Genomic DNA, 60,666 nt, shown 5'->3' on the forward strand with positions numbered 1-60,666 from the left:
TCTGCAAAACCTAGACCAACAATCATGACGCTCATATCATATACGAAAAGGTCTGAAACAGTTATAATGATTAAGAAACTCCTGAAGGTAAGCCTGATAATGTGCGAGAATTTCACTATTGAAAGAAAAAATTTTGAATAATGTAATATCTGAATTGAACTCTGAAGCCTGTGCTTTAGCAGCTACACATTTGCCTATTCATTCAGCCACTATTTCTATCAGTGTGTCTGTATTGTTCTGTACAGCATAGTTGACCATCACTTTCATTTCATTTCGGCGAACTCCGCCATATATTTCAGAATATCGACACCCATATCTTTCTTCTAACGAACGTGGACATCTGGCTCAAGCCAAGCATACTCTCCAGTTCCCTAAATATAGTCTCCACTGTCCTAAGACACTGCAGAAGTAACAGATAAGCAGGTGGAGTAGTTGCTTACAACACTTTGACTTATTGTCATCCGGGCTACACTTACCCATTACTAACAAAGACAAACACATTAAATATATGCTAGTAATTATCAAATACCTTCAGAAAATTTGCCTAATGTGCATCCTCTACAGATATCCGAAAGTAGGTGGGATAGAATATTTCAAAACTCACCTTTCAAAATTCGATTCGACTTAGGAGCATACAAATAACGCTAGGAACACTAACGTAAATATTCTGCCCCTTCGAGTGTGTAGTTTCTTCTTCAAATGTAACAGTATTTCATCTTTCCCCCAACGATAATGAGCCTATAGTCTCCCCCCCCCCCACACCCTACATATATTTACCACAAATTCCACAAGAAAAAAAATTCGTACTTGGAATATCAGCTTACAACATAACATTCATGACTTACTCTCTAAAATAGGCGAGGAATAAACTGTGCCAACACACAGAGTCTTTAAGTGTATCAGTGTGCCTGAATTTGTAATGGAGGCACGAGAGATAATTGGGGACACGAATTCCATACCATTCCTGGACATGAAAGACCAGCTCAGTGGATCTACTACCGAAGTAACTCTATTACACAATAAATATGCTCCCCAAAAGACCAGAAACCTGTAGTGAAAACCGGCACCTTAGCTAACAGAAGAGCTGAAACAGTTCCTGAACCTTGGAGACACTGCATATTGGGCTTACAAACGACCTCCTACCTCTGAAAATAAAACTGATTACAAGCAGAAAGCAAAGAGAGTCAATCAATCTGAAAGAAATGATAACTAAGACATGCCAATACATTAATCTAATGTACAAAGACCAGAAGCTCTATCGAAAACCTTCTGTGACCTAGGGAGGAGTAAGCAAAATAGAAGCTGCAGCTGGTCCCATTGTACCAACCAAGGAACTAAACCAGTATGTGACTTCAGGGATAATATTCATTGAAATGTAAACAAAACATATACCTACTGATTATTTTGTGGAGGTAAATGCTAGTAGTAGTGAAAAATTCTTTCTTGAGCTGACAACACTGTTGAAAAATCCTTTAGCTCAGCGTTTACTGTACAGGACAGCGTCGCAATCCAAATGATAAAACTTATTGTTGACCCACTATGGCTTGTGACAACTACTGCTCCCCAGACCTTAAAGCTCTTGTGTAGATAACACAGGAGAAACACTCATTCTCACCAGAATACAAGCACTAGAGATCTGACTGCTAACAAGAGTAGTTGGGTACATTCTGTTTGAAGGGAGAGTGAAGGAAGACTTCAAAAAGAACTGAGAGTGAAAGACATAAATGAGCATATTAAAGATTACAGAAACAACTTGAAGAATTATTACACAAGAATGAAGGATGACAAATTACCAAAATTGGTGATAATTATTACCCAGTGGGAAGAATAAATTTAGGAAGAGACGAAAAATGAACAATTTCAGCCAAGAGGGCATAACAGGAAAATGCCTAATACATGCAGAGAGAAGAAGAGACATCATATTAAAAATATTATAATTTATTAAGTAACCATGATTTTAATAAATTTCTGTTTCTGCTGTAACAGGACTCCTGAAGGCATTAATCTGTTCAGGTTAAATGAATTAAAAAAAATTAAATATAATATACAAGTTGTCCCAGGATGAATGGTCAACATCCAGGGATATGACAGGAATTATCATTTGAAGCAAAATAGTTCATGTGAACATATGTACCATTCTGAATGGTTTCTGAGAGTAAACGTGTCTAATGGATACTGTTACTTTTTTCTTTATTGTTCAGTACATTGTCATTGTTTACAATGTACCATAGTAGTTTAGATGAAGTCGAGACGAAGAATTTTATGCAGGGCACATGGTCTATCAAGTCAGGAAACTACCACAAACTGGCTTCTCTACACCTCAAAGCATGCACATTGCGCAAGATTTTATATATTCTCCCACTCTCTTCACGCGACCTTTTTAAAGGAAATTTAATGTGGTTTAATTTTATACTGCAACAAGTTTTCGCTAGAGGCCAACGATTTCGTGTTGTTCAAGAGAAACGTACAAAAGTAACTTTATATATGTTCCATCTAAGGAAACGTTTTAAATAGTGCATATGTTCATATTTAGTTTTTTCTTCAAATGATCATTCCTGTTATATCTCTGAATATTGACCATTTCTCCTGAGACAACCTTTGTACATGGACTTGCATGTATGTTAAAATAATTATATGTTATACATACCATTATATTTCGTTTCCTATCTACCAAAAGGATAAAGCCTCCATAACGGCTACCAACAACAATAGCAACTATAAGTACAACAGACTTAGAAGAAGACACAACAGTACACCCAACAAGAACACTCACACAACAAGAAAACAGAAAAAGAACAACACAAGAAGATAACAACTAGAACAAAACAAATAAGGATACAAAGAATAAAGAGCTGAACTCAGATGGAGAGGTGCTCGGTCAAAAAAGCCAGTTGCAAGCTGTTCACTGTACCAAGAGCGCAGAAAATGGAGTAATACCTCAAGTCCCCATGTGGTCTGCCCTGAGCAACCTTGTCCTCGAGTGCTGGGTACCTTGGCAGGGAGCAATGAGCTAGCTCGCAATCTCACCTCTAAGAGTGGTGGGGAGCAGTGAGCTAGAGAGCTATCTTCCAGTCTGATCCCTGAAAGTGGTGGGAAGCAGTGAGATAGTGAGATGACCTAGGGTCCGATTGGTGAGAGTAGTAAGGAACCTGAGCTGTTGGGAGGGGAGTGATGCCTGGGTCACTTTGCGATATGCTCCTACCACGCAGTAGCAGAAGACTGTAGCTTTTATGATCACTGCCAACACATTCCGAGTGTGGTGCTAAGTCAAAGGATAAGAAATAACAACTCATTCAAAAGTATGTAAAAGTTTTTGAACTTTTGAAATTTGAAATATTCTTTTCAACTCAAGAGCGGAAACATGATGCTGGAAGTGTTTTCGTTTTCCGTGTTGATGTATTGCACTGCTGCACTTCTGTCTCAGGTTGTTTGCTGGAAATTGCATCTTTAGTTCATGCTCTTATTTATAAACAATGTAGGTATCCACTCTGTTCAGCTACTGTATACGATAAATACTTTTTCACCTTTAGATATCTTGCCTCTCGTGGAAGAACGTTCAATGTACAAAATATCCAAGTCATCATAGGACTTTCTTAGTGTGTCACAAAAACGAAGAAAAATAATAAAAATAAAGATTAAGAACCACAAAAGCACAATATCCACCACTATAAGCGCGGCGAGAATAGATTAACTTACGATGTTAGTAGGCAGTGACACCAGTCCCCCCACCAACGTCATTGTCTAAAGATTCTTCCAGGGAAACGTTGACTTAAGGATAAAAATACAGTGGTTTCTGATGTTATTTGCTACATAGGGAAAAAACTGCACACAAAATAAACATAATCTATATATTCGCTTATAAATATAGTTTATATGTATATATTTTCTCTAGCAAATAAATGTCAATGTTTTGAAATACTGTTACAGTTGTCAGCAGTTTACTGTACCAAAGTGAACAAGAATCACCACTATAAAATTTGCTTTGGCCATTAATAAATTTTGTCATCACTATTTCCGTATTTCTGATACTACATTCTCATATTCTGTATCACAGATGGTATCTCATAAACTCACTGTTGCCATTTGGTACTGTGTTAAGAGAACAGACGTTATGTTGATCTAGTAAGAACAATTGCCAGTGACATCGCCTGGTGTTCCATTCTATTCTGATGATTTCAAGTGTGATGTAACAGGAATAGCTACATACATACAACCAAAAAGCACATGTCAAAAAAATATTAATAAATCATGCAATTCATGCACCTACCTATGTATGATTGATCATTATTAATAAATATTTTTATTTCTGAAGTTTTTACATATATATGTAAATTGCTTTTAACAAAAGTCTGTACTAGATAATGACCAGACCACAAAATAATGTCAGGGGAATGGAATGGAGCATCAGTTAGAGTAATCGTGAAATGGTGGAGTGCTCACAGTATACAAACGTCACCATGACACCCATATGCTTAGGTCAATACCAAAGAGTGAAACTGAGGTGATAAAAATGTCAAAATATACCGTAGTATCGTAAGTAACTAAGGAACTACCGATGATAAGGTTTACTAACGACCAAAGAAACCTTCATAATAGGTGTCCTCGAGCTATTTTGTTTGGTAAACTCCAGACAAGTGAAACAACATTTCAAAACATCGACAATATACACAAATAAATATATAAAAATATTTATAATGGAATAGACAGACCCTATTTACCTTGAGCTACCTTTTTCACTTCTAAAGGGTTATATTATGAAAACTGTTTCATAAATTTATGTTCTTATTTATAAAGGGCGGTCCACTGATCGTGACCAGGCCAAATATCTCACGAAATAAGCGCCAAACGAAAAAACTACAAAGAATGAAACTCGTCTAGCTTGAAGGGCGAAACCAGATGGTGCTATGGTTGGCCCACTAGATGACGCTGCCATAGGTCAAACGGATATCAACTGCGTTTTTTAAAAATAGGAACCCCCATTTTTATTACCTATTCATGTAGTACATAAAGAAATATGAAGGTTTTAGTTGGACCCCTTTTTTGCTTTGTGATAGATGGCGCTGTAATAGTCACAAGCGTATAAGTACGTGGTATCACGTAACATTCCACCAGTGTGGACGGTATTTGCTTCGTGATACATTACCCGTATTAAAATGGACCGTTTACCAATTGCGGAAAAGGTCGATATCGTGTTGATATATGGCTATTGTGATCAAAATGCCCAACGGACCGTTCGCCAGATAGTTAAGTTATTTAAGGAAACAGGAAGTGTTCAGCCACATGTGAAACGTCAACCACGACCTGCAACAAATGATGATGCCCAAGTAAGTGTTTTAGCTGCTGTCACAGCTAATCCGCACATCAGTAGCAGACAAACTGCGCGAGAATCGGGAATCTCAAAAACGTCGGTGTTGAGAATGCTACATCAACATCGATTGCACCCGTACCATATTTTTATGCACCAGGAATTGCATGACGACGACTTTGAACGTCGTGTACGGTTCTACCTACTGGGCACAAAAGAAATTACGGGACGTTAACAGATGACTAGAATTATTAATGGCTAGCAGCTGCAGTGGTTCCAGTACTGTCATTTCGAATGCATATGCCATCAGCAGAGTGCTGACTTCCAAACCAATGTCCACAATGAATACTATCCCATATCACCTGTTGGGAATGTGCTACTGATGCGATTTTCTCCACATTTCTGTTGAATCACCAATTGATTTGAAAGAACAGGTTGCTCTCCAGTCTCGACTGCTATATCAGTATTGCAGTGCAGTCTCTCAGCTACTGTTAATCAGTGATTCACACGCCATTGGAGCTGTCATGGTCCATGACACCTACTGCAAACTACTCTTACCATTTGGGTAAACACACGGCCTCATGCACTTCATAACTTGTGGCCCAACAACAGATGGTCGATGTCGCATCTTGAGCTTGGATGCAGTCCTCAGCTGGCAGATTAGTAGAATACAATGCCCATTGCTATCCGTCTGAAGCCATCTAAAGCTCCAACACCTGCATTTGGATCGCCATGTCCAGTATATTTATGAGATCTGGTCCTACACAGTGTTTGTCGAAATGTCACTGTGCAGCGATATGTGTGATCTTCTGATGTCTTTGATGCCTGGCTATTACATGCAGCAACAGTATCTGTTGGTGATACAGCCGTTGGAACTGCCGAGTCTGACTTGCTGTTTGTGCAATCATATACACACAACAGTTTGTCTAGTGGCCACCCCTCGTGCACTATCAGGATTAACTATGCCTGTGGAGACAGTTACTGTAACCAAGTGCGGAGAAGCAACTCTTTAGAGACCACACAGATTTCCACTATAGCCCATAAGTGTGTCTAGAATTCCGATGCGATTCTGGCACCTCTTTGTTCGTGATGCAGCTCCTGCTTAAGCTTTTGTTCGTGTGACTTGGTGCAATGAGTGATCAACGCCATCTTGAGTGCGTGTAATTCCGTCGGTGTGAAGGTTGCAGGATAATATCCATAAGTTCAGTGGTTACTCTCTGGTGTAAATTACTAACCGTAATCTTCTGCTGGGCGAAAATTCTTTCTAAAATTGCGACCCAAATCTCAGGTTGCACAGACGAAAATGACGGGCCCTTAAATGTAAGCACAGTGCGAATGACAGTGATAAGACGGCTAGCGAACGGCACGCAATTTTTGGATGCATTCGCGATATTGAGGATATTGCTGGAGCTGGTAAGTTCGTTGTACCTGACCTATCATCACTCCTCGATGTAGAAACTTCCAGAACTTCAATCTTCCACTGTAACTGCAGGATCTCCTCGCAAATGGTAAACAGCTTCGTCACGTATTCCATGACGATGAAAAAATAGCGTAAAACGCGACCATACTTTCTGTTCGTGGATTATTTTCGTCTCAGGATCACCAGTTGTGTAGGAAAATTACTGTACCCACAAATAAGATATCTGAACTTCATTATCAATAGAATGCAACTCAGAACAACAACACACTCAAAGACTAATCCTTCGCACATTCCAAAGAGTACCTATTGTAATTTACTTGGGGATAGTGATGGGGTGGCGAGGCGCGCCGACTCGAGCGCACCGAGAATTCCTCGAGCCTCTAGCTCTCAAGCAATTCTCGAGAAGATCACGAGAAACGGCTCGGCGACGAGTGCCGCTGCGCGCCAGTTGGCTGCGACAACATACACCGCGCCGCTGTTGTTTTATGAATTGAATGCCGCCGCTAGACAAACACGTGCTCGTAACTAGTATGTCTCAGGTTTCATTCGCATAAAGTTGTTATTCAAATCAATGTGGACACCCGAAAACGAACATCATGATGCTGGCAATACTTTACGGAGGATGGAGATAACGTTACTTGCAACATTTGTCGTCAAAATCTCCGTAATGTATCAAAAAATACAACGGGCATGATTAGACATATTAAACTGCACAATTTATAGAGCAATAAAACAGCGACGTACGTGGATACAGAGGCTCATTCTTCCAATAGTACGAGGCAGACAAAATATCCAGGTATGTATGGTACAAAAGGTGAATTCCGTGCAAAAGTTCGGATAGTGTCCGAAGCGGTCCGCCACGCTTAAAAAAACATTGATTTTTTAATCGCACTCTGATAACATATAACATACCCCCAAATCAAACCTATGCTATCCTAGCCTTTGCACGATATGATATGTAATTTTATTGGACTAGTTGTCGAGCATAACGTATCCCCTTGCAGGAGCACTGATCCAAATCTTAAGTTTCTCTTCATAGAGGGTAGTAAACAGCAACAACAGCTATATGAAGCACTAGTGGTCTTGATAACAGACGATTTTCATTCGCTTTCAATCGTCGAGGACACTGGTTTTCGACGTTTTGTTCAATGTTGGACCCACAACATTCCATACCAAATCGAAAAAAGTTGTGTCTCATGATTGAGGACAATTACCAATAAACAGAAAGAGGCTGTAAACTTGGCCTTGGAAGACTCTACTTGGGTTTCTTTAACACACTCAATAGTGAGGCACATATTGCTGTAACTGGCCATTTCATTAACACTAATTGGTGCCTGAAAGCTATAGCTCTCGATACATTCCGTTTCCCGGAAAAGTATACAGCGCTAAATATTAGTGAGGCGTTAGATAACGTGATTTCAAAATGGAACGTTGAAAACAAAGTTGTAAGCATCACAACTGACAACGCCAGTAACATGACGACAGCTGTACAACTTATTCACAGTGGCAACATAGATATGCAACATGTGCCTTGTTTAGCACACACACCATCAATTTAGCTGTGAAAAGTTCTTTGAACAGCAACAGTGAGCTCTGCATAATGCGGGAGAAGGCAAGAAAAATTGTTAGCTATTTTAAAACAAATTGCAATGCTAATGAAAAACTCCATGAGATCTGGGTTCTAATGAAAAAACCTGTTCATAAATTGATTCAGGAAACTGACACCCGATGGAACAGTACGTTTTATATGCTACAACGTCTAGTGGAGCAAAAGGAATGCATTGCAGCCTGTTTATCATCTTTGTATCAGCCTCACAGCTGATGAGTGGCGAATTTTGAGCGAATGTTTATGTGTATGGAGCCATTTGAAGTGGTAACAAGTGAAATCTCAACTGAAAACTATACCTCTCTTTCGAAAGCTATTCCAATTATCAGACAGCTAATCCTAACCGTATGCAATGGGAAGTGGGCTACCATGACAGCGCAAGAGCTACAGCAACATCTGCATAACTCACTAATAGTCCGGCTAGGATTAATAGAAACAAACAAAGTACATGCCGTAGCCAAAGTTCTCGACCCAAGGTTCAAAATGTTACCATTTACGTATCCCATTCATTCAAAACATGCCACTGCAAGCGTAATTGCAGAGTGCACAAACGTGGTAGAGACCGTAAGCCCCGATTACCATTTCGTACAAAACGCCAGTAGTTCCTTATGGACTTCTTTCGATGAAGAGGTTTCCAATACAAATCTAATGAAAATCGGTTGTGATAGCATAGACCTGGAGGTACAACGATATTTGGAAGAACCGTACCTACAACGCACGGATAATCCTTTACACTACTGGGAAAAAAATGAAAACAGTTACCCAGGTCTAGCTGTCGTGGCAAAAAAAATCTTGCAATACCTGCAACTTCTGTTCCCAGTGAAAGAATATTTTCGAAAACAGGACTGCTTATAAACAAACAAAGCAGCAGACTAAAAGGCCAATTGGTTAATAAAATCGTATTTCTAAACAAAAATCGACGGCAATGGAGCAATGGGATGTAAAAATGCCTTCTGCTGATCAACGTTGTTTCCTTTCTTTCTTCAGTAAGTAAACGCATGTACGCAGTTTCTGTATATAAAAGGCTATAGCACTTTTCTTTTACGTTTAAGCATGCATGCATACATGCAGAATGTACAAGGTAATTTATTTTGTAAGAATAAAGTTTCTGTTTCATGCGAATTCTGTGCTTTGCTTTAAACAACAATTCTATGATTTTTGTCTTATGAGACATATACTAATACTTCAGTACACATTAATAATGGTAGTACAGTTGATATCAATCATAGAATTTGAAAGTGTTCCGTGCACGTAGGCCTACGTACGACGAGTACGACCACTGCGGCTCAGTGCTTCGTGTACTGAAGGTTTGCGCAATTTTTCAGAGAGCGCTGCGCTGTCAACTTCTCGAGCGTACCCGAGACATTCTCGAGAAACTGCCTTCGCGTCGCGCGTTTCTCGAGCGCGATCATAGCCCATCCCTACTTGGGGAGATACCTTTTCCCACAGGCCACAAGAGTATGTTTTATGAAATCTGCCACGTAAATTTGAGTGCTGCAAGAAATATGTGTTCCGGCTGTAAGTAGCCTAGCACGAGCGGTGGTGGGGGCTTGCATGTGCAACCTTTCGATGTGTGTGGAATATAATTGAATATTCGTTTCGTGAAATAAACAACCAAAGATCATTATGCTGTGACTCAGTGACTGTTTTTAATCTTTGGTGACATGGAGTTGGAAGTTTCGTGAAGACAATAACAAACATAATCGTCAATAGGTTACTAAAAATGTGTTTGCGTGTATTGGAATAATTTATGTTTTGACATATTTATTCCTCATCGGTGAGTGAATGTAAACAACGAAATTGTGTTTTATAAAATCTGTCTTGTAAGTTCGCGCACTGCATGAAATATGTGTTGTGCTAAATGCTTACAATTTCCAAGCATCAGTGACACAGCGTAAAAAGTATTTTGATTTCAACGAGATGTTAAATACACATCGTTCACGTGTATTGAAAGGTTTGTTCACTTTTACGGTTATGCTGATAATTTGAGTGATTCGACTGGCCCCTACAACTGTTTCTCAACATCATAAATATTAAACCCTGTCACTATTATGATTATACTATTAGTCACAGGTTTTAGTTATTAGCGTTCTGAAATAGTGCACCCGCAAAACGCGTTTCGGTGGCAGAATCAAGAGCTACAATATTATTGTGAAATCTCTATTAAAATCCTTCTTTCTTGAGATAGTAACATACATAATATTTCATGTTGAATATAAGCTCAGTTCCCGTTGTTGTTGTGGTCTTCAATCTGAAGACTGGTTTGATGCAGCTCTCCACACTAATCTGTCCTGTACATGTTGCTTCATGTCTGCATAACTGCTGCAACCTACAACCACTTAACATCTGCACTCTATAGGCAAGCTTTGGTCTCCATTTACAACATTTATTTCCCAGTCTCAGTAGCTAGCTATGTCAACTCTCAGTTAAATTATTACCTTCCAGTTCTATGTAGATCTTGTGCTGTGCTGCAAATAATTGTGTTGCAGGTCATATTTTTTTCCATAATACGATTTACTACCTCTTCATTAAAGACCCAGTTTACCTATGTAATTCTTCAATGGCACTAAATACAGAAGTTTTAGCAATCTCCTTGTCTGTATTTTTTAATATTCCATGCTTCAGTTCCGTATAAGGTTACGCTTGAAACAAATATTTTCAGAAAATACTTTCTAACCTTTTCTTGCTAGTCTGCATTTAAAAGACTTACGCTACTTTTAGTAGGCCCTATCTCATTTCCTAATCATATTCTCTCAGCACACTTGATTTAATACGGTTGCATTCCTGTACCTCTGTATTACTTTAATAATCATCATCTCATATTTCACCTTTGCAATACTACCATTCCATTCTGCTCAACTAATCTTTTCAAGTCCTCTGCTGTCTCTGACAGAAATACAGTATCACTGGCATACCTTGAAGTTTGTATTTCTTCTCTCTGAACTTCGTTCCCTTTCCAAATTTCTCTTTGGTTTCACATTTTCATAAACTAGTCCTACAGACTGTTTGTTGTAATTTTACTGTTTACCAAAATTTATCTTTTTCAGACCTGTTTTCTGTATGTTGGATAAAACGTTCTGTATGATTTAAAAACTACTTATCAGATTTGATGTTGAGATACATCAGTAGTATTTAAATTTGCCTTTCTGATACATTTTATTCCTCATATATGTAGTTCTTGGGTCGACAGAAGCGTCCGATCCAACGCGTCGGCTTTGACCCGTGACGTAAGGGTGTTGTCGTGTGTGACGTCATGACGGCGCGGAGTTTGGTTTGAGTGTGGATGTCTCCAGTTCTGTTTTATCTTATTTTATTTACTTTTCTGATCTGTTCGTTCTATCTCGTGAGATTTTTTAAAATTTAAAAGTACTTATTACTTATTTTAATTATCTGTTTCCTCGAATTTCTGTTTTAGTTTATTATATTTATCTTTCTGATCTGTTCGTTCTATCCCGTGAGATTATTTTTTTTTTTTTTTTTTAAAAAAAAAGAAAGACAAAAAACACTGATCAGCTACTGAAGCATCTTTATCTTCTATGGGTTGCAGGGGTTATGACCCCTGGGGAGGTAGGTGGGTATTCATGCATGGCTGTCTTCACTTACACGTTGTAGCTACCCAAGGCGTCTAAATTTGTTTATATTTAGTTTGCCTCCCACCCAAAACACCCCATTTCCCGCGCTTGTCCCGTTAGTGTCATTCGGCTTCTTGTGGAAAGAGTGTGTGTGTGTTTTTGTTACCACTATATTTGTGACGTCATGGGTCAAAGCAGACGGGTGGGATCGGATGCTTCCGTATTTCCGTAGTTCTCATATATCTACATCTACATTGATACTCCGCAAGCCACCCAACGGTGTGTGGCGGAGGGCACTTTACGTGCCACTGTCATTACCTCCCTTTCCTGTTCCAGTCGCGTATGGTTCGCGGGAAGAACGACTGTCTGAAAGCCTCCGTGCGCGCTCTAATCTCTCTAATTTTACATTCGTGATCTCCTCGGGAAGTATAAGTAGGGGGAAGCAATATATTCGATACCTCATCCAGAAACGCACCCTCTCGAAACCTGGTGAGCAAGCTACACCGCGATGCAGAGCGCCTCTCTTGCAGAGTCTGCCACTTGAGTTTATTAAACATCTCCGTAACGCTATCACGGTTACCAAATAATCCAGTGACAAAACGCGCCGCTCTTCTTTGGAGCTTCTCTATCTCCTCCGTCAACCCGACCTGGTACGGATCCCACACTGATGAGCAATACTCAAGTATAGGTCGAACGAGTGTTTTGTAAGCCACCTCCTTTGTTGATGGACTACATTTTCTAAGCACTCTCCCAATGAATCTCAACCTGGTACCCGCCTTACCAACAATTAGTTTTATATGATCATTCCACTTCAAATCGTTCCGTACGCATACTCCCAGATATTTTACAGACGTAACTGCTACCAGTGTTTGTTCCGCTATCATATAATCATACAATAAAGGATCCTTCTTTCTATGTATTCGCAATACATTACATTTGTCTATGTTAAGGGTCAGTTGCCACTCCCTGCACCAAGTGCCTATCCGCTGCAGATCTTCCTGTATTTCGCTACAATTTTCTAATGCAGCAACTTCTCTGTATACTACAGCATCATCCGCGAAAAGCCGCATGGAACTTCCGACACTATCTACTAAGTCATTTATATATATTGTGAAAAGCAATGGTCCCATAACACTCCCCTGTGGCACGCCAGAGGTTACTTTAACGTCTGTAGACGTCTCTCCATTGATAACAACATGCTGTGTTCTGTTTGCTAAAAACTCTTCAATCCAGCCACACAGCTGGTCTGATATTCCGTAGGCTCTTACTTTGTTTATCAGGCGACAGTGCGGAACTGTATCGAACGCCTTCCGGAAGTCAAGAAAAATAGCATCTACCTGGGAGCCTGTATCTAATATTTTCTGGGTCTCATGAACAAATAAGGCGAGTTGGGTCTCACACGATCGCTGTTTCCGGAATCCATGTTGATTCCTACATAGTAGATTCTGGGTTTCCAGAAATGACATGATACGCGAGCAAAAAACATGTTCTAAAATTCTACAAGAGATCGACGTAAGAGATATAGGTCTATAGTTTTGCGCATCTGCTCGACGACCCTTCTTGAAGACTGGGACTATCTGTGCTCTTTTCCAATCATTTGGAACCCTCCGTTCCTCTAGAGACTTGCGGTACACGGCTGTTAGAAGGGGGGCAAGTTCTTTCGCGTACTCTGTGTAGAATCGAATTGGTATCCCGTCAGGTCCAGTGGACTTTCCTCTATTGAGTGATTCCAGTTGCTTTTCTATTCCTTGGACACTTATTTCGATGTCAGCCATTTTTCCGTTTGTGCGAGGATTTAGAGAAGGAACTGCAGTGCGGTCTTCCTCTGTGAAACAGCTTTGGAAAAAGGTGTTTAGTATTTCAGCTTTACACGTGTCATCCTCTGTTTCAATGCCATCATCATCCCGTAGTGTCTGGATATGCTGTTTCGAGCCACTTACTGATTTAACGTAAGACCAGAACTTCCTAGGATTTTCTGTCAAGTCGGTACATAGAATTTTACTTTCGAATTCAATGAACGCTTCACGCATAGCCCTCCTTACGCTAACTTTGACATTGTTTAGCTTCAGTTTGTCTGAGAGGTTTTGGCTGCGTTTAAACTTGGAGTGAAGCTCTCTTTGCTTTCGCAGTAGTTTCCTAACTTTGTTGTTGTACCACGGTGGGTTTTTCCCGTCCCTCACAGTTTTACTCGGCACGTACCTGTCTAAAACGCATTTAACGATTGCCTTGAACTTTTTCCATAAACACTCAACATTGTCAGTGTCGGAACAGAAATTTTCGTTTTGATCTGTTAGGTAGTCTGAAATCTGCCTTCTATTACTCTTGCTAAACAGATAAACCTTCCTCCCTTTTTTTTATATTCCTATTAACTTCCATATTCAGGGATGCTGCAACGGCCTTATGATCACAGATTCCCTGTTCTGTACATACAGATTCGAAAAGTTCGGGTCTGTTTGTTATCAGTAGGTCCAAGATGTTATCTCCACGAGTCGGTTCTCTGTTTAATTGCTCGAGGTAATTTTCGGATAGTGCACTCAGTATAATGTCACTCGATGCTCTGTCCCTACCACCCGTCCTAAACATCTGAGTGTGCCAGTCTATATCTGGTAAATTGAAATCTCCACCTAAGACTATAACATGCTGAGAAAATTTATGTGAAATGTATTCCAAATTTTCTCTCAGTTGTTCTGCCACTAATGCTGCTGAGTCGGGAGGTCGGTAAAAGGAGCCAATTATTAACCTAGTTCGGTTGTTTAGTGTAACCTCCACCCATAATAATTCACAGGAACTATCCACTTCTACTTCACTACAGGATAAACTACTACTAACAGCGATGAACACTCCACCACCGGTTGCATGCAATCTATCCTTTCTAAACACCGTGTGTACCTTTGTAAAAATTTCGGCAGAATTTATCTCTGGCTTAAGCCAGCTTTCTGTACCTATAACGATTTCAGCTTCGGTGCTTTCTATCAGCGCTTGAAGTTCCGGTACTTTACCAACGCAGCTTCGACAGTTGACAATTACAATACCGATTGCTGCTTGGTCCCCGCATGTCCTGACTTTGCCCCGCACCCTTTGAGGCTGTTGCCCTTTCTGTACTTGCCCAAGGCCATCTAACCTAAAAAACCGCCCAGCCCACGCCACACAACCCCTGCTACCCGTGTAGCCGCTTGTTGCGTGTAGTGGACTCCTGACCTATCCAGCGGAACCCGAAACCCCACCACCCTATGGCACAAGTCGAGGAATCTGCAGCCCACACGGTCGCAGAACCGTCTCAGCCTCTGATTCAGACCCTCCACTCGGCTCTGTACCAAAGGTCCGCAGTCAGTCCTGTCGACGATGCTGCAGATGGTGAGCTCTGCTTTCATCCCGCTAGCGAGACTGGCAGTCTTCACCAAATCAGATAGCTGCCGGAAGCCAGAGAGGATTTCCTCCGATCCATAGCGACACACATCATTGGTGCCGACATGAGCGACCACCTGCAGATGGGTGCACCCTGTACCCTTCATGGCATCCGGAAGGACCCTTTCCACATCTGGAATGACTCCCCCCGGTATGCACACGGAGTGCACATTGGTTTTCTTCCCCTCTCTTGCTGCCATTTCCCTAAGGGGCCCCATTACGCGCCTGACGTTGGAGCTCCCAACTACCAGTAAGCCCACCCTCTGCGACTGCCCGGATCTTGCAGACTGAGGGGCAACCTCTGGAACAGGACAAGCAGCCATGTCAGGCCGAAGATCAGTATCAGCCTGAGACAGAGCCTGAAATCGGTTCGTCAGACAAACTGGAGAGGCTTTCCGTTCAGCCCTCCGGAATGTCTTTCGCCCCCTGCCACACCTTGAAACGACCTCCCACTCTACCACAGGTGAGGGATCAGCCTCAATGCGGGCAGTATCCCGGGCAACCACAGTCGTAGTCCGATCAGGGGATGCGTGGGACGAGCTGGCCGTCCCCGACAAACCCCCATCCCGACCCCCACAGTGATGCCCATTGGCAACAGCCTCAAGCTGTGTGACCGAAGCCAACACTGCCTGAAGCTGGGAGCGAAGGGATGCCAACTCAGCCTGCATCCGAACACAGCAGTTGCAGTCCCTATCCATGCTAAAAACTGTTTTGCTAAGAACGTCTGAACTAATCTACAGAGAGCGCAAACAAATCGACAAAATTTAAACGGTTATTAAAATACAAGATTGCCTAGTAAATGCAGTAATGCTGCTACTTGCGCACTGCTGACACTGCTCGGCGGCGGAAGGAGACTAAGCGAATTTACACTATTCAGGTACTAAAACGCGATGCTACACTCTCAAATACTATAATACGCCCGAAATTTATGAATTAAACAATGCAAGAACCAAAAACACGCAAAGAAATTAAGAATTAAACTATGTAACAAATGAGTGAGCTAGGAGTATACGACTTACTGCGACCAACCGACACTGGCCGTTCAAAACAAAACAGTAGACAAACGACTACGCGAATTTACACTATTCAGGTACTAAGACGCGATGCTACACTCTCAAATACTATAATACGCCCGAAATTTATGAATTAAACAATGCAAGAACCAAAAACACGCAAAGAAATTAAGAATTAAACTATGTAACAAATGAGTGAGCTAGGAGTATACGACTTGCTGCTCAGCTGCTTATCCAACGGCGGCAGTTAATTTGAAACTGTCTGCAAAATGTATATGCTGAAAGACAAAATTTGAGAGCACAGATAAATGCAGTTACTGCTGGAAGTTAACAACTGATTTTAAAATGAATGATTAATGTTTTACCAGACTAAAAGTACATTTGTAAACAAAATCTTTAGCTTTCAGGTTTTGCTAATATTGAATATTGCCTACCGCAGATGCATAGCATATATCTGCACATTTGCTTAACAGAGAATGAGATTGGGCAACCTGTACAGCCACTGATGAAGTGAAAAATAATAGAGACTGTACAAATGCTTAATCATCCATGTGTCAGCATACTGCAATCACCTTTTGTTGTCAACAAAATTATGTTATTGGAAGTTCCTTAGAATTCTGGAAGCAACTGTTTCTCCACACTTTATAATTCTGTATTCTGCAAGCTCTTAATTCAACAAACCAAAATAAAATGCCACATATAATTATGTTTTGTGGTTGTTCTCTCTGCCATTTTTGATAATTGCATATGATTATTCTGCTCTTCTCTTTGTTCTCACTTCAAGAGGTGGAGTAGTGGTTAGCTCACTGGACTCACGTTTAGAAGGACAGTGGTTGAAACCTGCATCCAGCCATTCAGATTTCAGTTTTCATTGTTTCCCTAAATTGTTCCAGGCAAATGCTGGGCTTTCATATTTCTGTGTATTTGCCTCTGCAAATGAAGTGTTTTTCTCTGAAAATTCAGTTTGATCACATCCTAGCACCTACTGTGCCAATGTCTTCACTGTGTGAAATATTAAATATTTCTCCCAAAATTGACACAAAAACATAACTTTCTGTGACCATTTGTGAATTTCACTGAGAAAATTTACTATAATTGCAAAACAAACTCTTTCTGTATTATAGGGAGAAGTCACAATTACAGTCCATAGGATTATAGCTCATAAGTCTGTGCCGTTAAAGATGAGCAGTTTGTTCAAATTCTGATTTGCTTCAGTTCTTTAGAGTCCCTAAATAATTAAAGTACAAGTCCACGATAATTGAGTGAAGAAGGCTTTTGTTAATTTCTTCCTAAATCTTTGTAGCATATAAGTGCTTCTCATCTCTAACTGACATGCTCATGACAGAAAAAATTTGTCAGTGCTCCTGAAAAACATTGTTCTATCATAATGTAGCTTTACATGGATACTTTTTTGTGAATAATGCCTAGTTTCACTATTGTTTGGAATCCACTGTAGGTCCCCCTGAATCTGGCTAGATTAGTCAGTTTAAAGGTCAGAGGAAAGCAAGATCGTACACCTCCATTAGGATCAGCATTTTTTGTTCAAACCAGCTAGTGGGTTGAGGACATCAGCCCTCCCCACTCCTCTTTTTTAATTTGTCACACACTTTGTGGTGAATGTTTTTAATGCTCTCTGTTTTTAAACGCTAACATTTTAGGTGTAAGTGTTTTGATTGCAAAGGTAAATATCTCTCAGTTGTAACATGCCCTCTTTCCAGTTGTATTTACACCGTATTAGTATACATTGAACTAAGCACAGTGGCATGTTGAGAGCTAACAAGTGAAAAGAATTAAAAAAAATAATAATGCTGCCAACAATGACAATTTTTACATATTCTGCACAAATTATTGATAAATTTTCTCTCTGTGCATTTTATCCCCAATAATCCCAGAATTCCAAAGGATGTTACCCAGTCAACACTGTCAAAATGACTTTAAAATTGATAGGAAATATATATTGGAATTAAGTACATTGGTGAGAGGTTAGTGGCAGAGTGAAACTTTGAATTGACATTGGAAAAGCTTATTCAGGTAGTGCAATGAAAAAATGATTTTGTGTCAAAGGTTGGTGTCACGTGAAAAACTTTAATTGGTCACAGATGTTTGGTAAAATTTAAAAATAAATCTAAGGAACAACTTACTTGGTTTTGTAGCAATGTTGGGAGCACTACCCAGCTAGGTACTTTGGCTCCTGTGTAGAGTTTTAGTTCTTCACCCCCATCAACCCCACGAAAACATCAACAGATTTATTTTTCCTGTTTTTTTTTGGGGGGGGGTGGTCAATTTTTGATACAAGTGGTTAAGTAAACAATGTTTAATGTTAACTATTTTGTAAACCATTTTTATGATTGGAGAGAAGTAAGTAAAGCTGTACAAACAACCAGAGATTTTCGTAGTGATAGATAACTTTAACATGCACCTTAGAATCTCTTCCTTTTAACTTTTCTGCTGCAAGTTCTGAAATTTTGCTACCAAAATCAATACCTTTAGCTATACTATTTTTGATCAACAAAATTGCCAAATTAGGGAAATTTTGAACTGTTTATGAGGAATCTGTTCCTTATTACGCTATCTGCCAGACAGGAGCCAACACAGCAGTAACATGTTGAAAAAGCTATTCCAGCAGCCATTGAGGGTACTGGGTGCAACCAACTACAGATTGTGACGCATGTTGGAACACATAATGCCAATTTCTGGGCTACAAGGTCATACTTGGGTCATTCCAGTGATTGGCAGAGAAAGTTGAGAACAACAGCCATGCACATGGAGTCTCTACGAAGCTCATAATTTCCAGCATTGTCCTCAGAACTTTGGTTCTGAGTCAAGTGGAAGGACTGAACCAGAGACTTCGAAGGTTATGTGAGAAGCTATGCTGTGACTTCCTGGACTTGCACCATAGGGTCCCTCTAAATGGGCCAGGTATCCACGGCACATCAGAGGCTGCTAATCAGATAGCTGATTGTGCATGGGGTGCACATAAGGATTTTTTTTAGATTAGGTGGCTCCATCCAACCCAAATAATGATAGCTGTAAGTATCAGTGTAAGATCAAAAGAAATGCCTCCCACATGTGAGAGCATTAGAATCCTAATGGTTACCTGCCGAAGCATTCTCAGCAAAGCACCAGATTTTGAAGCGATCCTGAAAAGCAGTGAAGCTCACATAATACTAGGTAAAAAAACGTGGTTGAAAGATGAAATGGAGAGCAGTGCTATTTTGGGGGAAAATTTAAGTGTATATTGAAAGGGTAGGCAAATGGGACATGGAGGTGGTGTATTTGTCGCAGTACACAAGAAACCAAGATAGAAATTGAAGCTGCAAGACTCAGTATCAGTGGTAGGCATAAAATGATTACTGGATCCTTCCATCGTACACCAAACTAGTCTCCTAATGTAATTGATAACTTTAGAGAAAACCTCGCTTCACTTGTATGTAAGTTGCCCTAGCATACTGTAATCATCAGTGGAGGCTTAAAGCATCCAACAATCAATTGGGAAAGTTAGTTTCATTACTGATGTGTGTGATAAGACATCCAGTGAACATTATAAATTGCTTCTCGGAAAACTACCATACCAAGTTGTCCAAGAAAAAATAATTGGTTGCTTGACCATCTCAGAAAATTTTTATATATGCTGGGTGAATTCCCCGATGTTTAGTAGTCGCAAAAATATTTTTTTAAAAGATTTATTGTTTATTATTTTGAAATGGTGGCCATATTTGTTCCAGGCCGCATGTATTGTTTTCATATTTGCGAGCATCTACATCTATTCAGTAGTGGATTGTCGTAAGCCTTTCAGATAAAATGCATTTAGTTCAACACACTCTGGGCTACAAATTAACATCATCATCACTTAGCTGAATGTATTCTTTAATATATTTTTAATAGTTCAAAGTTATCAGCCACAAATTAAAAAAAACTCAATTTTTGAACAGAAGTTTTCCAAAGAAAGAGTAATTTCTCAGCTTTAATATTTTTGCTGCTATTACACTGTATAGTATAGTTACTTTTTATAGAGTATCAATGGTGAGCAGCTTACACTAAAAAATACACTTAAAATTTTTTTTTAATTTTTCCATTTTGTGGCCTGCAATATCTTTGCTAGGGGACCAGATAAAAATCTGAAAATTTCACAGTTAATAGACCATTATGATATCAAACTTCAGTATAAATTTCAACTCTGACATTCAATTGGAAGTTATGGAAAAAAAAATTACAAACACGGGTCAAAAATACATTTTTAACATCTGCAATATCTAGGCTTATGGAATAAAATGTATCAATTACAGTATATAATTTAATCATATCTATGATTACTTATTTTTTTATTGAAAATAAGCCTTACTAATGACATCAGTCATAAAAAATTTGAGAAATTTGTTTACTCAGTTTGGGTTTTAGATTATAAGTTTGCCCAGTCACAGTTGTAAATTCCATGGGAGACAGCTTCCTTGGTACATTTTTAAGTGGCATCCAAACTTGATCCTTCTCAATTTTTTAAAAAGATGTCTTTGGTCCTGGAGGGTGATAAAATGCAACATGTACATCTTGGTTTTGACAGTTGATGTTATCAACTTCGCCAATCCACCACTGTTCATCGTAAACACAAGTCACTTTGTCTTTATTTTGAAGAACCAGTTTGACAAGTTTTCCACACAGATGAAGTTCACTATCAGGTGAAGTTGATGTTATCTTACACTTCAGTAAGTTTTGTGAATGGTATACAAAACAATGAAAAGATCGAGTGCCTTTAATCTTCTGACAAGTGTTGTACCTTTCCTTCAAGACATTGTCATAGACTTCTTGTACTTCCTCACATTGTAAAAAAATGTAGGTAATTCCTTTGATATGTTTTTTACAGAATTCAAACATTTCTTGAGGTGTTGTGATATGATTGTCATCAGATGCTTGCAAATATGAAAAACCGCATGCTGCCTAGAACAAATATGGCCACCATTTCAAAATAATAAACAACAGTTTTTTAAATATTTTTGTGCTACTAAACATTGGGGAATTCACACAGCAAATATAAAATTTTTCTGAGATGGTCAAGCAACCAGTGCTGGACCACTTGGTATGGAAAGACCCAGGTAGTTTGGAACCCCACTGATGATGGAAATATAGTGGATCTAATGGCAACAAATAGACCTCACCTCACTGAGAATGGCCATATTAAAACTGGTATGTGTTTGTGGCAACAATGGTTACCGCGAGTTGTCAGCGTGACAGACTGTCGCGTGACAGACTGTCCCATCGTCGCGCAGGTCGCCGAAGTGGCGTCAAATCGAAAGACCTGCACCAGGCGAACGGTCTACCCGACGGGAGGCCCTAGCCACACGACATTTCCATTTACCAAAGGACAACTAAAACAAGCAGAAAGAAACATATGTTCAATGAACTAGATAACAAAGCATTAGTGTCACATCTCAGTGAGGAACTTGACAGTTCTGGATCAGGGCAACCAGGTAGATGCAGTATTTCTTGATTTCCAAAAAAGCATTTGACTCAGCACCAGACCTACACTTATTTTCAAAAGTACAATCATATGGGGTATCAAGTGAACCAGGGCAGGAGCATGTAGAGGAACTATAGATCAAGTTTAAAAGAATAATTGATCATGCGTTGGAAAGATATGTGCCCCTAGAACAGTCCATAATGGAAAGGACTCTCCATGCTAAGGGCCCGGGTTCGATTCCCGGCTGGGTCGGAAATTTTCTCCGCTCAGGGACTGGGTGTTGTGTTGTCCTAATCATTATCATTTCATTCCCATCGTCGCGCAGGTCGCCGAAGTGGCGTCAAATCGAAAGACCTGCACCAGGCGAACGGTCTACCCGACGGGAGGCCCTAGCCACACGACATTTCCATTTACCAAAGGACAACTAAAACAAGCAGAAAGAAACATATGTTCAATGAACTAGATAACAAAGCATTAGTGTCACATCTCAGTGAGAACTTGACAGTTCTGGATCAGGGCAACCAGGTAGATGCAGTATTTCTTGATTTCCAAAAAAGCATTTGACTCAGCACCAGACCTACACTTATTTTCAAAAGTACAATCATATGGGGTATCAAGTGAACCAGGGCAGGAGCATGTAGAGGAACTATAGATCAAGTTTAAAAGAATAATTGATCATGCGTTGGAAAGATATGTGCCCCTAGAACAGTCCATAATGGAAAGGACTCTCCATGGTACTTGGTCACTCTATGGCTATAGAAAGAGAGATGCTGAATGAAACATGTTTGGCTGTCAAGAGAGCAACGTGTGATACCTTCAATGGCTACCATGGCAGAATCTTTCGCAAAACCCAAAGAAATTCTGGCATTATATGAAAGCTTTTGGTGGCACCAAAGTTAGTTGTAAGTGCCTAGCGAATGAGACAGGAGCTGAGATTGAGGGCAGCAAAACAAAAGCTGAAGTGCTTAACTCTATTTTCAAATGTTCCGTTACAAAGGAAAACCCAGGAGAATTGTCCCAGTTTAATCCATGAATCACTGAAAAGACAAATGAAATTACTATTAATGTCTGTTGTTTTGATAAACAGCTGAAATCATTAAAATTTAATAAATCTCGAGGAACCGATGGAATCCCTGTCATATTGTATACAGAATTCACGGCTGAGTTAGCCCCTCTTCCAACTATAATCTATTGTAGACCCCTTGAACAAAAAACTATGCTCAGTTCTTGGAAAGAAGCACAGGTCACACCTTCTACAAGAAGGGTAGTAGAAGTGATCCACAAAACTACAGTCCAATATCCTTGACATCAATCTGTTGCAGAATCTTATAACATATTCTGAGCTCAAATGTAATGAGGTATCTTGAATAGAATGCCAACCAACATATATTCGGAAAACACCAATCATGTGAAATATAACTTGCACCTTTCTCACATGACATACTGAAAGTTCTGGATCAGGGCAACCAGGTAGATGCAGTACTTCTTGATTTCCAAAAAAGCATTTGACTCAGCACCAGACCTACACTTATTGTCAAAAGTACAATCATATGGGGTATCAAGTGAAAGTTGTGATTGGGTTGGGGACTTTTTGGTAGGAAGGGCACATTTTTGTTATTTGGATGCAGAGTCATTGTCAGATGTAGAAGTAACTTCAGATATGGCCCAGGAAAGTGTGTTGGGACCCTTGCTGTTTATTTTGCATATTAATGACCTTGCAGAAAATAGTAACCCTGTACGTTTTGCATATGATGCACTTATCTATGATGATGTACTATTGGAAAGAAATTGCATAAATATCCTGTCAGATATTGATAAGATTGAAAAATGGTGCAGAGATTGGCAGCTTGATTCAAATGTTCAGAAATGTAAAATGGTACACTTCACAAAATGTAGTATCCTATGATAACCATATCAGTGAGTCACTGTTGGAATTGGCCAACTCGTGCAAATACCTGGGTGTAACATTTTGTAGGGATATGAAGTGTAATCATCACATAGGCTCAGTTGAGGTTAAAGCAGGTGATAGACTTCAGTTTAGAGATACTGAATGAACTGAACTGGCAGACTCTTAAAGATAGGTGTAAACGATCTCAAGAAAGTCTGATAACAAAGTTTCAAGAACATTAATGGAACTTCACTCTCATCTGAAGTATCTGAATCGGACACCACCACTTTGTTTTTCCCTTTCTTGGCTAGTCTTTTTTTCCCTCTTCTTTTGCTGAATAATTTTCTTGTCCTCTGTAGCCTTCGTCCTTTCTTGTTTCTCCATTTCTAGTTTCTTTTCATTTCCTCCTTTTTTTAGGAAGTAATCTATCGTTTGAGGAGATGTGACAACAGCTGAAATTTTTCTGTCTTTCTCTTTACTGTTATTGAAGCAATATGACTAGGCTGAAACTAAGCTGTTTTAAAGTGTGATGGTACAAAGCCTGCACTAGTTGATGGTTTCGGCACATTTGTTGTCATTATGGCTTCTTGTGGAGTGCTGAGTTCTAGAAGTGTCACTGACTGTGTTGTATTTCCCACTTCTTGAAGTTGAGAAGGTTGTTCTGGTGATGAAACCGAGGCAAGCTCTCAGCAAGGCATCCTGTGGTGCAGATGACGGTACTGGTGAAGTTGCTTATGGAGACAGATCATGTATAGCTTATTGATTTACTTTCTCCCAAAGGTTGTAAAGGAACAAATCTTCTGCACAACCTGCCCAATCTCCCTTATTTTCCACAAAAGTTCGTATTCTCTCTGGTCCAATTTGATCTTCGAGCCAAGCTATTTGCTCTTTCAACTGGGACTCTGGGATTGCTGTTGTTGTAGCCACTTGTGGCTCAGTTACATCTAATTCTGGAACTACAACAGCTTCTGCATTCCAGGGAAATAATCCGCATTTATGGAACCCATACTGAAGGATCTCGGGCATTATACCATCTAGAACTGAACAGAGAATGTGTGCAAAGTTTTGTTTGTTGCAGTGTCCATGCTCCATGCGCCATTCTTGCACTTTTTGCTTTCAAGACTTTTTAGAGTACGGACCACAGCAACATCCATAGGTTGAAAAATGTGTGTTGCATTTGGATATAGGACCACTATTTCAATGCCCTTCTCTGCAAAAAACTGACTCAGGGGCAGTAACATGTGTGATGTATGACCATCCAGAAACAAAACAATTGGGAACTGAAATCCTTCCTTTACTAACCATGGGTAGGGGAAAAAAAAAAAAATGTTGGCAATATCTCATAGAAGTTTTCTCGGTTCATCCACCCACTTTCCGAATGCCCAATGGCCCATTCCTTTGGTACTGCTGTGGCTACAGCTGCTGGTATTCTGGTGTATCTGAAAGAAAATGTTCAGAATATAAACTAGGGTTGCTAGAGAATACAGATACAAAAATTAATAAACAGGTAAAACTATTTGACTAAATACAATCATTGGTGGAATAAGTTCCCCAACAGCATTTCCCATAATGAGTGTTGTGATGTTCTCCTTTTCATCATTTTCAGCCCCTTGATACACTGTCTCCGATCCTTGTTCAGCCAGAACCTTTCCACCCTTTGGATTAAGGAAGAAGGAAGTTTTATCTCCATTAAAAATTCTACTTGGGTCCCCAAACGCTGAAATTAACCCCCTCTCCTCAAAATAACTATGAACCTCCTTAAACCAAAATATAATATTATCTTGAGTGACATTTCTTAGGTTTGTAGTTAAATTTTAACAAATTCTTGAGCTTAAATTGTGATATCTTTGCATAAAGCCATTGTACCATTTCCTACTGGGATAAGACTCTTTAAGCTTCAATTTGTCAGCCAACTGTCTAGCAGATTACAGTAATGTCTGTTTCGAAACTGGGAACCCTCTTTCCCCCCTCATTTTTACACATTCAGCTAGCAGATTTTCCTGATCTGCTGAAAATGCTGTAGAAACTCCCATTTTCATTTGTAATGGAATCTGCCCCTTATGTTTTCCCATCAAAGTTACCCTTGGAATCCCAAATTGTTTTGAGGCAGACTAGCAGCTCATTCCATGGTTCACTGCATCAGTGACCTCTATCAAAGACTCTTGTGAGTATTGTTGATACTTCTTTGGACGCATGTTTCTGGAAAAAACAGTTAAAAATAACAATTATTTAGAATACTGATACTGGAAAATAAAAGATTTAAAATTATCAGATAGCACTCCCAAATTAGACACTTGAATACCTAAAGCTGACACCCTATGTCAGTTATGGATTCTAAGTGACATAGCTTAATAAAACTAATATCATTATGAACAGCATTAAAGTTACTTTCAGATACAGTCTAAAGCTCAAGTTGTAATAGGAAATATAAAGTTGACACCCCTGTTATATTTAATATTATGCTAATTTAAAAGAACCAATAGTTGACATACATGTGAATGCTTAAAGTACTAATTTTATCCCACACTCAACAAAACAAAGGCATAAATAAAGTCTTTTCTGTAACACAAAAGAACTAAAATTAATCTAACATACACAGAAAGAAGTTGAGACACACTGAATGAAACTTACCTGCTTGTGATTTCCTTAAGGTTTGCTTCTTGCTTCCGTCTGCAGTGCAGGTCATAACAAATGTGGCTTTTTCCCTCCCAAAACCACAATGCTTTCTCTGTGACTTTGTAGATACCACGGTTAAACAATGTATGTTAAAAGCACAGCCTTCCATATTACTTCATTTCCTTATTTCAAACATTTTAAAATTGTATGTCGACTTTAGGTGACCTGTGAACCATAGGTGCTCTTACCTTATGTATCGCTCACAGAGGGATCGTGAGGATAAGATTAGAATAATTATTGCATGCACAGAGGCATTCAGTTAATCATTCTCCCCACACTCCATATGTGAATGGAACAGGAAGGAACCCTAATAACTGGTACAGTGGGATGCACCCCTTCCTGTGTACTTGATGTTGCTTTGCGGAGTATAGATGTAGATTTAGATAAACTGAAGTTTTATGGGATTTATGATGTAGCCAAACGGTAAGTATCAAATCTAACAAAAAGAAAGCGGAAAGCTGTATTTAGCAATTCAGCCAATGTAGTCCAGGGAATATTATTCTTACTGGGGAGAAATCCTGTATGAGGTTCCCAAGTTTAAGTCTTAGGTCTGCTATTGTTCCTCGTATATGTAAATGATCTTTTGTGTAACATACAACAAGCAGAATTAGTACTTTTTGCAGATGACACTAGTATAGTAATCAATCCAAGCATAGATGTAGAAAGAGAAGAAATGGTAAACAATGTTCTTAACAAACAGTATCATTGATGGGTTTTCTGTAAATGGTCTCATCCTCAATTTTAAAAGGACGCAACATACTCAGTTCTGCACATCTAAGGGTAGTACACCAGTAGTAAGTCTAACACGTGGTGAGGAAGTAATAAATAGGGTGGAAACTTCAAAATTCTGAAATATCCCTGTTGATGAGATTTTACACTGGAAGAAACACATTTTGGATCTCCTAAAACAACTTTGTTCAGCCACATTCGCACTTAGAATCATTGCAGATCAAATCAGTAAGTTGACATATTTTTCATATTTTCATTCAGTAATGTAACATGGAATAATGTTCTGGGGTAACTCATCTTTAAAAAAGAAAGTCTTCATTGCTCAAAAACATGGTGTGAGAATAATATGTGGTGCTCACTCGTGACTCGTGATCATCTGTTTAAGGACAGTGCCAGAAGGAAAAATTACATTCATTACTTCACATTAAGATTGTCTTTAGCACAGAAAGGGATGCACAGTGCTGCAACTAAAATGTTTGATACTTTACCCAGTGATACAAAATGTGTGACAGACAGCAAAGTTAATTTTGAAAAGAAACTGAAAGGTTTATCCTTGACAACTCTTTCTATTCCACAGAATTTATATTATTGTAGCATGTAAAAGGTGGGTGGTAAAATTTACCAACTTACACCTGTATTAAAAAAAATTATGCAGGTTCAGCATGTAGCAATATTTGCAATTTAATTTGTGGGATGAATGAGAAATGACTGTATAAAATATCTTATGTTACATTAATGGCTTTCTTCCCAGTTTGTTGAAAATAAACTTGAAATGACACTTTTACTTTTACTTTTTGTTTTTATCCATGTGTGAGACGTAGAAAGTTTCAGAATGGGCAAAAGAAAATTCTTTCAGGTCACTTTGATCCAGTGCATGTACAAAAAGTTTTTAAAACAGTTCTGGAAAGAGCACTGGATCCAAGAATGTACTTTTCCAGTTACATGATTTAACAAACATAAAGCCATGTCTTTGTTGTAAACACAGGCAACTGACCTTAAAGGAAACTATAATTAATATACTTACATTGGTATGTATATTCAGCTACACATTTTATAGAAAATTCTTTTTGGGATACAGAAGACCCTAAACCAGATGTCTCCTACATCCTCTCTCTCTCTCTCTCTCTCTCTCTCTCTCTCTCTCTCTCTCTCTCCCTCTCCCTCTCTCCCTCTCTCCCTCCTTCCCTCCCTCCCTCCTACAGTATCCTTTGTGATAAAGGATTTCTTTTCTTTATTTTACAGTCTGACATCTCTACTTCTCACAAAATAATAACTGCACAATCAGATCATAAAAACAATTTAATGACTGATGAGCTATGTTAACAATACCCTCTTTACAAAAAATGTAAACAGAGTGGCCTGAAACAGTCTGAAAAGGTTGTATGTGTTTTGTGGGGTAGGTTGTGCTGAGAAATAATTGTTAAGAAAAACAATTTGATGCATTGTGCTTTTTCTGAGTTAATTGACATTGAAGTTAGCCAATCAAGCTGTTGTGTGTGCAAATTCAAGCAATCCAACAGATAAAATTAGTGTCACTTGTTCTCATAAAATGACAAAAGCGCATAAACTGCTCAGCCTTTGGCTCAGGTTCGATCCTTACTACTGTACTATGCCCAATTTTTGTATCATTATCTTCTTTGGTTTTAGGAAATCAAATGAAGAATGTCTTTAAGGTACTAGAGATAAAGTTAGTGAAGTGCTTATAGATGTTGACTCTGAAATTATTGGTATATCTGAACACTTCTTAAATAAGGAGATAATTCAGAGGCTTCCTTTACCAGGATACAGGTTGGCTGGCAGCTTTTCGAGGAGCTCTTTGCGGTGTGGGGGAGTAGCCATGTATGTGAAAAACGGCATCCCATTTGAGTCAATTGATGTTTCAAAGTACTGCACTGAAAAGGTGTTTGAATGTTGTGCAGGTGTGGTTAAATTTAACGGAGCTAAACTTCTAACTGTTGTTATTTATAGATCCCCAGACTCCGATTTCACAACATTTTTGCTAAAGCTAGAGGAGGTTCTTGGTTCACTTTATAGGAAATACAAAAAGTTAGTTATATGTGGTGACTTCAATATTAGTTGTATAAGTGATTGTGCAAGGAAGAGGATGCTGGTAGACCTCTTTAATTCATATAATCTTATGCAAACCGCATTCTTTCCCACGAGAGTGCAAGGGAACAGTAGAACAACCATAGACAACATTTTTGTTCATTCCTCATTACTAGAAGGGCATTCTGTTAGCAAAAAGGTGAATGACCTTTCAGATCATGATGCACAAATTTTAACTTTAAAAGATTTTTGTGCTGCAACACGTGTTAAATATAGTCATCAGCTGTTCAGGAAAGCTGATCCAGTTGCTGTAGAGACCTTTGTAAACCTTATAAAGGAACAAGAGTGGCAAGATGTTTATAGCGCTGATACAGTAGACGATAAATATAATGCTTATCTCAAGACTTTTCTCATGCTCTTTGAAAGTTGCTTTCCGTTAGAACGTTTAAAACAAGGTACTAGCACAAACAGGCAGCCTGGGTGGCTGACTAGAGGGATAAGAATATCTTGTAGAACAAAGTGGCAATTATATCAAAACGTTAGAAACAGTCAAAATCTAAATGCAGCAGCCCATTACAAACAGTATTGTAAGGTGCTTAAAAATGTTATTAGGAAGGCAAAAAGTATGTGGTATGCAGATAGAATAGCTAAGTCTCAGGATAAAATTAAAACCATATGGTCAGTCGTAAAGAAAGTTGCTGGTCTGCAGAGACAGGTCGATGATATAGAATCAGTGCATAGTGGGAATGTCCATGTTACTGATAAGTCGCATATATGTACAGTATTTAATAATCACTTTCTGAATATAGCACGTGAACTAAATAGAAACCTAGTCCCAACAGGGAATCATATAGCGCTCTTAGAAAAAAGTGTTCCGATACTGTTACCTGAAATGCATCTCCATGATACTGACAAGAGGGAGATTGAGTTAATAATTAAATCACTAAAGACCAAGAACTCTCATGGATATGATGGGGTATCTAGCAGAATACTGAAGTATTGTTCTATGTATGTTAGCCCAGTTCTCAGCCATATCTGTAACTTTTCCTTTAGGAGTGGTCAGTTTCCTGACCAATTAAAGTACACGGTAGTGAAGCCACTTTATAAAAAGGGAGACATTGATAATGTTGACAATTTTAGACCTATTTCTATGCCATCGGTGTTTGCTAAAGTTATCGAGAAGGTTGTATATACAAGGTTACTGGAGCATTTAAATTCACATAATTTGCTGTCAAATGTTCAGTTTGGTTTTAGAAATGGTTTAAAAACTGAAAATGCTATATTCTCTTTTCTCTGTGAGGTTTTGGACGGATTAAATAAAAGGTTGCGAACGCTAGGCGTTTTCTTTGATTTAATGAAGGCTTTTGACTGTGTTGACCACAAAATATTACTGCAGAAGTTGGACCATTATGGAGTAAGGGGAGTAGCTTACAATTGGTTCGCCTCTTACTTTAAGAACAGAAAGCAGAGGGTAATTCTCCGCAATATTGAGAGTGGTAGTGATGTTCAGTCCCAATGGGGCACTGTTAAGTGGGGCGTTCCCCAAGGGTCGGTGCTGGGGCCACTGCTGTTTGTTATTTATATAAATGATATGCCTTCTAGTATTACAGGTGATTCAAAAATATTTCTGTTTGCTGATGACACCAGCTTGATAGTGAAGGATCTTGTGTGTAATATTGAAACAGTAACAAATAATGTAGTTCATGAAATAAGTTCATGGCTTGTGGAAAATAATTTGATGCTAAATCACAGTAAGACTGTTTTTACAGTTTCTAACTCACAATTCAACTAGAACCGATATTTTGATCAGACAGAATAGGCATATTATAAGCGAGACGGAACAGTTCAAGTTCCTAGGCATTCGGATAGATAGTAAGCTGTTGTGGAAAGCCCATGTCCAGGATCTTGTTCAGAAGCTAAATGCTGCTTTATTTACCATTAGAACAGTATCTGAAATAAGTGACACTTCAACACGAAAAGTAGTCTACTTTGTATATTTTCATACGCTTATGTCGTATGGTATTTTTTTTGGGGGTAATTCTTCTGATTCAAAAAGGGTATTTTTGGCTCAAAAACGGGCTGTTCGAGCTATATGTGGTGTAAGTTCAAGAACCTCTTGTCGACCCCTATTCAAAAATCTGGAAATTCTGACATTGCCCTCACAGTATATATTTTCTTTAATGTCGTTTGTTGTTAGCAATATTTGCCTATTTCCAAGAGTTAGCAGCTTTCACTCAGTTGATACTAGGCAGAAATCAAATCTGCATGTAGAATGCACTTCCTTGACTCTTGTGCAGAAAGGAGTGCAGTATTCTGCTGCATCCATTTTCAGTAAGCTACCACAAGAACTCAAAAATCTTAGCAGTAGCCCAAACTCTTTTAAGTCTAAACTGAAGAGTTTCCTCATGGCTCACTCCTTCTCGTCTGTCGAGGAGCTCCTGGAAGAGCTAAAAAATTAAGCAAATTCCAGTGCTACATTGTTGATTTTCTTCATTTAAACTTACGACTTGTCACCTGAATATGTTTTTTTTTTATATTTCATTTTATCTGTTTCTAATATCGTGTTATAATTTCATGTATTGACTCGTTCCATGACCATGGAGACTTCTCCTTAATTTGGTCCCATGGAACAATAAATATATAAATAAATAAATAAATAAAAAATGACATTGTTTGTGACAGGCTGCTTGAATTTATGTGGTGCAAAGACCTAACTGGCTGCTGTATTAATTAATTCTAAAATGGCACAATATATTACTTTTTTTCCTTAACAATCTTTTCTCAGCCAGCGTACCCTGCGACACCCGTATAAGCTTTTTGGCCTGTTCCTGACTACGGTGTGTATGAAACTAAGGTAATTGACGTCATTGTCTCAAGTACTGAACTAGAATAATTTTTATTTAAAGGCTACCGTAGAGGTAAAATGCACATATGAATGCAAAAGAGTCAGGTTCAATCCATAAGCCCTCTTGTTACCTGTCCATTCGCAAAATTGCCAAGAAAGAAAAAAAAAAATATTTTTAAAACTTATGCCAGAGAACCTGGCAAATTTCATCACCTCACAGGACAGGCTGCGCCTTCCTAGCTGTGGCACCGAGACTAACTGTGAAAGCTGATGGGAACATAGAAAGTAAAAACTGCTTCTGGTTTGAGGAAGCCAATAAAAGACTAGCAGGCAGATAAATTGTTCCATAGCAGTAAATCACACACACACACACACACACACACACACACACACACACACACAGAGTCGAAAACAGACTATATATTTTTTTTAAAACAATGTACCAGTTTTCCGTTAACACCAACTGAAAGAAAGATAACACGGTGCTGTGCTAATGTGTGGTTTTGTTTCCTTTTTTTCAGTTGGTTTTAACTGTGATAACAGGGCATTTAAACCATTGGACAGAGCGAGGTGGCGCAGTGGTTGGTACACTGGACTCACATTCGGGAGGATGATGGTTCAAATCCGCGTCCAGCCATCCTGATTTAAGTTTTCCATGATGTCCCTAAATCGCTTCAGGCAAATGCCAGGATGGTTCCTTTTAAAGGGCAGGGTTGACATCCTTCCCCCTCCTGGCCTAATCCGATGACACCAATGACCTTGCTGTTTGGTCCCCTCCCCCAAATCAACCAACCAACGAAACCATTAGACAAGTTGTTTATACTATAGGTATTTATTGTTTCTCTGTATATATAATTTTAAACAAAAATTGTGTACATAGTAATGTGCTGTTTTGTTTCCTTCCACACAGTCGCTTTCAACAAAAATCCAATATATTAGGAAAGTTGTACATACAGCTATCAGCTTGTGAATAGAATACTGCTGTGCGATCTGAATCACCCAAAACTTTTTAATGCTTCCCATTTGCAGATTAAAACTATATGAAATAATGTCGTTAAAGCCACTATTCTTACAGATCCAACAGCTGGACTCTCTTGTACCTTGTGTACCAATGATCTCAACTGATTTATCCATTAATTTTAAGTGACTTCAGTTGTGAGTTAAGGTTTCATTTGCAATATAAGTAAACAAGACTCAAGGTCAGGTATTCAAATACATAGGAATTGTTTTATGTTCAGCGTTTTTTGCCCTTTCGTGAACTGTTAGTTTTATTATTGCTTTCTGTACAGAATTTTTTTAATGAAGTGATATAGAAAATAAAAAACCAGAAATGAAAACAAAGGAGTCTTTTTCATTCATATTCAATGTGATTTATTATAATTTCGAGTTCCAACATTTTAAAATGGGTGAAGTGGCAAAAGTGAGTCAAACATTGTGTCCTGACACAATTCTCAGGGATACCTCAGATTAGAACACATTTCCAGTTCCCATACGTATGTAGCATTTGCAAAGCTTCACCGATTTCTCTAGTATCAAATAAAGTTGACTACAGATAGTATATTGAAATGATAATGGCCCTACACTGGATACCAAAATACCATGAATCCAGTTGATGGATTCGTGCTCATAAGTTTGCCCCACCCTGAGCACCAAATATGCAATGAATTCGAATAACTGATTGATATAAATTAATCTGCATATGAGATTGCCCTACATTGGATACCAAAATGTATAAAGCTCTTATTGTTTGGTTGAAAATGAGGTTGCCCCACACTGCGTGCCGAAATGTAATGAATTCAAATTGAAAAATGATAAACACCTAAGAACGTTTATAGTTATTAACACCACAAGTATACTGTCATGGCTAATTTGACAGGACATAGACACAACTCAGTAATTGGCCAAAGTGTGTAGGAATGGGAGGGGGGGGGGGGGAGAGGGAGGTGTAGTAATCCCTTCATTTCACCACTTGCAGGTATAGGCAGCTGAAGCGATGTCAGTGTGTGACATGTTGATTTTCTCTCATGTTGTGTGGCTGCAAGCCATCTGTATATTGTGTGATACGAGGCTCTGCAGAGATGCCCTGGATATCTTAAGACTGTGCTTCCTTCTCAAGGTAGAGCACAGTCATTACAGTGTTGTTGTCTTTGCACACAGTGTCTGTTGTGTGCAGTGATTATCTTGCAAAGGTGAAGTCAATGTGATATTTGGAAGCTGAAGTCGGACAAGGAAAACACAGTTGGATACTTAGGATTCAAGTATCACCATCACAAAAAGTCCAGTTTGGCTTAAAATGGAAAGTGAGTATGTTAGAAGGTGATTCTAGAAATTGGAATGAATGTAGGGAGCTGACTATAGGTTGACATGATTTCTAAAGGCAAAGTGAGAATGCTTTTATGTGAAAAAGCTTCAAAATCACTTCTTCTGTGGCACCTTCGAGTGCTCCTCTCAATAATTGATTGATCATTATCTTCACTGACTGACTGACTGACTGAGTTTTCTTTGTCTGTCTGTCCTCTTACTCACTCTCTGCTGTTCTCTTTCTACTATCTGATCGTCTCTCTCTCTCTCCTGTCTGATCTCTCGGCTGCCCCTTGCTCAGCAGTTTTGTCCGTTTTCTTCTTCTTCTTCTTCTTCTTCTTCTTCTTCTTCTTCTTCTATGCTCTCCTTGGTGATGAACCATATCATTTGTGTCATTGGTGAGTTCAGTTTGCCATCTTGCCCAGTGAATGATTGACACTGCATAACCACTCCCAATCTTTGTACAGAGTGAAAAAAATTTTCAGTCTCATGGTGACTGGCATGTATCCTGGGAATTCCCACATCACTCTCAGGTGTTCGTAATTGCGGCACTTCACAGCATGGGCAGGTGGCTCCCCAGCAGATTGCTTCAAGTGTTTGCCTGCATCCATGAGTTTTCAAGAGGGCTGTTAATCAAAGGAAATGTCATTGCCTTGGTGAAGTGTTTCCATTAAAAAACACGTCAAACACTTCAGTTAAACCATACCTGTCTGGCTTTCAGGTTGTGGCTTAATTGGACCCCTCTTGTCCTGAACATCTGGTGATGAAGTATTACAGGATATTGAATATACACAAAGCTGGGCATCATGACTGTTCCACAGAAGAGTGTCACAGAAATGATGAAAAACCTGAAATGGCATATACTTGATGATACGTACCGAATATTCTGTGAAAGCCTACTTACAAAGTTTCAAGAATCATTATTGACAAAGGAACCATGCTTATTTGTCATCAATGCTAACATTCAGATTTATTATGTATGCAGGGCTTGGCCACAAATCAAAGTGACAGAAGTGAGCACTCCAGATGGCTATGAGTTCAGAAAAAAATGGCATTTTTGGCGTGAATTGGGCAAGACGTAAGCCACTTATGTTAGCATAGTTACCAGGCAGTGCTTGGCTCAGCAGGAACAGTACAGACCAGTAATCTGAGGGTTTGGTATTGATCCCTATTTGGAAACATTTTATTTTTATGTTATTTGCACTGCAGATGGACCAAAATAATGTTTAATATATCGTTTGTATTGATATTTTTGTAAAAGGAATGGGAAGGAAAGACGAAGGAAAATTTGGGATTGCAAATGAATTTCTAGGAAGGGATTGTGAGGTATACACGAAAACAACTTCTTATATAAAATTAGATGTTTTTATTATTTTACAGTTGATGATACACATGTGCTGGGGCAATATTCATTGTAAAACAAAAAGCAGTTATTCTCGTGGCATCTTTCATACATTATAAAAGCCACAGTTTTACAATTACATGGTTGGCACCAACCATGCATAACGCGCATCATTTCACATAATATTGGCAAGTATAGCTGGTTACGTATGATGGAATGTATTTTGATACAGTCTTCTCTGGATGTGACTCCCTTTTCTCTCTTGATGAGTTAAAGAGTTATTTTTTAAGCTTTTTGATCAAATTCTTTACTGGATGATAAAAAAATATACATCATAGAATTGCAGTACTGTAGTGCATTTGGGGTGCTATACGACAGCAATCCTTCATTTTGAAAAATCATATAATTGTGTGATTGGTTGTCCTCCCTATGAGTCGGTTAACAGAAAAAACATGTTTTCCTGCATACAGGACTGTAGGGCTTCATCACATCAGTCAAAAACTTTTTGTATAAAGCTGTCATAGATTTCCCAGATTTTGATGAATGATGACATTCCTGTATTTTGCCACTACTTATCCACCATTTTTTGAGGCCTTGGCATATGTAGAATGTAGCTAATAATTTTCTGGAAAGGGTTGCAGTATATTGTGCTATACGTGAGTGGGCCACTTTGTTCATATCCTGTCATTTCACAAGGAATACATTTGCCTATTGATGGTTCGTGTTCAGTTACAAGTTGATTGGTACTGGGAATTTGGAAAGAGAACATACAAGTGTATTATACAGGATATAAAAAAGAGTATTTCGGTTGACATCAACAAACGAGAATTCTTGACATACCTATTTGATTGGACTCTTTAATTACAATTCTGTTTTGCAAAATTATTTTCTGTGCCCTCATGGACGCTGTAAGTACAATTCTTTGTTGGATATTTATGTGCAATCCCAAATTTTCCTGTTCCTTTCCATTCCATGCCTTTTATCAGAAAGTTAATACATTCAATATGTTGACCAATATTTCGATTCACCTGCTGTGTGAGTAATGGTAAAATGGAAAATGAAACAAAGTTTCCAAATAGGGAATCGGGCCTCTCACCCTCGGATTCCGTTCCGTGCTCTTTCCACTGAACCAACCATCGTCTGGAAACTGTGACATAAATCATAAATGGCTATGTATCACCCGATCCACATCAGAATTCACCCTTCACCCCCCCCCCCCCCCCCCTTAAGGAACAGTTGACCATCTGGAGCTCCCACTTTTGTCACTTTAATTACTGGCGGCCAAGTTCTGCATGTACCCTAAATTTGAACGGTGATGAAGATTTGGTGTAGGTAGTCTTCTTCTTCTTCTTCTTCTTCTTCTTCTTCTTCAGCTTCTGCCTTTGTCCCACAGTTTTCACAGGGGCAGCAGGGTTACTATCAGATTTGGCATGGTTAATTTGAACGGGTGGCCAGATGCCCTTCCGGGGCCAGCGCGCCTACCTGAGTCCAAGAAGCAGCGCATTAGTGCTCTCGGCTAACCTGGCGGGTTTAGTGTGGTCTCCTTGTGAGTGAGTAATTCGTCGAAATACTACTGTCACCCATGTATCACTTCTATAGGGATAAGTGAAGGCAAGATTACACATATTACTGCACACAGGGGCTTTTAAATTATCATTCTCCACAAGGGAATGGAATGCGAAGAAACTTCCTAGTACAGTGGAAATATCATCCATCATGCACTTCACAATGGACACACACACACACACACACACACACACACACACACACACACACACACACACTGAAACAAAAAACAGTAACCTATATATGTAAACAAAACAATATAACAAATGGATGGCCAGCCTAGACTTCTCAAACCAGGAATCTATCCGAATAGATCGCCAAATTTTGTCACAGAAACAAAGGCGTATATATTCATCCCTGATCCAAAATGCAACAACTTCGGTTAACTTTATGAATTCCTCACAAACATATCACCTACGTACTCAGCAATCAGACTGTACAAATGAGCCATCATACTGTACAACTGGAAGACCTTTATCTTTCTTGCCACATCATCATTCATTATGCATGCAATGACATGCAAGGGAATTTCCTGATCAAAACAAGTACAGAGTAAACATTAAATCTCCAGTCATTAACAACATGCCCAACTAACAATTCTAGAGCCAAAAACAAATCTGTAGTCAGTAACTAATGAAATTAAGATAACTCACTAACAAAACTCCAAACACAATTCCAATACAAACCATACATGTAATACACAACACCTGACAAAGAACACTACATCACTTCAGTCACACACCAACAATACTCAGAAGCAAATTCAAAACATCAACATTCAACAGTAGAGACTGCCAGAATAACTACAGAGCACATCTTCAGATACATTCCACTTAAAATCTGCTGGCAACAATGATGTCACATACCACAACATAGTTATATCACATGTCAAAGCAAGTGACCGGTACTGCACATTTGAGTTGACCCAAGCAAATGACTGTTCTTTAACCTGTAGCAGGTACTTCTTTAATTTCTCTTCACACTAATTATGATCTAATAGTGCGTAAGTCAAAACCATGGACTACTGCAGTTTCACTTTTCCTCTACATGTTTCTTACACTTTGCCTTTGATAGACCAGAGAATTCATTTAATCACATTTTCCCCCATCTTGCCTGCCTATTTGGCACCAAACCATTGCAAGCAGTTAGTTTCTCAAAACACTTCTGATTTTCAGAGGTTAAATTTGTATATGGCTTCATTACAAGTCCCAGTACAGTTGACAATTACTACAATTTCTTTTCTTTATTGGACAATATAGTTTTGTTTTCTATAGCATTTGAATACAATAACACAATAAACCAATATTTGATGAGGCAGGCAGTTTTGTTCAGATCGTTATTTCCACCCTCAAACTGTGGGTAACACACATACAGCATTTTGACTCTCTTTGCCACATGATCTTGTATAGGGTGACACACAGGAGACGGACGGTTTTTAATGAAATAATACTCAGCCAACTTTAAAATTAATGCACGTTTATTTACACAAAATCAAAACTCATTATTTGCCATTTTAGTTAACAAAGTTATTTGTGAAAAATGATGCCGTCAAGGGGATGTCCATCATTTTGAATACAGGACTCAAGTCTCTTCTCAAAATCCTCCATCACACGGACTAAAATCTCTGCAGGGATGGCAGCAATTTCTTGAATGATTGCATTCTTCAACTTGTCCAAATTTTGTGGTTTGTGGTTATAAACGCAGTTCTTAAGGTACCCCCACAGAAAAAAGTCACATACTGACAAGTCGGGAGACCTGGGAGGCCAAGGAACATTGCCCAAATGTGAGATAATCCGGCCAGGAAACACGCATCTAAGAACTGTCATTGAAGTGTTTGCGGTGTGCGATGTTGCCCCATCCTGTTGGAACCAAACACGTTTTAAAGGGATTCGTCGTGTTCTTAGTTCTGGTTTCAAGAATGTTTCAAGCATACGAATGTAACGAACTAAATTAACAGTAACTGTGGCCCCGTTCTCTTCAAAAAAATAAGGTCAATAATGCTAACAGAGCCAAGAGCACACCAGACTGTTACTTTTTCTGAGTGTAGAGGACGTTGGTGGATAAGGTGTGGATGCTCTGGAGCCCAGTAACATAGGTTTTGCTTATTCACGGTCTCGTTTAAATGAAAATGAGCTTCATCACTCATCAATAAAATTTCATTTTCATTCGATCCCAAAATCACTTTCATTTTGTAAGTGAAGTCTTCTCGTACAGCAAAATCAGTTTCCTTAAGTTGTTGGACAATGAGCATTTTGTAGGGATGGAATTTTAATTCTTTATGCAAAATTCATCTAACCGATTCATGATTGATTCGTAACTCACTAGCATGATGTCTAGCTGACCGTCCTGGGCTTCTGACTGCCGCTTGCCTTATCCTTTCAACATTTTCTGGTGTTGTTACTCTGCATCTTGGGCCAGGATGCTTCTTATCCAGTGTGTTTGCAGTTGATCTGAAGTTTTCCACCCATCTGAGGATTGTGTTACGGCTCGGAACAGCTCCTTGTCGACCGACACTAAACTGCGCACGAAACAATCGCTGCGTAGCAATAATAGTCTCACCACTTTTCACGAAACTGTCATAGACAAACACTCGACGTTGCAAGTACCACTGCTCCATAGTGACTGATTAAATGAAATGGCGTCTTGTGTGGATCAGAACTATCCCCAACATGACCATCTCCCACCACCACGCCCTCAGTACTACGCAGTTCAAAACTGTCCGTCTCCCGTGTGTCACTCTGTGCATAGAAGAGCATTTTCCATTAAATTTTTATCTATTTCTCCCTACAGTGCTGGGTTGTAAGAATATTTACTTATTTCAATTTTTCGCCTCTCTATAGTGAAACAAAGAAAGTCTTTGTGAGTGTGCCACATCTTTACCAGTCTCCCTCTGTCTTCCTCTCCCTTTCCCTTCCCCCGCCACCCCCACCTCCACCCCTACCCCACCCCTCTCCCTATATCCTCTTTCTCCCTTCCTCATGTTAGTATGTTAGTTGCTTTTTAATAGGTCACTATTAAAGTAGTCAGAACCTCTTCATTAAAACATAAACAGTTGGCTTGTTTACCCACAAAATGCCGCCTCATTTGGTGTCTGTCAAATTGAAATAAGTGAGAATATGGATATTTCAGTTTTAGTCACAGAACTTCATATAAAGTTAATATCCGTGTTTGCCAATACAATAGTTTATTCTAAAGGCCATTACACCTTGTAAAAGTTTCTGACAACCTTTCTACTGCCAAATCACTTATTTTGTAACAAGTAAAGGAAGTTGCACTCTTTTTATATGGCTTTGAAATACCCGTTCTTGCTTGTTAAATCAAAAGTACTTTCATCTAATTTATGAGCTGGAACTAAATCTTACACAATTTTTGTATAATTATAAATAGTAATTCACACTTCAGAAATGTAATTCCGTACAATATTTAAGAGAGTGGTTGTTTGAAAATAAAATAACTGTTAGTTGTATCATATTTGAAAATAAAATAACTGTTACTTGTATCATATTTAACAGTCACAGTTTTAATGCTTGCAGGAAACAATATGTCTGGCCCAAGTCTTGCCCTCGCCTCGTTGACAGCCACTTACACTGATTCAGAGGCAGAAGATGAAGCAGGCGAGGAAGAAAATTCCCCAGGTGCTAGTAGTGTGAACTCTGTTGTATCCAACACAGCCACTCCTCCAGCGACAGCACCTATTACAACAACAACAACCCAAGTTTCTATTGTGAGCAGCAAAGTTGCCCGCCTTGTGTCGTACCATGATGAAACTGTGGTATCAGACGACGACGAGGAAGGCGGTCAGCGCGTCTCAGTGGGCAGCGAGGAGCCTGAAGATGGAGGCGAGACTCCTGCTGCAAACCCAGCAGATGTGAATGATGTTATATTGTTTTCTGAACCAAAGGGTCGTTGTTCAAATGAATTGCAAGAAAAAATTAGTAGACTGCATGAAAAGATGATGTCTTCTGGTTTGGACATGAATCATGTGATACAACAGCGGAAGGTTTGTAACATTTAATTATGACCTTTAGTTATTATCTCAGTTTTGTGTAAGTTTTATGATTACAAAAGTAGAATAATTTGAAGTCCCCGGTTCGATTCCCGGCGGGGTCAGGGATTTTCTCTGCTTCGTGATGACTGGGTGTTGTGTGATGTCCTTAGGTTAGTTAGGTTTAAGTAGTTCCAAGTTCTAGGGGACTGATGACCGTAGATGTTAAGTCCCATAGTGCTCAGAGCCATTTGAACCAATAATTTGAAGAACTTTATTGAACAGGAATAAAACAGTTTAAAAAACAAAAAGGATTATGTACAGAATTACTGTGAATTTTGTGTTTACAATTGGACTTTCCTCAATCATTTTACAGACGTAATAGAATTTTCTTAAGTTCATTATTTTTCTGTTAAGTGAAAAATGGAGCAGCTCCTCTCTCTCTCTCTCTCTCTCTCTCTCTCTCTCTCTCTCTCTCTCTCTCTCTCTCTCTCCCTGGTCATTTCCGTATGTACATAATACATAAATTACTCATTTGTTTTGTGCTTCATAAGCTGTTTGCTTGCTCCCTTTAAGTTGATAGGTTAGTACATTTATCAAATGGTTTAACACATTGAGATCCAATATTTGCTGTTGAAAGTTATAATTAAAATTTTTCTACTAATATGAGGTGTTTTCATACTCCATGTTGGCAGTAATTTAACTGTACCTGTATGAGATGCCTGTAACACAGTTTAATTTGATGATTTTTTTTTTTCCACAGTTGCTATGAGCTCTTTGAACAGCTGCATGCTACTTGCAACTATTAATTTTTAGGTTATTTTCATACTGTTTTCTCATTGTGATTTAAAAAAGTAGGAGCAGTATATATGATCATGAAGACTGCTAAATCGTAAGGTGGTGCAGGTTTTGTGTGTAGATGCATAATGTTAGCATGTTAGCTTATTTTATTGTAAGGATGTTAGAGTTGAAATGTCATTTAAGTTATCCACTGCTTCTAGCCCTATATGCAACCTGTTAGATACATGTAGAATATCTATGGCTCATGTGTGTGTCATCTTTATAAATATGCTGTGTACCTTTCTCATATGTGTGTATCATGTTGTTACAACAAAAAATCAGCTGCCCAAATCACTGTAATGCTATGGAGTTATTCCATAAAGAATTATCAGTTTTGAATCTCCCAGTCAGCTTCTTATTTTCTATTACAAATAACCTGAAATTTGTGCTATATATATCAATGAACCCAAAATCTTAATTATTTCATTCATCTGTCTTAAAACAATACTACATTAACTTCTGAGGTTGAATCTGCACTTGATGTACTAAGTGTGACAGAAAGATGCTTATGCATAATAGTATGCACTACCCTCTGTCCTCCAAACTTACAGGTGTTTATTGCTGTTTCCATTCCTCCATTGTAGGACCACTTGCAGAACTGCAGTGCCATCCAGTCAGTAACCAGTCAGTAGGTTTGATCTCTGACCAGTTCCTTCCTTTTGAGTAGCTCCATATGTGGACTCTAATAGTAACATCAGACTGTTTGCAAATTATGCTTTTAGCTATAATAAAATATTTTATGAAAACCCTATGTAAATATTTACCCAATCTTGGTAAGATTTCATGTTGGTGTAAAGTTTGATAGCTTGCCGTAAATTTTCATAAATGCGTAATAGCGCTTGTCACGAAAGGAAAAGAAAAACAGTATCCTGTGACAGCAACATCAGTAAGTCACAATATGAATAATTCAAGTCTTTTTAAATACCTGGTTATAATAATTTGGTGGGATATAAAATGGCTTAGTCTTAGGTAAACCAGGTTGAAGATTTTGGTTTATTCATAGAATACTAGGAAAAGACAATAATTCTGCAAAGGAGATTACTCATAAAATATTTGTACAAAGACTAACAGGAGATATAGAATGTGTACAAAGAAAGGGTGCAGGAATGACCCTAAGTTTTTTGACCCGTAGATGAATGCCAGGGAAATGCTGAAAAACCTCTACTAGTAGAAACTTGAAGGTGAAAGTTTCAGGAACCAGTTTTAAGCAGAGTCTAGGGTGTACTACAACCCCTATGTATAGTTTCCGTGTGGACCACAAACACAAGGACTGTATAATTACAGCACACGTGGAAGCATAGCATTTTGGCAGTCATTCTGCCAGTGTTGCATAGGTAAACAGAACTTTTTATATAAATGGGACATAATCTCTGCTATGCACTTCTTGATGGTATACAGGTTATTGATGTAGACATATGATGAAGCCTGTATACATACAGACAGTATTTTATGTTTATGCAGGCTGCCTGGAGAAAAATACAAATTTTCTTCGCACTATTGAGATTCGTTGTTTAAGTTTTATTTAATTTACTACATTGATTTTGTCCTCCCCTTTGAAGCAGGCTTGAAGCTCATCCTCGACTAACACACAATTCAGAGTTGCACGAAAAATGCAGCGTGGGATACAAAAACAGTTAATCTTCTTCACCATTACTGATCTTCCATAGCTCTAGATTTTGAGTAACTTGGTGATTCTTTTTCAATGTTCTTCCATTTAAGTTTTCCATTACCTCTTTCTCTTATATGTAAATATGAACCAGTGCACACTGCAGGCATTTGGGCACAGTTTGTAGCAGAATTTAACAGAGTAAATGAAATCTTCCACACTGAATTACAATTTACAGTGAACACGAAGTTCTTATACATGTATGAACAGAGCTTTAGTAGATAACATACAGAAACTGCCATGAATCTGATACAACATCCCTTTCACACTGAATCGTACTTGGTAGTAACACCAGTAATATATGGTGAAGGTACTGTATTGCTGATGCACAGGCAGTAATATGAGGCCTTGCTTTAATGTAATAAATTACAAGAAAATAACCATAATTTTGACTTCTTTTGGACACAAAGAGTAACTGGTTTGTGGCGGCATCAAACTGATGCATAATTACAATAGTTGCTACAGAGGTTTTTTATCGTTTGTCATCTGTTATATGGAGTGCTAGTGATATGCTAATGCATACACATTACATTTTACAGGTGTGAAGAAAGGTATAAAGTTGTTTATGAGCTAAAGAAAATGGATTGTGTCGCATGGAGAAGCAGAAAGTTTGGACATTCAGTTGTTCGAATGATGTGGAAGAGCAAAGACAGCTTGAAATGCCTGTGCTTGTAATGTGGGGAATGCCACATGGAAAGATGCAGCAAGAAAGTGGTGTTACACTTTCAGAGAGATCTTCTGTAATGTGAGTCATTCTGCAGATACAGGACAAGCACTCACTTCGATTACATCTATATAAATACTTTAATCCACAGTGGTGTTCATCAGTATACATCAGTATCAACAAATATATTGAAGTGTCAACAGTCAGATATTGTGCAGCATTTGCATCCCTGTGTTGCAACTGAAGTGGCCTGCTGTGGTTACTATGCACCCAAAATTGATGTATCCAGTAACAGATAGTCCACAATGACAAAAACAGTCCCATTCTGTCACTGACAACAGTCTAAAGAAATGACAGCATAAAAAAAGGAATATCTCCACAAAAACTGCTATGTGCTACTAATTGGAATACAGATATAACCTATCATTGCCGTGGTCACAGTTCATTAAAAGGGAGACTGCATTAAATAATAGTGGCTCAGGAGAAATCTTAATACTCCATGAAATGATAAAAGCTTGTATGAACTGTGTTGGAAAGTTATTGCGTATCTCCAGCATTTCCTGTACGTCGTTACCTGTCGCCCTTGTTGTTCTCTATGATAGGTCTCTCAGTAATGAAAATGATCTTAATATTTCCTTGGCTGTTTAAACTCCTTTTTCCAGATTTACTCAGCTGTTGAATCATGCAAGTGCTAAATGTTGACAGGCAGTTTCAGACACTCTAGAAGAATATCTTCAGTTCCTTACTTTTTACCATGCCGAGTAAATACATTTGAAATTGGAAGTAATGCTGGGCAAAATTTTGCATCAACCTGTAGTCTGATTAAAATAACTTTGTGATTGGTGTTTTAGTGAGTATAGTGGTAGTGGTGGAGGACAACAGATGAGTATCTGTTGAGAGGCCAGACAAATGTGTGGTTCCTGAAGAGGGGCAGTGGCTTTTTTCGTAGTTGCAGGGGCAACAGTATGGGTGATTGACTGATCTGACCTTGTAATGTTAATCAAAATGGCCTTGCTCTGCTGGTACTGCAAATAGCTGAAAGCAAGGGGAAATGACAGCTGTAATTTTTCCCGAGGGCATGCAGCTTTACTGTATGGTTAAATGATGATGGCGTCCTCTTATGTAACATTTTCTGGAAGTCAAATAGTCCCCCATTCGGATCTCCAGGTGGGCACTACGTGGGAGGCCGTCGTTATCAGCAGAAAGAAAACTGGCGTTCAATGAATCGGAGTGTGGAATGTCAGGTCGCTTAATCAGGCAAATAGCTTAGAAAATTTAAGAAAGGAAGTGGATAGGTTAAAGTTAGACGTAATGGGAATTAGTGAAGTTTGGTGGCAGCAGGAAAAAGACTTCTGCTCAGGTGAATACAGTGTCATAAAAATCAGATAAGGTAAATGCAGGAATAGATTTGATGATGAATTAAAAAATGGGAGTGTGGTTAAGCTACTACAAACAGCATACTAAATGCATAATTGTAGCCAAAATAGACAGGGAGCCCATGCCTACCACACTAGTACAAGTTTATATGCCAGCTAGCTCCGCAGATGATGAAGATATTGAAGAAATGTATGATGCAATAAAAGAAATTATTCAGATAGTTAAGGGAGATGATGATTTAATAGTCATGGGGGACTGAAATTTGGTAGTAGGAAAAGGAAGAGAAGGAAAAGTAATAAGTGAATATGGACTGGGGGTAAGGAATGAAACAGGAAGCCACGTGGTAGAATTTTGCACAGAGCATAATTTAATCATAGCTAACACTTGGTTTAAGAATCATGAGATAAGGTTTTATACATGATAGAGACCTGGAGACTCTGGAAGGTTTCAGATAGATTATATAATGCTAAGACAAACATTTAGGAACCAGGTTTTAAATTGTAAGACATTTCTAGGGGCAGATGTGGACATGACCACACTTCATTGGTTATGAACTGTAGACTGAAACTGAATAAACTTAAAAAAGGTAGGAATTTAAGGAGATGGGTCCTGGATAAACTGAAAGAACCAGAGGTTGTAGAGTGTTTCAGTGAGAACAGGAGAAAGAAATACAGCAGAAGAAGAATGGGTAGCTTTGAGAGATGAAATAGTGAAGGCACAGCTCGGGATTAAATAGGTAAAAAGATGAGAGCTAGTAGAAATCCTTGCATAATGGAAGAAATATTGAATTTAATTGCTGGAAGGAGAAAATACAAAACTGCAGTAAATGAAGCAGGTGAAAAGGAGTACAAACGTCTCAAAAATGAGATTGACAGGAAGTGCAAAATGGCTAAGCAGGTATGGCTAGGGGACAAATGTAAGGATGTAGAGGCATAATCACTAGGGGTAAGGTGGATACTGCCTACAGGAACATTAAAGAGACCATTGGAGAAAATAGAATCATGTGTATGAATATCAGGAGCTTAGCTGGAGCAGTACTAAGCAAAGAAGGAAAAGCAGAAAGGTGAAAGGAGTATATAGAGGGTCTATGCAAGGGCGATATACTTGAGGGCAATATTATGGAAATGGAAGAGGACGTAGATGAAGATGAAATGGGAGATATGGTACTGCGTGAAGAGTTTGACAGAGCACTGAAAGGCCTAAGTCAAAACAAGGCTCCAGCACTAGACAACTTTCCATTAGAACTACTGATAGCCTTGGGAGAGCCATCCCTGAAAAAACTGTTCCATCTGGTGAGGAAGATGTATGAGACAGCTGAAATATCCTCAGACTTCAAGAAGAATTTAGTAATTCCAGTCCCAAAGAGAGCAGTGTTGGACAGGTGTGAAGATTACCGAACTATCAGCTTAATAAGTCACAGCTGCAAAATACTAACACAAATTCTTTACAGACGAATGGAAAAACGGGTAAACGCTGACCTTGGGGAAGATCAGTTTGAATTCAGAAGAAATCTTGGAACACACGAGGCAATACTGACCCAGTGACTTATCTTAGAAGATAGATTAAGGAAAGGCGAACTTAGGTTTCAGCATTTTTAGACTTAGAAAAAGCGTTTGACAATGTTGACTGTAATACTCTCTTTCAAATTCTGAAGGTGGCAGGGGTAAAATACAGGGAGCGAAAGGCTGTTTTCAATTTGTACAGAAACCAGTTGGCAGTTATACGAGTCGAGGGGCACGAAAGGGAAGCAGTGGTTGAGAAGGGAATGAGACAGGGTTGTAGCCTATCCCCGATGTTATTCAATCTGTATATTGAGCAAGCAGTAAATGATAAAAGAAAAATTTGAAGTACAAATTAAAAACCGTGGAGAAGAAATAAAAACTGTGAGGTTTGCCAACAACATTGTAATTCTGGAAGAGCAGCTGAACAGAGTGGACAGTGCCCTGAAAGGAGGGTATAAGACCGACATCAACAAAAGGAAAACGAGGATAATGGTATGTAGTCGAATTAAATCAGGTGATGTTGAGGGAATTAGATTAGGAAATGAGACACTTAAAGTAGTAAAGGAGTTTTGCTATTTGGGGAGCAAAATAACTGATGATGGTCGAAGTAGAGAGGATAAACTGGCCATGGCAAGGAAAGCATTTCTGAAGAAGAGAAATTTTTTAACCTCAAGTATAGATTTAAGTGTCAGGATGTCGTTTCTGAAAGTATTTGAAAGGAGTGGAAGTGAAACATGGCCAATAAATAGTTTAGACAAGAACAGAATAGATACTTTTGAAATGTGGTGCTACAAAAGAATGCTAAAGATTAGATGGGTAGATCACATAACTAATGAGAACGTACTGAATGGGATTGGGAAGAAGAGGAATTTGTAGCACAACTTGACTAGAAGAAGGGACCGGTTGGTAGGACACATTCTGAGGCATCAAGGGATCACCAATTCAGTATTGGAGGGAAGCGTGGAGGGTAAAAGTTGTTGAGGTAGACCAAGAGATGAATACACTAAGCAGGTTCAACGCAGTAGTTACTAGGAGATGAAGCAGCTTGCACGGGATAGACGAGCATGGACAGCTGCATCTCTGGACTGAAAACCACAACAGCAACAACATAGGTAGAAGATAGTCACCAGACAGTTGTAGTTCTTTCTTGGGCACCACGTGCTCACACTTTTTGCAGGTAAAACAGAGTTTCATCAAGTGTGTCTGGCTGTATGCCAGCAGCACTGTCTTCCCCCCCCCCCCCCCCCCCCCCCCCCCTCTCCCTCCCCTCAGAGTTATTTTGTTCAAGCTATAATACATGGGCTAGTTTTTATGAAACTTTCTTTTCTTTTCCTTTCCACATCTTTGCGCATTTCATGTATTTCTGTTTTTTATTTGAATGTCATCTTTCTGTTCCTCAGGACTTTCGGAACCCAAGTATTTATGAGAAGCTGATTCAGTTCTGCAGTATCAATGAACTCGGCACAAACTATCCCGCACATGCGTACGATCCATTGCGCTGGGGAAAAGAATCATTTTACGAGGAACTGGCACGTGTTCAGAAGGCAGAAATGGAGCGTCGAGAAAAGGAGAGGCGTGAGAAGACTCGTGTTGAATTTGTTTCTGGGACAGCCAAACGTCCTGCTGGAGGTGCAGGGTCAGGGGAGGAGGATAAAATGCGTCGGAAATCAAAATGGGACCAAGTGGGTACATTATTGGCATCCAATACAACAGCTGCTGGTGCACAAGCTGGCATTCTAAAGCCAGGTCTTGTTCAGCAGCCTGCACTAACTACTTCAGCAACTGGTACCAAAGGGACTGTAATTTCAGCATTTGGATCTCTGCCTAAGAAACCACGAATATAACTGTTAATTTGTACAGAACTATAAATTTATTAAACTTTTCATTAGATTGATGCCATATATTTTTGTGGTATGTATGTGGGACACTCTATATGGTATGTTTGTACATAGCCTTCTGATTTTCTCCCTGTATTCCCAGTCTGAAAATAAGACTTTTGGATAAAGGCCTGAAAAGCAATTCGTGAAAACTTTGCTATCAAAATTTTTGCCTTTTTCTGAAAGATGGCTGCTTTTATTTGGAATATAGCTTTCCTGTCATGGGATTTGAATTTCCTTTCTAATTTACAGGGAAATGAGTACAAATAAGAGGGATGATTTTTGATGCTGTTAATCAGTGAAATGTCATGCTTATTTCAAACATAACTATTGTATGTTCAACAATTCATTGTGTTTAATCCTCCCTACTTCCTAATCTTACATTCTTTTCTGAATGAAAAGGAAAAGTTCTATAATACTCATTTCTTCTAGTAAACATTCCATATTTATTCCACTATGAAACCTTGTAAGAAATGTTATCAAAGGGAGGCAAGTAACTTTTTTGAAGTATTGGAAACATATGCTGACTACCAGAAGTGTAAATTTAAACAGTTCATTGTACAACAACAAAAAATTTACAGTAGGGAGAAATGTAGTGTAAAATTAAGTCATTGCTCTGGGAAGATAGTTGTATCACCTTCAACTGAGGCTGGAGTACATCCATTTATGTAAAAAATAGTCCAGAATTGACAGTTTTGATGTATTATACTACTACTTCTTCATTATTGTTCAAACGAGGCCTCATTTTGTGCATTTATTATATGATGAGTAACAAGTATTGCATTGACTTTCTGCTGCTTTGGGGCAACTCACCTGCACTTTATTTATTCCATTAAAGGCATTTTTTGAGACTATAGGAAGAAACTGCTTTTGAAGCAGTGAAACTGTACTGTATTGCAATTAATATGTATCATACAGTGACATACCTGCTTATTTTTATATCAGAAGTGTGTTGGCCACCATTAACTGATGTTCACATGAATGGAAATTTTTCATAGTCCCAATAAAAATTGCTCCAACACAGACAGCTGAGATGTTCTTTTTATTTTCTTTTTTACCCATTTCTTAAAACCCCTGTTTTTAGAATTACTACATTATAACTTAAATCCATTTATGTTATGTTAAATTAAAGTCACTTGGATTAGCATCATTTGTTGTGTGCTCATCGCATGAGTTCATCCCTGAATGATGACTGCTTCATACTTTTTCCACAATACTGCAATCACAAGCAAACTGTGCAATAACAGCAGAGATTGTAGTGAATATTTGTAATTGTATTCATTACAGATGAGTGAACACAGCCTCATTTATAAAATAAGCAAATACTGTGCATCCTAATAGTGATCTTTTTGTGTAAAAGAGCTCTTATTGTAAACTGTTGGAAAATGGTATAAACATTCCCCCAATTTGCGTTTTAGTAACCTTCTTGTGTATGAATGATTGTTCGTTTTGTTTGAAGTATTATAGTATTATTTAACTAGATTTCTAAGATCAGCTACATTTCTATGAATTACAGTGTACAACAGCTACAATAGAGTTATTAAGAAATACGAATAATTCAAAGTGTTGTGCTGTTATGTCAGCTTGTGTTGCAGTATCAATCAGTCATAAACCTGAAAATCACACATTATTTATATATTTTCCTCTGGATTCATAAAAGCTCCATTTCTGACAGTATAGGTTTCAGCTATTTTTATAATTGAGAGAGAACATAAGAAATGATTATGTATTTTATTAGCTAAGTCAAAACTAGCATCTACATCTATAGTATATTAACAAAATAATGTCCAACATATACAAGCTAAAAAACAAAAGAGAAAAATAGGAATAATGAATAACATAATCTGTTGTGTAAATAAGTGTGGAAAAAGTATGCTGTATATTTAAAAGTTTTTGAATGGTTAGGCAATGGGATGTCAGCTACAGATTACTGTGATGAGGCAGCTATAAGCTTTACTCTTTTTTCGAAGAAAGGGGTGTGTGACAAAAATAAATTCATCACACATGTAACAATTTGTTAATATTACTTGCACACAATTTCAGAGAATGCAGTAAAATCTGTGTAGATGTTATCTAGTATCCTACTGTTAATTTCTCAACAGTGAATGACACATGATTGATGAATGTACAGAATGTCTCACCTTACTCTGCCACCTCAAATATCCCTGGAATAACAATAGATATTCAAAAACTGTTTTCACCAGCATGAACATATGGCAGGGGCTTAGGAAACCAAATACTATGTGAAATTTTAAAACATAAACAAATACTATTTTCAAAAAAAACTTGTGTATTTTTAAATGAACACCCCCTATTATTTTGTGTGCAATTAATAGCAGGAAAAATCAGAAAAATCATTTCATTCATTGCATCTCAATACGTCAATTACATCCTGAGAAATTGCAAAGTGAAGTTAATGCTTAAAATAAATGAAGCGCATGTCCTGAGACTCAAGCATGCACCTCAAGCTGCCGATCATCGTGATATGATTGATGAACTACGTCAGTTGAGTGTTAATGTACTGTGTGGTATTGTATGACACATCATTGGCCCATATTTCATTGATGGCACTCCTAAAGGGGGATAGTTTAGCCCCTTCTTCAGCTGTACCGTACTGGAACTGGTCCACCTCTTATAATGTGTCATAATGGGGCATGTCCTGCGCGTAATGTTTATTGTTGCGAAATGACAACTAGTGTTACAGTTAGTGGTAACACACTTGGATTCTCATTTCTAAACCTCGTGATTTCTGAAATACGTAGCGTGTAAAGGATAGCAACGGCACCACAGTGTCTGACGTAATGCATCACATGTAGTACTGTGCTCAGAGCAGGTGTTGTCTGCACTGGTGCCTGTATTCTGCCATAAACATACCAGTATCACCATGGCATGCTCTACCTTTGGTGTACAAGTGTCTCCTAATCTGGTCTGCTGAACTGCTCTCATACTGTAACATAATTCACATATGTTGCCGCAGTAAAACCTCTTTTCTTGTGCCTTGTTACATTTGCCATCATCTAGTCGATATGCCAGTCTTCAGTAATGAAGAAAAACTGGATATTATTTTAATTTATGGTGAATGTCACAGAAATGCAACCGCAACTGTGACACTGTGTGCTGAATGCTACCTAGATCGGCAGTGTCCGTCACATTGAACCATTGGCAACATCTTCAAGACACTCACGGAAACAGGAAGCTGGGCTCCCACAAAATGTCTTACGCTAGCGACTGGCAATGGGAACAAAATTGCTGTTCTGGCTGCTGTAGTGCACAGTCCTCAGGTGGGTGTACGAGAAATTGCACGAGGCGTAGGAATAAGCCACAGTAGTCTGTGCAGAATCTTGCATCGGCATCGGTTTCATCCATTCCATATGTCACTGCACCAAGAACTATACGGGAATGACTTTGAATCGCGCATTTCATTCTGTCATTTTGCACTTGAACAGTTGCAAGGTAATCCAGTATTCCTAAGCAATATGTTGTTTACGGGCGAGGCTTCATTTACAAATCATGGTAATGTGAATCTGCAGAACATGCACTACTGGTCTGTGCAAAATCCTCACTGGATTTCAATGTTTGGTGTGGCATCATTTCTAACTATATTATAGGTCCCTATTTTTACTGTGGAACATTGAATGGACAGCAATATGCAGCATTTATTCAACACATACTAGCGCTTCTCATGGAGGATCTAGGATTGGAAACTCATCTATCAATGTCTTTCCAACATGATGGGTGTCCCACACACAATGCAAAAGTTGCCAGAGACGTTGTAGATGCGACGTGAGGATGGGGTGGGGAGGTACTGTGCGATGGCCAGTACGGTCCCCCGACTTGACACAGTTAGACTTGTTTCTCTGGGGCGCAGTGAGAGTCAGTGTGTATCAAAATCCCCCAATTACAGTAGAAGATATGCAACATTGTATTATTGCGGAATGTGTGGCAATATCTGTAGAAACTCTACACTCTGTGCAACACTCTCTCGTTACCCATCTGCAAACGTATTGATGCAAACAGAGGGCACTTTGGACAAATGTTGATGTGACACAGTTTCATTGGTCAAGATGTGAGTGCATTTTCTATGCTGGATGTTGTGCACAACAGTACAGTTTCTGTGGGCGACAGGCACTAGTAAACGTGTTTAGCAAAGTGAATTCAAGTGTGTTATCTCTAATTGTAGCTCTAGTTGTCATTTCTCTAGAATAAGCATGCATTTACAATTTGAAAAACGTAACTTTGCATTGGACGTGTTACTTGTTTATTTTTGTGGGTTGTGCATACCTTCCCATTGTGTGAGCCCCTGACACAGGGAGCATGAGGTGTTCGCTTGAGTCTCAGGATGTGCACTTCATTTATTTCAAGCGTTAACTTCGCTTCGCAATTTCTCGGGATGTAATTGTTGCAATGCAGCCAATGTCATGATTTTTGTGATTTATCATGCTATTGATTGCATGCGAAATTATAGGGGTTGCCCATTTAAAAATACACGAGTCTGTGTTGAAAATAGTATTTGTTTACAGTATAAAATTTTGCATAGATGTGGTTTCTTAAGCCCCTGCCGTACATTCATGTTGGTGAAAACCTTTTTGGAATATCTGTTATTCTTCCAGAGATATTTGAGGTGGCAGAGTTAGGTGAGACACACTGTATACCTGCACATAATTTTGCACGAGCTTACATTAATAAATCTGGAATTAAAAGCTAAACATTTCTGAAATGATTCATTACAAGAAAATTACTTTTGTTCTATTTTTCACACTGAAGTGTCCACTTTTGTATAACTTGATAGATATTTGTATAATATTAAAGATAAATAATTGCTTTGAAGAGTGAGAGGCTGTTTTTACAGTACAATTGTACCCATTGGTGAGCAGTTAAAAATTAAGATTATTGAATAATTTTGTATGATAAAGGAAGTCAGCCAGTCTCTCTCTCTCTCTCTCTCTCTCTCTCTCTCTCTCTCTCTGTCTCTCGCCCTCCCCTCCCATCCCCACTGTGGTTGTGTAGATAGATATAAATAGATTAACTTGCTGAACCTGTTTAAAGTTTAAAACTGTTATCTGAGTTTTTATAGTCACTGGTGATATCTCCAGCATTGGGAGATGAAACATTAGTCACAGAAGTAGGCCTTGGACCTTGGCCTAATGTCCATACTGGATGTGAAAGCATACATTGTATGATTTGCACTTAGCATTCGTTGGCCTTTTATTGTCTTTAAAGATGTGTGTGTTAATGCATGTGCAATGCAATACACTCGGGCAAACATTTCTTGAGATAAGTCATGGTACAGTTATGGTGTATTCGGTTAGTGGCCACCAGCTGTAAAAAACAAATGATTATGCTGCACAGTCAGTTTTCTCATCCAGTGAAAGATGTGTGAAACATTGTGAATAATAATAGTTCGAGAGTGTGAATATCAGTGTCCTTATGGGGCAGTGTTTTGACATGGTGCCACAGAAAGAAAATTGGACAGTATCAAGTCTCAGCAGTGCAGAAAACACTCCACCTGATCTTCAAATGCTCAACAAATATGGCAACAAGCTGCTGGCAAACTAGCAAACTTAAATACACAGTGACCTTTCATGTAGCTTCCACAATGCTGGCATGCTTAGTCATGTTCTCACAACAGAGTGGACAGTTGGCAGTCTTTTATGTCTGTAAGGAAGTTTGGTCATGGTGGGTGGAAGTGGTTGAGCATGGGTGGCAAAAATCTTATTCTCACACATTCATGATCTGTGTGGCAAATTAAATAGAAGTTCTCTATGCGTGAAAGACGACCAATGCACAAAACATTATTCAAAAACATTTATAAATGAAACACTAACTGAGACGGATATCCCAAATACAGGCATCAACCACAAGGACAAGGCAGATTCACAGAAAAAATTAAAATACAAGGCGATGAAGAAAGTGAGATTAACAGTTAATGGGTAGTTTCATACAGTCAGCTCCTACCTAAATCTCTTCAAATTTCTACCTAAAGCTATTCAAAGCCCATATTGATGTTGAACATTGCTGAACTGTTAAATCCATCAAATATCTATGCAAGTATATCAACAGAGGCAGTGGTATGGCTGTCTTTACAGACCAGAGAAGACAAGCATGTCATGATAGTACAGTATCAAAAGGGTCATTATATGTATCAATGGCAATAGAGTGAGTTGGCGAATTTTAGGTTTTCCAGTGCATGATTGAGATCCAGTGGTTTTTCATTAGAGAAACAGCAAAAAAAAGGTGTGACAGAACACCGGCATGAACAACATTGACAACTTTTTTTTAACTACGCCTCCAATTGCTGGATGGGTCGGCAGTCATTTTACTGCAGAATCTGATTTTTGCCAAAACCGTTCTGTATAATGGTACAAGACTATGCATCAAACAATTGCAGAATAATAAAATCGAAGCCAGTATAGAGACTGGCAAAGAAAATGGGCAAACAATATTTATAGCGCAATACCTTTAATATCATCTGGACTGCCCTTCAGTTTAAGGTGATGCAATTTCCAGTAAAGGTGGCTTGCAGCATGACCATCAACAAAGCACAGGGCCACAGATATTGTGGTGTTAACTTTTAAAATCATGCTTTTAACATGGTCAATTGTATGTTGCATGCTCACAAGTTGGATCACCTTAAAATTTTTTCATTTATAGTCCAAACAATAAAACTGCAAATATAGTGTATAAGCAAGTGTTATGAAAAAATTAAAATATAAATATGATATCATTATAATAGAAGGAAACATTCCACGTGGGAAAAATTATATATAAAAACGAAGATGAGGTGACTTACCGAACGAAAGCGCTGGCAGGTCGATAGACACACAAACAAACACAAACATACACACAAAATTCAAGCTTTCGCAACAAACTGTTGCCTCATCAGGAAAGAGGGAAGGAGAGGGGAAGACGAAAGGAAGTGGGTTTTAAGGGAGAGGGTAAGGAGTTATTCCAATCCCGGGAGCGGAAAGACTTACCTTAGGGGGAAAAAAAGGACAGGTATACACTCGCACACACGCACATATCCATCCACACATACAGACACAAGCTTGTGTCTGTATGTGTGGATGGATATGTGCGTGTGTGCGAGTGTATACCTGTCCTTTTTTTCCCCCTAAGGTAAGTCTTTCCGCTCCCGGGATTGGAATGACTCCTTACCCTCTCCCTTAAAACCCACTTCCTTTCGTCTTCCCCTCTCCTTCCCTCTTTCCTGATGAGGCAACAGTTTGTTGCGAAAGCTTGAATTTTGTGTGTATGTTTGTGTTTGTTTGTGTGTCTATCGACCTGCCAGCGCTTTCGTTCGGTAAGTCACCTCATCTTTGTTTTTATATAAAATATAAATATGGATATACAAGACAAATTTAATTTCTTATTAAATTGAGAATTTTTGATTCTGACCCGTTTTATTTAAATAACAGTATTTCATCGCATCATGGATTAACTAATTTAGTATACACTATAAACATCATATTTCTAATGGAATATATGTCTGTATATATTTAATAGGGAGAATGGTCATCATACCATCAACTGTGTGATGTATCCTGACCTGAGCAATGCTGAGTATTGCAGCTAGTCTTTCAATAAAGATAATCAGCCACACACAAGAGCTAAAAGTGTTGCCCCAACACATACATTTTTATGTTCCTTGATGTTCAACCATTGTATGACATTTTGCATCACCAAAACTGGAGTATCACCATTATGCTCAAACACAGCTATGCCTACTTAGACAATGAAAAATTAGGAAATCATGGTTTGTCTCTGCCGTGATGCAAAAACTAGTTGACAAAATTATCAAGTAACCAGAAGTGTTGATGGGATGGGATGATGAACCATAATTTCTTATTTTCCTTTTGTGCTTTGAAAGCACATTGTTTTAAAGACTGTGCCAGACGATATGGCTGTATCTGCGAGGGTAAGTCAATTATTATCTACAAAGTAGTTATAAAATTTTATTGTAACCAAATAGGAAACTTACAAGAACATCATTTTTCGACGTAGTCTCCTTGCGTTTCAGTGCACTTAGTCCATCATTGTACAAGCTTCTTGATGCCCTCATAAAAGAAGGTTCTCGGTTGAGCTGCGAGCTAGAAATGCACCGCTTCTTTCACTGCTTCATCCGAGGCAAATCGACAGTCCCTTAATGCCTGTTTGAGTGGACCAAACAAATGATAGTCAGAACGGGAAAGATCGGGACTATATGGAGGATGATCCTGTCCTTCAAATTTGAGTTTCTGGAGCATTTCAGCAGTGTGGGCAGCAGTATGCGGACGGGCATTGTCATGTAACAACACAACACCTTTTGACAGCAATTTTCCTGGGTGACTGATGATAATATCGATTTGGCACCTAGATCTACAGCCTTAGACAGGGAGCATCTCCAACAAGATTGAACGTATTTTGTGGAAATATGATGTGAAATATGTTTTCTGACTTCCATCTAACATAAGTGTCCTTTAAGGTTCGGTTAAGGATGATCGTGATTTGTATAAGGTGGGTATCTATCATATTTCTTGAAGTTGTGGCATGTCAGACTATCAGGAGTGGTGTACTTAGCAATAGCTTCATACCGGCTCTTACGACATCTGAGTAAATTGGTTATTGTGTAAGGCTGGGTATTGGTCACCTTATGAAATATAACAACTTGGAATTCTGGCACGCAATTCCAGCTATTTGGATAGTGTTATTCAGAAAGCAGTTGAAATGAAATTAGCAAGTTACCTTGTAAATAGAGATGGGGTTTTTGCTCAAATTCTGCAGGACCGTGCTCCACCCTTCTTCAAAAAACAGAAAAAAACTCCGCCCAAACAGCCTATGAAAGCGCAACTGCACTGACAGGCTGCCGTGTCATCCTCAGCCCACAAGCATCGCTGGATGTGGATGTGGAGGGGCATGTAGTCAGCACACTGCTATCCGTGCCGTATGTCAGGTTATGAGACCAGAGCCACTACTCGATCCAGGAGCTTCTCAGTTTGCCTCACAAGGGCTGAGTCCATCCCACTTGCCAACAGTGCTTGTCAGACTGGATGGCACCCATCCAAGTGCTAGCCCAGTGATCTGACAGGAACTGATGTTACAACTGCAGGAAGGCCATGGCTTCAAAAAACAGAGGGACAGAGTTAATGCTACCTTGCTACCTCAGCCACTGTTTTGTAATGTGTGTGTGTGTGTGTGTGTGTGTGTGTGTGTGTGTGTGTGTGTGTGTTTTTCTGGAATTGCTCTGAAAACCTTGGTTTTAAGTTCACTTGCACAGCTGCATTTTACCCTTGAAAGTGACAGAGCAGTCAGCTGTCAATATATCGGCAGCTGTTGTTGACATCACCCAGCTGCATTCCCCTAGGTTATTTGAATATAAGGAGAAATTCAGGACTTACATTACATTTCTATTGAGAGTAAAATATCATTCACAAAGAGCTTCATGGAGCACTCGACATTATCTGTTAGGTCATTTATGTATAGGATGTGGGAGAAAAATAGGCTGATTTGGATGTGGCAAAACAGGCAGAGGATTATATTGCAAAGTATTTTCAATCACAACAAGAAAACCCTTGTGTATTGCCATTTCACACACTGTTCCTGGTTTGAAAATAATGTCTTGTAGGTGGCCACCATTGTTACGTTGACACTCAGACAATGTGCGATGTCAATCGTTCACAGCAGTTTCAGCATCTGTATAAGAATGTTTCTGTATAAAAATGTTTCTGAGTTCTGCACGAATTGTGTCTTTCAGTTCCACAATTGTGTGAGATGTCCAGCATATATCCTGTGTTTCAGGAACTCGTAGATGAGATAATCAGGGAAAAATTAGTTGTTAGGTTTGGGAGGTCACAAAATGACCCCATTCCGTGAAATGATGTGGTTACCACACACTGAGCAATGCTGCCATTGAAATTTGAGCACAGTGCTTTGCCGAAACAAATACTCATTAGCATGAATGTGTCAACAATGGCAGCATACTGCTGGGATGTGACTGTGGGTGCTCATCCATATTCATCTTCTAAAAAGAAAGATTATGCCCATTAAAGAGAGAGTGGACTACACAGTGACTTTCTGGCTGTGTAAGGGTCATTGATGGAGCTTGTGAGGATTATCCTCACACCAGTAATGGCAGTTTTATTTGTTGACATAATCGCCGAGATAAAAATGTGCATCATCACTCACCTACAGCAAATATAAAAAGTCGTAACTGTCCCCAATTTAGGCAACAGTTCAACAGACAGAGTCATTTGCTTTTCATAATCACTTTCATTTAACTGTTGCACAACCTGTATCTTGTATGGTTGCAACTTTAAATCACACTCCAAAACTCTGTTCACGCTATGACAAGACATTCCCACTGCTGGTGCAATTTGTCTCATAGAAAGCTTTGGACTGTTTGTTACAACATTTCGTACCTCCTCGTTTGTGTGAGCAATAACTTCTGGGTCCTCCTGGCAATTTCAGCCCAAGTGCACATCCTATTGCTTCAGAGTTTTTCACCCATAACCACAATTCATGTGGTAATGATATAAGATCATTCTGTCTAAGCTTGAAATGGCGACAGTATTCCCATCTAGCAGCAGCAACACAATCACAGCTTTTGTAAAAGGCCTTCAAAGCCACAGCATGTTCAGGCCCACTCCAGTTCTCTATTTCAGTAAATGGTGAACCTACCTGAAACATATTACAAACATTCAGTGTTGCCAATAACATCATTTCACTTTAAGAGACTAATTAAAACAGCCTATTTTTCTGTCACACCCTGTATACTGTGAACAGCAAGGGTCATATAAAATCCCTTGGGGTACACCCTGAGTTACTTTTAAATCTGAAGAGTTCTCTCCATTAAGAATAACACACTGACTTGTATTTGCTAGGATCTCTATTGTCCAATTGTAGAGGTGGTTTGAAGCTCCAGACACTCAAAATTTGCTAATTAGACAACAGTGCCAGACACTCCAAACTTATTCATTAGACAACAGTGCAGACTATCTAATCCCTTCCAGAAGTAAAGAAACACGGCATCTACCTGGGGTCTGTGGACAAACCCAAGCTGGGTTTCACCTGACTGTTGTGGGCCTGTTTGATAACCTTTTTTACAAACAGGAATGATCTCTGTACATTTTTCCAATCACTATGAATGCTTCATTCCTCCAACTACCTACAGATACTGCTGCCAGAACAGTAACAAGTTTTTCCACATACTCTATGTAGAATCATATAGAATCCAATCAGGTACTTCCAAATTTGCCAAAGATTTCAAGCATTGCCCTAATACTGACTGACTTCATTTTTCTTCTTTTTTTTATGCTTAGGGTATGTGTAAATCTGCATGAAGCTCTCCTTGTTTTTTGAACAGCTTTCTAAAACACCTGTAGAACCACATGCACATCTAAGGCATGTGGTAGTTTATCCATTTATACTCAACATTTTCAGTCTCTCGGAGGAATGTGTCATACTGACTACTCAGGTAATCTGAAATAACTTCCTTGTCACATTTACTATGTAGACATCCTCATATCTTTCTTTACATCCTTACTGACACCTACAGTCTTAATCTCTGATCTACTGTTCAAAATAACTTTTGGATAAAGCATATAAGAACGTCAC

The 60,666-nt window shown here is 38.8% G+C and overlaps 1 protein-coding gene across 4 annotated transcripts; it reads left to right on the forward strand.

Moving 5' to 3' along the window:
• The first annotated feature begins 9,985 nt into the window (after window positions 1–9,985).
• LOC124798067 (SAP30-binding protein) lies at window positions 9,986–50,091 on the forward strand. Of its 4 annotated transcripts, none has more exons than XM_047261299.1 (4): window positions 9,996–10,108; window positions 31,898–31,966; window positions 40,700–41,166; window positions 48,601–50,091. In XM_047261299.1, exons 3-4 carry the CDS (start codon window positions 40,708–40,710, stop codon window positions 49,042–49,044), a joined length of 903 nt encoding a protein of 300 aa, XP_047117255.1. In that variant the 5' UTR covers window positions 9,996–10,108; window positions 31,898–31,966; window positions 40,700–40,707; the 3' UTR covers window positions 49,045–50,091. The 4 variants fall into 4 exon arrangements, with proteins under 4 accessions (XP_047117253.1, XP_047117255.1, XP_047117252.1 ...); XM_047261300.1 differs by lacking the exon at window positions 9,996–10,108 and adding an exon at window positions 10,166–10,285; XM_047261297.1 differs by lacking the exon at window positions 31,898–31,966 and having other exon boundaries at window positions 9,986–10,108.
• The last annotated feature ends 10,575 nt before the right edge of the window (window positions 50,092–60,666 follow it).

This window comes from Schistocerca piceifrons, chromosome 5 (genome assembly GCF_021461385.2).
Source record: "Schistocerca piceifrons isolate TAMUIC-IGC-003096 chromosome 5, iqSchPice1.1, whole genome shotgun sequence".
Taxonomy (NCBI): Eukaryota; Metazoa; Arthropoda; class Insecta; order Orthoptera; family Acrididae; genus Schistocerca; species Schistocerca piceifrons.

What these genes read in the sequence shown, in the direction of transcription:
- LOC124798067 (XM_047261296.1), top strand. Translation starts at nt 10,252, where the DNA reads ATGTTAAATACACATCGTTCACGTGTATTGAAAG. An exon ending in TCGTTCACGTGTATTGAAAG is followed by an intron (nt 10,286 to 40,699) that starts GTTTGTTCACTT and finishes TAATGCTTGCAG; the next exon opens with GAAACAATATGTCTGGCCCA. An exon ending in ATGTGATACAACAGCGGAAG is followed by an intron (nt 41,167 to 48,600) that starts GTTTGTAACATT and finishes TCTGTTCCTCAG; the next exon opens with GACTTTCGGAACCCAAGTAT.